The sequence below is a fragment of the Bos indicus genome, chromosome 7, assembly GCF_029378745.1.
Source record: "Bos indicus isolate NIAB-ARS_2022 breed Sahiwal x Tharparkar chromosome 7, NIAB-ARS_B.indTharparkar_mat_pri_1.0, whole genome shotgun sequence".
Taxonomy (NCBI): Eukaryota; Metazoa; Chordata; class Mammalia; order Artiodactyla; family Bovidae; genus Bos; species Bos indicus.
This window is the reverse complement of record NC_091766.1, coordinates 43295120-43363773: the sequence shown is the minus strand read 5'-3', so window position 1 is coordinate 43363773 and position 68654 is coordinate 43295120. Positions and strand designations below refer to the sequence as shown.

The window sequence follows — 68654 nt, the reverse complement described above, 5'->3', positions numbered from 1 at the left end:
CTCTACCCTAAAGAATCTCACGGGGTAAAACGCAGTACTCAGCTGGCATGGTGCCAGCAAAGTGCTTTGGATGAAAAATACAGAGATGGCAAAATACTAGGGCTTGATGAAATTGAAAATTCCTCCAGGCCTGTGGGTTTTTTCTACCTTTCTGTTTTTTATCACTTGATTATTTTGCCAGAGCAAACTGCTTGTCTTGAGTGGGAACGATGGGAGCTGACACTGTCAGATTCGGGCTCTAGGCTGCGAGTTCTGAGCCTGACACCTGTGGACTGCCTAAATCTATGTGTGAAATTGAGTGTGTCCTTGTGTGTGTTCTTGGGGACATCTAGGACTTTCATCAGATTCTCAAATGACCCACAGAAGGCAGATTGCTGTGGCTTTGGGGATGGGGGGACCACAAGTCACACCAACATACAAGCCAGCCCTAATTAGAACATGTAGATTAGCCCCAAATTCCTTTTTCTTAATCATAAAGAGCAGAGCAGAAACCAATGAAACAGAATAGAAAAAAAAAAAAAAAACAAAAACAGGGAAAATTGATGAAGCCAAAAGACTATTCATTGAAAGGATCAAAACAACTGATAAAACTCTGGCAAGATTAACCAAGAAAACTAGGTGACCTAAAAGCATTAGATATAGGAACAACTCTATGCCCAAAATTCAATAGGAAATAGACCAACACCTGAAAAGGCACTAAAATGAAAACTCAATGAAGAAGAAATAGATAATCTGCATAGTATTATATCTTTTAGAGAAATTAAATCTGTAGGGAAAAACCTTTCAACAAAGACAATTAAGGCCCAGATGTTTTCATTCATGAATTTCCATCAAACTTTTTAGGAAGGACTTCTCTGCTGGTCCAGTGGTTAATTGAGAATCTGCCTGCCAATACAGGAGACACCAGTTCAATCCCTGGTCCAGGAAGATGCCACATGCATCAGGGCAGCTTACCCACTGTGCCACAAAAACTGAGCCAGCACTTTAGAGCCTCTGCTCTGCAATATGGGAAGCCCCCAGCAATGAGAAGCCCCCACTCTGATGCAACTAGAGAAAGCCCACAAACAACAATGAAGACCCAGGGCACCCCCCAAAAATTTTTAATAATAAAAAATTTTAAGAAGAAATGACATTGGTTCTAAACAATCTTGCAGAAAACGAAGAAGAGGCAACACTGCCCAACTCAAATTCCTTTTGGTATTTTCTGTTTTTAACTGCTGACTTATGCCCAACTTTCTTAGAATCTGGGGGTATTTGATAATCTTGGCATCCCACTCTCCTGATGTGCAGGACATATGGAAGGACATAGGAAATGTTTGGTGACCATTGCAGAAAGAGTACATGAAGGTGAAATCTTGGCTCAGATGTGACCTCCTCCAAGAAGTCCTCCTGGTCATTCCCTCGAATGTAGCCCTTTTCAAGTTTAGTTTTCTTCTTAACACTTGTCACCAGCAGAAATTATTTATATATTTCTTTTCCCATATTTCTTTAGTCTCTGGAACTGCACTGGAAACTCTCTGGGGCTGAGGCTGGATATGTCTTGGCCACTGCTGTGTCCTCAGCAATTTGAGCTGTGTCATTCAGTACAACAGCCACTGGCCACATGTGTCTGTTAAGCTCCTGTAATGTGGCTGCTGGAACTGAGATGTGTTATGAGTGTAATACACACTGGATTTATATATACATACACACACACACATATATATATACATGTATATATATATATAATGTATTTATTTTTTATTGCGCTGGATCTTTGTTGCTATGCTCGGGCTTTCTCTAGTTGTGAGTGGAGGCGACTCTTCGTTGTGGTGCATGCACTTCTCACTTCAGTGGCTTCTCTTGCTGCAGAGCACGAGCTCTAGAGTATAGGTTCAGTAGTTGCGGTGCGTGGGTTTAGCTGCTCCTTGGCATATGGGAGCTTCCCAGACCAGAGACTGAACTGGTGTCTTTGCGTTGCAAGGCAGACTCTTAACCACTGGACCACCAGGGAAGCACTACACACTGGATTTTGAAGGCCTAATGTGAAGGGAAAAAAAGTATGTATGATATTTACGTATGGGGCTTCCTGGTGGCTCAGCGGTAAAGAATCTACCCGCCAATGCAGGAGATGCAGGTTCAATCCCTGAGTCAGGAAGATCCCCTGGAGGATTAAATGGCAACCTGCTCCAGTGTTCTCTCCTGGGAAATCCCATGGACAGAGGAGGCTGGCAGGCTACAGTCCATGGAGTCACAAAAGAGTCAGACACAATTTAGCGACTAAACAACAACAACAATATATGTATATATCTTATTAATAACTGTAATATGAAAGCACTCAATAACATATTAATCGCATAGTGAAATGATAAATTTTGGATATATTAGGTTAAAAGAAATATATTATTAAAATTAACCACTTCAGGGAATTCCCCAGTGGCCCAGTGGTTAGGACTGGGTGCTTTCACTGCCTGGGCCCAGGTTCAACCCCTGTTTGGGGAACTAACATTCTACAAGCCACAGGGCGCAAACAAAAAAATAAATAAAATAATATAAAAGTAACACTTCATTGGAGAAGGAAAGGACAAACCACTCCAGTATGCTTGCCTGGGAAATCCCATGGACAGAGGAGCCTCGTGGGCTACAGTTCATGGGGTTGCAAGAGTCTGATACAACTGAGTAACTAAACAACAACAAAACCACTTCATACCCACTATGATGGTTATGATTTTTTTTCAATGGAGTATCAGCAAGGATGTGAAGAAACTGGAACTTTCATATAGATGGTATAGCCAGGTTGGAAAACCAGTTGAAAGGTTAACACTAAACCCACTCCAGTGTTCTTGCCTGGAGAATCCCAAGGACGGGGGAGCCTGATGGGCTGCCGTCTGTGGAGTCGCATAGAGTCAGACACAACTGAAGTGACTTAGCAGGAATAAAAGGTCATAATACACTTTGTGAATGAAACAAAAAAAAAAAAAAGAAAGAAAGAAAGGTTAACACTGAATCACCATATGACCCTTTAATTCCAACCTGAGATTTCTGCTCAAGAGAAAGAAACATACATCCACATAAGAACCTGTACACTGATGTTTACAGCAGCACAATTCACAATAGTCAAAAAGTGGAAACAACCCACATATCCAGCAACAGATGATGGACAAACTCATCATGGCATGTCCACATACTGGAATATTATTCAGCATGAAAAGGACAGAGGCATTGACACACATGGATGAACTTGAGAACTCGATGCTCAGTGAGAGAAGCCAAACGGAAGGAATCACATAGTGTGTGATTCCATTGATGGAAAACATCCAGAACAGGCAAGTCCACAGAGACAGGAGAGTGGATTCCTGGCTGTCAGTGTCTGGGGTGGGGATGAGAGTCAGGTGGGGGGGGTGTGGCTGCTGATGTAGGCGGGGCTTCCCATTCCTCTGAGTGAGGAGTAGGAGTACCGTATGTCATGAAATATAAGAGGCCATTGGAAGTGAGGTGTGCTATTACTTTATCAGTTCATTTCAGTTCAGTTGCTCAATCGTGTCCGACTCTTTGCGACCCCATGAATCGCAGCACGTCAGGCCTCCCTGTCCATCACCAACTCCCGGAGTTCACTCAAACTCACATCCATCAAGTCAGTGATGCCATCCAGCCATCTCATCCTCTGTCGTCCCCTTCTCCTCCTAACCCCCAATCCCTCCCAGCATCACAGTCTTTTCCAATGAGTCAGCTCTTCGCATGAGGTGGCCAAAGTACTGGAGTTTCAGCTTTAGCATCATTCCTTCCAAAGAAAACCCAGGGCTGATCTCCTTTAGAATGGACTGGTTGGATCTCCTTGCAGTCCAAGGGACTCTCAAGAGTCTTCTCCAACACCACAGTTCAAAAGCATCAATTCTTCGGCGCTCAGCTTTCTTCACAGTCCAACTTTCACATCCATACATGACTACTGGAAAACCATAGCCTTGACTAGACGGACCTTTGTTGGCAAAGTAATGTCTCTGCTTTTCAATATGCTATCTAGGTTGGTCATAACTTTCCTTCCGTAACCCTGGGGAAAAACAGCTTTTACGGCATGCTCTCACCCTCACCATTCTTCAGGTTCTACTAAGGACTCTGGGTTATAGGTTGGAGGTCCCAGGGTTGGGTTTCAAGTTATCACTGAGAGGCCCATTTCTAGGTGGGGTCCCCAGGTTACATGTGGAGGCTCTAGGTTACAGGTTGGGGGCCCAGGTTATAGCAAGGGGTCCAGGGTTATAGATGGGAGTCCCAGATTATAGGTACAGAGCCCCAGGTTACAGGTGGGAGGTTTCAGGTTATAGATGGGGGCCCCAGGTTATACTGGGAGACCCAAGGTTATAGGCTCATGTTAAAAGTGAGGGGCCCCAGGATTGAGGTGGAGACCCCAGGTTATAAGTAGGGGCACCAGGTAATAGCTGGGGGAGCTAAGGTACAAGTGGGGAACACCTGGTTATAGATCGGAGCCCCAGGTCATAGCAGGGGGCCCTGGTTACAGGTGGAGGACTCCAGGGCAAACATTGGTGGCCTCAGATTATAAATGGAGAGCTGTAGCTTACAGGGAGAGGCAGGTTATACTCAGACCCCTCTAGGGCTCAGTCATCCCCTCTGCCTACCCCATCCCTCACACCTCTATCATTTCTCCCGCCCTGCTACAATTCTCACAGACACGCATGCACAGCTGGTCCCCAGACCCGTCTGCTCCTTCGCACTCCTCTGGCTGACCCCCTTGCTTCCCTCTGATGCCAAGTCCCCTCTTACCCCCTCCTTGAGAACCGAGGAGGCAGACGTCCTTCTGGCCCTTCTCTTGGCTGACTGCCCCACCTTGGGTCTCCTCCCAGTTGGTGCGTCTCTTAAATGTTAAGCTCTTGGCCCCAGGGCCACCCCTTTTCCAGGGGCCCAGCTGAGGTACCCACTTGAGAAATGAGGCCACTGGGAGTCAGAGACAGTGAAGTGAAGTTGCTCAGTCGTGTCCAACTCTTCGTGACGGCCCGCCAGGCTCCTCTGTCCATGTGATTCTCCAGGCAAGAATACTGGAGTGAGTTGCCATTTCCTTCTCCAGGGGATCTTCCCAACCCAGGGATTGAACCCAGGTCTCCCCCATTGTTCAGTTCAGTTCAGTCACTCAGGCGTGTCTGACTCTTTGCGACCCCGTGAATCGCAGCACACCAGGCCTCCCAGTCCATCACCAACTCCCGGAGTTCACTCAGACTCACATCCATCGAGTCAGTGATGCCATCCAGCCATCTCATCCTCTGTCATCCCCTTCTCCTCCTGCCCCCAATCCCTCCCAGCATTAGAGTCTTTTCCAATGAGTCAACTCTTCGCATGAGGTGGCCAAAGTACTGGAGTTTCAGCTTTAGCATCATTCCTTCCAAAGAAATCCCAGGGCTGATGTCCTTCAGAATGGACTGGTTGGATCTCCTTGCAGTCCAAGGGACTCTCAAGAGTCTTCTCCAACACCACAGTTCAAAAGCATCAATTCTTCGGCGCTCAGCCTTCTTCACAGTCCAACTCTCACATCCATACATGACCACAGGGAAAACCATAGCCTTGACTAGATGGACCTTTGTTGACAAAGTAATGTCTTAGTCAGATGCTTTTACCATCTGAGCCACCAGGGAATGCTGGGAGTCCGAGGGGTCCTTCCAAAATCAAGGTCAGTCCCCACCAGGAATCCAGCAGGCATTGGTTAGGGGATGGCTCAGCCTGGGCTAGTGTGGCCACCAGGGGGCAGGTAAGGATCATGGCTGAGGCTGGCCTGGAGTGGTATGAGCATGTATTTGTGTGTGTATGTGTGTGTGACCTTCTGTGTGTGTGTGTGCATGTTGTATATGTGAGCATTTGTCTGTGTGTGAGCGTCTCTGTGTGAGCATCTGTGTATGTATATGTGTATATGTATGAGCTTCTGTGCATGTGTGTGTGTGTGTATGAGTATCTCTGTGTGTATGTGTGTGTGTGAGTATGCATGCCAACATCCACTGCATGCCAAGAGAGTCCCCAGTGGTGACAACTGCAGATGCCCCCAGAGGTGGCTCAGTGACCCCTGTGGGGCAGGACCACCCCACACCCCCAGTTGGCAATCAGAGCTTTAGAGATACACATTGAATTATCTACAGATAAAAGGACATAATGTCCAGGGTTTTCCTTCAAAATGTTCCTGGGTGTGCTGTTTAGGCCCAAGGATTTGGAAGAAAGTGTTCTGATGTGGCCACTACTGTTTTGTGTGTGTGTTTAAAAATATTTATTTATTTGGCTGCACCGGGTCTTAGCTGTTGTATGTAAGATCTTTAGTTGCAGCATGTGAATGCTTAGTTGTGGCATGTGGGATCTAGTTCCCTGACCAAGGATCGAACCCAGGCCCCCTGCACTGGGAGAGTGGAGTGTTAGCCACTGGACCAGCAGGGAAGTCCTGTCACTACTGTTTTCATTTTTAAGTAAAATGTAACATGTTGAGTGGAAGCTCCCCAAAGAAATGTTCCTGTCCAGATCCCCAGAACCTGTGAATGGGACCTCAATTGGAAGTAGGGGGTCTCTGCAGTGGTCATCAAGATAAGGATCTTGAGGTCAGCCTGGGTTACTTCAGTGCAGTTCAGTCACTCAGTCGTGTTTCACTCTTTGCAACCCCATGGACTACAGCATGCCAGGCCTCCCTGTCCATCACCAACTCCTGGAGTTTACTGAAACTCATGTCCACTGAGTCAGTGATGCCATCTGACCATCTCATCCTGTGCCGTCCCTTTCTCCTCCTGCCTTCAATCTTTCCCAGAATCAGGGTCTTTTCAAATGAGTTAGCTCTTCACATCAGGTGGCCACAGTATTGGAGTTTCAACTTCAACATCAGTCCTTCCAATGAACACTCAGGACTGATCTCCTTTAGGATGGATTGGTTGGATCTTCTTCCAGTCCAAGGGACTTGCAAGAGCCTTGTCCAACATCACAGTTCAAAAGCATCAATTCTTCGGTGCTCAGCTTTCTGTATAGTTCAGCTCTCTCATCCATACATGACTACTGGAAAAATCATAGCCTTGACTAGACGGACCTTTGTTGGCAAAGTAATGTCTCTGCTTTTTAATATGCTGTCTAGGTTGGTCATAACTTTCCTTTCAAGGAGTAGATCAGATCAGATCAGTCGCTCAGTCGTGTCCGACTCTTTGCGACCCCATGAATCGCAGCACGCCAGGCCTCCCTGTCCATCACCAACTCCTGGAGTTCACTCAGACTCACATCCATCGAGTCAGTGATGCCATCCAGCCATCTCATCCTCTGTCATCCCCTTCTCCTCTTGCCCCCAATCCCTCCCAGCATCACAGTCTTTTCCAATGAGTCAACTCTTCACATGAGGTGGCCAAAGTACTGGAGTTTCAGCTTTAGCATCATTCCTTTCAAAGAAATCCCAGGGCTGATCTCCTTTAGAATGGACTGGTTGGATCTCCTTGCAGCCCAAGGGACTCTCAAGAGTCTTCCCCAACACCACAGTTCAAAAGCATCAATTCTTCGGCGCTCAGCCTTCTTCACAGTCCAACTCTCACATCCATACATGACCACAGGAAAAACCATAGCCTTGACTAGACGAACCTTTGTTGGCAAAGTAATGTCTCTGCTTTTCAATATGCTATCTAGGTTGGTCATAACTTTCCTTCCAAGGAGTAAGCGTCTTTTAATTTCATGGCTGCAGTCACCATGTGCAGTGATTTTGGAGCCCAGAAAAATAAAGTCTGACACTGTTTCCACTGTTTCCCCATCTATTTCCCATGAAGTGATGGGACCGGATGCCATGATCTTTGTTTTTTGAATGTTGAGCTTTAAGCCAACTTTTTCACTCTCCACTTTCACTTTCATCAAGAGGCTTTTGAGTTCCTCTTCAATTTCTGCCATAAGGGTGGTGTCATCTGCATATCTGAGGTTATTGATATTTCTCCCGGCAATCTTGATTCCAGCTTGTGTTTCTTCCAGTCCAGCGTTTCTCATGATATACTCTGTATATAAGTTAAATAAACAGGGTGACAATATACAGCCTTGACGAACTCCTTTTCCTGTTTGGAACCAGTCTGTTGTTCCATGTCCAGTTCTAACTGTTGCTTCCTAACCTGCATACAAATTTCTCAAGAGGCAGATCAGGTGGTCTGGTATTCCCATCTCTTTCAGAATTTTCCACAGTTTGTTGTGATCCACACAGTCAAAGGCTTTGGCATACTCAATAAAGCAGAAATAGATGTTTTTCTGGAATTCTCTTGCTTTTTCGATGATCCAGCAGATGTTGGCAATTTGAACTCTGGTTCCTCTGCTTTTTCTAAAACCAGCTTGAACATCAGGAAGTTCACAGTTCACATACTGCTGAAGCCTGGCTTGGAGAATTTTGAGCATTACTTTACTAGCGTGTGAGATGAGTGCAATTGTGCAGTAGTTTGAGCATTCTTTGGCATTGCCTTTCTTTGAGATTGGAATGAAAACTGACCTTTTCCAGTCTTGTGGCCACTGCTGAGTTTTCCAAATTTGCTGGCATATTAAGTGCAGCACTTTCACAGCATCATCTTTTAGGATTTGAAATAGCTCAACTGGAATTCCATCACCTCCACTAGCTTTGTTGATAGTGATGCTTCCTAAGGCACTTGACTTCACATTCCAGGATGTCTGGCTCTAGGTGAGTCATCACACCATTGTGATTATCTGGGTCATGAAGATCTTTTTTGTACAGTTCTTCTGTGTATTCTTGCCACCTCTTCTTAATATCTTCTGCTTCTGTTAGGTCCATACCATTTCTGTCCTTTATCGAGCCCATATTTGCATGAAATGTTCCCTTGGTATCTCTAATTTTCTTGAAGAGATCTTTAGTCTTTCCCATTCTATTGTTTTCCTCTATTTCTTTGCACTGATTACTGAGGAAGGCTTTCTTATCTCTCCTTGCTATTTTGTGGAACTCTGCATTCAAATGGGTATATCTTTCCTTTTCTCCTTTGCTTTTCACTTCTCTCCTTTTCACAGCTATTTGTAAGGCCTCCTCAGACAGCCATTTTGCTTTTTTGCATTTCTTTTTCTTGGGGATGGTCTTGATCCCTGTCTCCTGTACAATGTCATGAACCTCAGTCCATAGTTCATCAGGCACTCTGTCTATCAGATCTAGTCCCTTAAATCTATTTCTCACTCCCACTGTATAATCATAAGCGATTTGATTTAGGTCATACCTGAATAGTCTAGTGGTTTTCCTTACTTTCTTCAATTTTAAGTCTGAATTTGGCAATGAGGTGTTCATGATCTGAGCCATAGTCAGCTCTGGGTTACTTAGGTGGGCACTAAAGCCAATGACAGTTGTCCTTATAAAAATCATACAGGGGAGATCTGACTGCCAGAGAGAAGCCATGTGAAGATGGAGGCAGAGACTGGAGAAGTGCGGCCACAAGCCAGGGCACCTACAGCCCCCAGAAGAGGCAGGAAGGCCCCTGCCCTGGAGCCTCCAACACTGCTGTCACCTTGACCTCTGAAGTCTGGCCTGCACAGTATGACTGTGTACAGTTTTGTTGTTTAAAGGCCATTTGTTATGGCAGACCCAGAAAGCTCATATGCAAGTTTCTGAGAATTATTTATTACAGAAAAATTCACCCTTTTTAAGTGCACAGTTCTATGAATTTTGACAAAAGGATATAGTTGTGTAATCACCACCATAATCAGGAAATAAAATATTTTCATCACCCCAAAAGGTCCCCTTTGCCCCCTGTAGTCACCTCCCTCCACCCCTAGCCCTCCCCAAGCACGCATTGAGTTTGGCCTCATAACTTGGTCTTCTCTGAGGTACCATGCAATGGAGTAGGAAAGTATGATCCTGGCTTCCTTCATTCACCCACAGAATTCGTCTGAGATGCATATGTTGTGACCACTGGCTCCGTGTTAGGTCTGGATGATGTCCGTTCATATGGACATTCTGTGTTGTTGTTTTTTTCCATCCATGCACCAGTTGAGGACCATCTGGGCTGTCTTCAGTTTTCTGCGATTACAAATCCTGCTGCTGTGAATACATGTGCACAGCTTTTTTGGTGTACAGAAGACTTTATTTCTCTTGGGGTAACACCCAAGAGTGGAACAGCTGAATCACCTGGCAATTCTGGATTTCCCATTTTGAGAACCCTTGATCCGTCTCCCAAAGTGGCTGCATTCCACTGGCCAACAACATCTGAGGGGCCCGGTGGTTCTGCCTCCTTGCCAGCAGTTGGTTTTGTCTACTTTTTTTTGGTTTTGGCTTTACCATTCAGATAGGTGGCACATTAACATATGTGTGCGCAAACATGCAGCCACATAGAGGAAAGGATGAATGTTCAGTTATGTGCTAAATAAAGTGTTAGTCGTAGGAAGTAGGTTTTGTGTTTTTAACCACAAAATCCTTTCAATTCTTCTCCACACTTGAAAATATTCATAATAAAAGGTTGGAAAAAAATAATCCAAGGGTGGACTAGAGGGAACACAAGACTCATCTGGAGTCGATACTGGTTGAAGCTAGATAGGGGGATGGAGGGGTCAGTCTACCTTTTCCTCTCCCATGTGTCTGAAGTACTCCACAGCGAAGAGTTGGGAAACTCATACCTCATGCTCCTTAGAATGGCTATGAAGAAAAAGGAAAGCCAGAAATAACAGGCATTGGTGGGGATGTGGAGAAATTTTTTGGAAGCCTTGTGCACAGCTCATGGGAATGTAAAAGGGTGCAAGCACTGTGGAAAGCAGTCAGAAGTTTCCTCAAAACAATTAAACATAGAATTACCACATGACCCAGCAATCCCACTCCTGGGTATAGAACCAAAAGAGTCGAAAGCAGGGACCTGAAGAGATATCGGTAAACTGGTGTTCACAGCAGCATGACTTAAAACAGCCAAAAAGTGCAAGCAACTGAGTGTCCATCGATGGATGATGGACAGACACAATGTGGTCCATTCACACCACGTGGTATATCCATGATCATCCCCAGCCATGAAAAGGACAGAAGCCATGACTCTCGCTACCACATGGACAGACCCTGAGAACACAAAGTTCAATGGGAGAAGTGGACACAGAAGGACAGACACACAGTTTGTGATTCCACTCATAGGAAGTCTTTATGGTAGAGATGGAACTCTCTATGGTGAAGATATAAGTCTTTGTGGTGAAGATGGAAGTCTCTATGGTGAAGATGGAAGCCTTTATGGTAAAAATGGACATCTCTATGGTGAAGATGCTGAGTTTTATGAGGGGGGCATACCTTTTTGTGGTAAAAATCTACATAACATAAAATTCACCATCTCAGCCATTTTTGAGTGCACAGCTCAGTGGCATTAAGCACATTCACATTGTCTTGCAACCATCCCCACCATCATCTCCAGAACTTTCTCATCTTCCCAAATTGAGGCTCTGTCCCTGTGAAACACTGACTCCCTGTCCCCTCCCCCAGTCCCTGGCCCCACCATCTACTTCCTGTCTCTGTGGATCTGACTCCTCTAGGGACCTCCTGTGACTGGAATCAGACAGTGTGTGTCCTTCTGTGTCTGGCTTCTCTCACTGAGCATCACGTCCTCAGGATTCATCCCTGTTGTAGCAGGCGTCAGAACCTCCTTCCTTTTTAAGGCTGAGTAACATTTCACTGTGTGTATGGACCATGTTTGTTCATCCGTCATCCATCGATAGACACTTGGGTTCCTTGTAACTTTGACCATTGTGAACTCACTACCAGGAACAGTCCCACACAAAGGGTAATTGGTCAAGTCTCTGCTTGCAGGGCTTGGGACTCACACCTGGGAAAAGAACTTCTAGGTCAGGTGGTGATTCTGTTCAACATTTTGAGGAGCTGTAGGAGTCTCTCCCTGCAGCTGCCCTCTTGGTGGACTTTTGACTCTCGAGTTTTGAAACAAGGGGATGAACTACATCTTTGAAAATTTAACTCATCACAGGGAAACACATCAGCAAGTTCTAGACTGTGGGAAACTTAACAGGAAAAACAACCGGGTTTCAAGCAAAAAAACAAAACAAAACACACAAAGAACAAAAAAACCCACCAAACCACAGAAAAGAATGGGGGAGGGGAGTACAAAGTTATAAATTGAAATGTGAGCGGCATCAGCTACACTTTGTTTACATGTTTATGCATGAGCAGGTCGGACTGGGTCATCAGGGCTAGCATCTACTCAGACGCTTGGGCACCAGAAACCCTGAGTGGATGAATGGGCGATCAGGGTGACGAGGGGGAGAAAGCCTGCCCAGTGCTAGCCACACTATCCATGCCTGCTCCCGCTCACTCAGGACCCCAGTTCCCAGCTCCAGCTCTGGGGTCTCATACCTCCTTTGGGCCTTGGCAGGCTCACCTGTGCAATGGGCCACTCACTGGGACCCAGGATTCCTGGATGACTGTGGAATCACCAAGGAAGGGGCAAGGCAGGTGGCTAGCCCCGTGAAAGCGGGGTCCTAACAGGCGGGGGTCACTGGATATTCATCCCCAACTGTGCCCAGGACTCTCCTCTCCCTGACACCCACAGCCTCACATTGATCCCTCTTGGCCTGCATGGTAGGGTGGAGGCTCTGGGAGAGAACTTACCAGAATCAGAGAGCAGGGACATTGTCAGCATCCCCCAGCCCCGGACCATTGGCCCATTCCATTGCTCAGTTTGGCCTGGGGAGCCAGAGATGTGGTGGCCAGCTTGGCACACAGTCAGGCCAGCACAGACCTGAAATTCCAGGACATCACTGGGCTCTGGCCACCATTCTGCAACTGGGGTCAGTGAGGCTTGGGGGAAGCTGGACTGGAGGTGGAGAGGGCCCCGCCAGCTCTGTGTGCTCAGGTGTGGCCTTGGCTAGGGGTCATTTTGCTCCAGCCACATTGTCTTTTCATCTCCAGTCATCAGACCAACTTCTACCTCACCCCAGGGCCTTTGCTCTTGCCCCTTCCCTGCAAGTGTCCACACCACTCCCTCTTTCACTCATTCTAGTTGCGGCTTCATGTCCCCTGACCTCCCTGGCTAAGCCCCTACCCCTGATATACACTTGCTGCCCCCATCAATGCAGGCTGCAGGGTCCTGTTGCCCCATTTGAGATGATCTCACAAGGTTGTGCTATGGTTCTAAGACCATTAGAATGTGCAGAATGTGGCTGCGTTTCCCACCTGCTGCCTGTGGATGCCCCTGCCCCAGGCCACCCGAAGAGCGACAGTGATCATCACCCAAAGGTCACCTCTTGCTGGCCTGGTGGCCAAGGTCCTTCCTTCCTCTCACCACCCCATTTGAGAGAGGAGATTTCTGGGCTAAGAGAGATTACAGCATCCTTTTTCAGGGGCATCATCATCGTTCAGTTGCTTAGTCATGTCTGATTCTCTGTGTCCCCATGGACTAGAGCACACCAGGCTTCCCTGTCCTTCACTATCTCCTGGAGTTTGTTCAAACTCATGTCTGTTGAATCGGTGGCCATCCAACCATCTCATTCTTTGTTGTCCCCTTCTCCTCCTGCCTTCAGTTTTTCCTAGCATCAGAGTCTTTTCCAATGAGTCAGTTCTTTGCATCAGGTAGCCAAAGTATTAGAGCTTCAGCTTTAGTATCTGTCCTTCCAATGAGTATTCAGTGTTGATTTCCTTTAGGATTGACTGGTTTGATCTCCTTGCTGTCCAAGAGACTCAAGAGTCTTGTCCACCACAGTTCAAAAGCCAGGAACATAGGACCACGTAGAGCAGGGCTCAGCCAGCCCTTTGTGTCAAGGGCCTGAGAACAAACATTTTCAGCTTTGTGACTTGCTGGACTCTCTTGATTGTCCACCTCTGTCCATCATGTCATGGAAGCAGTCACAACAGATGCTTAGTGGGAGGTATACATCTTTGCCAGGGAAACTTTACTGGTGGACACCAACATGTGAATTTCATGTCATTTTCATGTGTCACGAAAGAAGTCTCCTTCATTTTTTTCACCTACTTTGAAACGTAGACATCACTCATAGGGTGATGCAGTCCTCATACACACGGACGGCAGTTGGCCCGGGCTCATGGGCCGGGATCTATGGATGTCCCTCCAGGCGATGTCACTCTGACACTCAAGCTCTGAGCTACACAAGGCTGATGTTTCCGCTGCTGAACCTGGAGGCTGTGTGGATGACAGACCCTAATGTGACCCAGATCCTACCTCCTGCTGGCCACTTCCCTTGAGAGGGTGGGGCCAACAGACTGTGGACAAGGTGACATCATGCCATGCATGGTCAGACCTATATCCCCTCCCTGTGGGTTTGACAATGTGAGTATCCGAGTTGGAGGAGCCCACGTGTGGCTGAGGGCAGCCTCCAGTCAACACCTAGCAAGAAAAGGGTCCTCAGTCCTAAAGCAGCAAGAGTATAAATCCTGCAACAATGTGAGGGGGCTGGAAAGTGACCCCCTCCCCAGTCAAGCCTCCCAATGAGCTCTGATCCCTGGTCAACACCAGTGATGCAGCCTATGCAAAGGACCCAGCTCCACTGGCCCTTGGAGGGCCACATAATCAATGTGTGTGTTGTTTTAAGCCTCTATTGTTTGGGGAAATTTGTTACATGGCAGCTGCTAACTAATACAGGCCACATGTGGTGATAACCCCAGCTTCTGCCATTTGTCCATCCACTCACTACTTTACATCCAGCATGCATTTACTGAGCACTACTGGAGAAGGCAATGGCACCCTACTCCAGTACTCTTGCCTGGAAAATCCCATGGATGGAGGAGCCTGGTGGGCTGCGGTCCACGGGGTCACTAGGAGTCGGACATGACTGAGCAACTTCACTTTCACTTTTCACTTTCATGCATTGGAGAAGGAAATGGCAACCCACTCCATTATTCTTGCCTGGAGAATCCCAGGGACGGGGGAGCCTGGTGGGCTGTCGTCTATGGGGTTGCACAGAGTCGGACACGACTGAAGCGACTTAGCAGCAGCAGCAGCAGTATACCACTCACTCATTTATTAATGCTGCCCTGCTAAAGCCCACAGTGGGATGACAGGCCAACCTTGCCAAGCAGGAGACTCTACTGCCCAGGGCTACTCCCCCTGCTTCCAATCCAGTCCACAGTGTACTCACCCCATTGGCTGACTCCATATACCCCATTGGCTGACATCATGGGGTTCTAACCCCATTGACTGACTCCGTACAATCATGTGATCCCAGTTTGGCCAATGAGGGCTTTCCCTTACCTGGCCACAGAGACTGATTCAACAAGGACATGTGACTAAAGTTGGGCCAATCAAAACCTTCCCTGGGACTTTTGCTGCTTCTCTTGCAGAAGAGGTGCTGACCTTTTGCTGGGGCTGTTAAGCTCATGTGGGGATTTAGTCAAGGGCTGCTGCTACCATCTTTGTCCCAAGGTGGGGAGACTTGAGGAAAAAAACCAAGAGCAAAGATGGCAGAATTGAGAGATGGAGAGGTGGACAAATCTTTGTGACACTATTTGAGGGTCCTGGATCCAGCTGAGTCTGAAACCAGCTGGATCAGAGGGAGTCCTGCTCCCAGGGATACTGGGGCATCTGTGGTTGTCAAGACTGTGGGGCTCCTGGCATCGGGTGGGTAGGGAGCAGGGATGCTGTCCATACCCCATAGTGCCCAGGACAGCTGTAAAACACAAAGAACCATCTAGTCCCAAATGTCAGCTGTGCTAAGGGGGAGAACTCTGAGTTAAATCTATCCCTGGACCTTTCAGTTCCACAAGCCCAAAATTCCCATTTAAAAGAGGAAAAAAAAAAAAAAAAAAACCTGCCAGTTTCAGTTGCAGTTTCTATCACTTGCAACCAAAATATTCTAACCAAACTTGGAGGGAAGACTCATGCAGGGGGTTTTGGCAATGGAAGCTGCAGGCGTCCAGCCAAGGTGGGCTTCATCCCATGGGGTGGCGTGGGAGGATGGATCAGGTCTTATACTTTGATCATTTTTAATATGTTTAGAAATCTAAAGTTGCAGGGAATGGTACAGGGAGTTCTCGTCTTCTGGCACCCATTTTGTCCTGACGTTAACATCTTCCATGAGTGTAGAGCATGTCATTATATTGTGAGCGACTAAATTTCTCACTTCAAAAAAAATATTTCTTTAGTTTTTCCCTAAGGTCCTTTTTCTGCCCCAAGACTCCCCATCAGGATCCCACATGACATTTAGTTATTACATCTCTGGGTTGTGACAGTTTTTCAGGCTTACCTTGTTTTTACTTATTTATTTATTTATTATGGCTGCATTACAGGGTATTTGGGACCTTTGTTCCCCTGAGCAGATGTCGAACCTGTGCGCCCGCGTTAGAAGTGTGGAGCCTTAACCACTGGACCACCAGGGAAGTCCAGATTTTCCTTGTTTTTGATAACTGGACAGCTTTGAAGGGAGACTGGTGGGATATCTTGTAGAATGTCCCTTGATTTTTTCCAGTATTGTTCTCAGACCTTCACAGGCAGCGCTAGTGGTAAAGAACCCATCTGCCAATGCAAGTAGATGTAAGAGATGTGGGTTTGATCCCTGGGTCAGGAATATCCCCTGAAGGAGGGCATGGCAACCCACTCCAGTATTCCTGCCGGAAGAATCTCATGGACAGAGGAACCTGGTGGGCTACAATCCATAGAGTTGCACAGAGTCAAACACGACAGAAAGCAACTTAGCATACATGATGTTGTTCTCAAGGTTAGACCAGGGTGATGGGCTTGGGGAGGAAGACCACAGGGTGAGGAGCTATCCCAGCCCATTACAACAAGGGTCCCTGCTGTCCACACTGAAGATCACGGTCAGTGGTCATGGAATTTCTCCAGTGTGTCTGAAACCTGTTTCTTTTGGAGGCCTTCCTGGGATCTGAATGCAACTTTAGGATTTCATGACAACTTGATTGTGACATCTGTCACCCCTTTGATTACAGGGTTGATTGCCTTTTGCTTTCTCTTTCGTTAGTCTGGTGAAATTCACATGACATAAAATTAACTGTTTTAGTATTATTGCTTATTTATTTTGGCTACTCTGTGCCCAGACTTTGTCTAGTTGTGGCAAGCAGGGGCTACTCTCTAGTTGGGGTATGCGGGCTTCTCTTGTTCATGAGCATAGGTAGGGCACTTGCGCATCAATAGTTGTAGCACATGGGCATATTTGTCCCTTAGCTTATGAGATTTTCCCTGACCAGGGATATTGAACCTGTGTCCCTTGATTGGCAGGTGGACTTTTAACCACCAGGGAAGTCCACAATGGACCATTTTAAACTGTACAGTCCCGTGGCGTTTAGTACATTTACCTTGTACAACCACCACCTCTAATTTCAAAACATGGTCATCACCCCTTTAAAACATCGAATCCCCAATAAGCAGTCATCTTCACCCCCTCCCTAGCCCCTGACAACCAGGAACCCACTCTCTGTGTCTGTGGATCTTCCTGTTCTGGATGTTTCCCATCAGTGGAATCACACCCTGTGTGTCTGTCTGTCTGCTTCTGTCACTGAGCATCATGTTCTTGGGGTCCATCCATGTGGTACGGAGTGTCAGGGCTTCATCCCTTTTCATGATGAATGATGTTCCTGTGTGTGGAGGGACTGGTGTGTGTGTCCACCCATTAACTGAAGTTGACGTTGTTCTTGTTCAGTCGTGTCCAACTCTTTGCGACCCCATGGACTGCAGCACACCAGGCTTCTCTGTCCTTTTCACCATCTCCTGGAGTTTGCTCAAATTCATGTCCATTGAGTTGGTGATGCCATCCAACCATCTCATTCTCTGTCATCCCCTTCTCCTCCTGCCTTCAATCTTTCCTAGCACCAGGGTCTTTTCCAACGAGTCAGCTCTTCGCATCAGGTGGCCAAAGTATTGGAGCTTCAGCTTCAGCATCAGTCCTTCCAATGAATATTCAGGGTTGACTTTCTTTAGGATCGACTGATTTGATCTCTTTGCAGTCCAAGGGACTCTCAGGAGTCTTCTCCAGCAACATAGTTCAAAAGCATCAATTCTTTGGTGCTCAGCCTTCTTTATGGTTCAGCTCTCACATCTGTACGTGACTACATTAACTGAAATACATGGGGTTGTTTCCACTTCTGTTATGAATTGTGTTGTGATGAATGTTTTTTTAAAACATTTTTACCATAACGTCCCCAAGCTCACAGTGATCCTCACCAAATTCTCACAAAAACCCTCCAAAGGAGGTACTGTGATTTTTCCATTTTACAGGTGGAGAAACTGAGGCACGTGGAGGTTAAGTAACCTGCCTGGGGTCCCAGAGCCACTAGCAGAGCTGGGATTTGAACCCAGGAGGTAGTAACCTCATGCTCTGCTACTGGAGCTCCATCCTCTTGGCTGGTCATTTGTACAGCCCTGGGGATATCAAATGACCAGCTCAGTATCCCACTTGGAGAACAGCTCTGATACCCCCAAATTCTCACCCTTTGTAACCCAGCTTCCTGGCTTCACCCAGTAGGTTCTGATGGGGACTCCTGAGCTGAGGCTGGGGAGTCTGGCTTCTCCCTAAGCCTGGGGGCAGATCCCACAGAGTGATCCAAATGCCCCCGATGCCCCTCAGGAACCTGGCCACTTGCACGCCACTGGAGCCTGGACATGAGTCAGCTGGTCCCCGCCTGGCTTGGAATTTCCCTGTGGGTCTGGGCAGATCCAAGGTGAAGGTTCAGGAAGTCCCAGCACAGGTGACATCAGTGCTCAGAGCTGGCTGTGGTTTATAGCCGGGAGGTCAGGCTGGGGCAAGGCAGGGCCTGGTCCACCTGCCTGGATCCTCCTCTGGCACTTGTGTTGCAGGGACCTGTCCTGCGCCACAGGGGCAGGGGGCCCATTTCCTTATGACCCAGGAGCATAACGGATGTGTCCGGTGCTCTGTTCTATCCCTCGTGCCTGGCCCCGGGATGATAAACATTTAGTGGATGAATGCATGGCATGGCACCAAAGCTGAGGTCCACCTCCTCCCCTCACCACAGCCCTCCCACCCTCCTCTGGGTAAGCACCCCCCACCCCTGGCCTACATCTACTCCTGCTCCCCTCACCAACCACCCCCACCTTGGCCAGCTCACTACTGGCCCTGGATAGAAAGAAATGCAGAGGGACTTCCCTGGGGTTCCAGCAGTTAAGAATCCACCTTCCAATGGAGGGGAAGCGGGTTAGATCCCTAGTTGGGGAACTGGGATTCTACATGTCTCAGTTAAGCCTGTGCACTGCAAATAAGATTCAATGCAGCCAAAAAGAAATAAATAAGAAAGAAATACAAACTTTGGCTCTTTTGGCTTTGGGGCAACAGCTCCACCTCCTCCAGCCTCTGTCTTTCCACCAGATGAAATTCGCAGATGTGGCCTCTTGTCCAGCATATGTGGCAGATCAGGTGACCTCCAGCCCCACCCTGACCATACCATACCATTGCTTCAGAACCTTCAGTGGCTCCCTAGTGCTCCAAAGGCCTCGCCCTAGCTTTCTGTTGGGTGGGGGGTGGGAGGAAGGGTAACAACACCTCCTCCCTCTTCGCAGCCTCACTGCCCGTGCCCCCCATAGGTGTTCCTTGGGACCTTGGCACATGCCAGCTCTCCCCCTACACTTCTTCCCCTGTGGGCTTGGTGGGTGAACTGCTGATCTTTCTTCCCCTCCCACCTGCTCCCCAACCTCAGGGCCCAGCCAGGACCCAGCCTGGGGTTGGGGGGTAGTAGTCAGGTGTCACATTTAACCCCTGCAACCCTGGTGTCCCCGGCCCAGCGGAGAGGCGGGAAGCCCTGTCTGGGGCGGATCTCAAACCTGTTGGACAGGTTTGCGGTTCCCAGAAGTGGCCCCGGCTCAGAGGCAGCCTAACCGAGCCTGGCAGGATCCAGCTCCCGGTCAGACCCGGCGGGAGGGAGCTGTAGGGCCCTGGAAATCGCCAGCCAACGCCGGTGACTGAGGACGCCTCGGGGCAAGTGTCAGGTGGGCACAAAGGGGGCGTGGTGGCTGGACAGGGCGGAGTCGGCTCCGTGTGTGCGGGAGGACTGGTGGAGCCGGGGACAGAGGTTGGGACGAACCGAGGGACAAGGGGACAGCGATCGAGAGAGAGACTCGGGGTGGGGGCGGAGGAAAGACGGAAAGTGACCGGAGGCCGGGGGACACGGACATGGCTCGTGGGACCTTGCTGCCTCGGTTTTCTGTTCTGCACCCTGGAGGCGCCGACTGGGTCTCCAGGAGGAGAGAAAAAAGGAGAGCCGGAGAAGAGATGGGAAAAGGAGAGGAGGCGGGGAGAGGAGGGGAGAGGGAGCCGGGAACCGACCACTGGGCTGGGGGGAAGCGGGTGCAGAAAGGAGAAGTGGTGAGGGACCCGGGCCCGGAGGAGCGGGGAGGGAGGAGGCGCTCCGCGGCCCGGGAACGCTGGGGCTTTCCAGAATGTGGAGAAACAGGAAGTGGCAAGTCCCCGCCCCTGCCCCCGGGCCGGGTCCACCTGCCCCGCCTCACCTGCTCATCACCCGGCTCCTCCTCCCTGGGCGGGCCTAGCTCCGGGGTCCTTCCCGGGAGGGAAACCGAGGCTGGTGGGGGACACCTGACTTAGGCCGAGAATCGCCTGGCTCAAAGGGAAGCCCCCAGTTATCTGACCTCCATCCGTGTGAAGTTTTCTGCTCTTTTGAAATAATGATCCGCATGGGGAACTCGCCTGTGTGTTTGGTGCTAACATCTCGCCCATTTAGCAGGTGGGAACGCCAAGGCTCCGCGAGAGGGAGCCGCTCGCCAGGGCTTCTCCTGGGTCCCATTTCTGTCCGTGGTACTTCCCACGTCGAGTGCCTGAATTTCACCAATAAAAACATAGGACTTCCATCCCAGTTAGATGTGAATTTCAGATACACGGAGGGTAGTTCTTTGGTATAAATATAGCCGTAACGTTGCCTGGGCTCTACTGGCAAGAAAAATTATTCTTCCTGTACTTGAAATTCACACTTAACTTTGTGTCCTGCATTTTATATGGCGACCCTACTTCCTTGAGCCTGGTCAAAGTGTCTGGGGGACAGTCAGGTGCCCCTCCATGGGGCAGGGGCAGAGGGAGGGGTTGAAGAAGAGGCTCTTTAACTTTAAACAGAACTCCACCAGCAGACCCGTGGTCTTCTGTGAGCCTGTCCCCACCAGATGAAAAGCCTTGGTCACTTCTGACGATTGAATGGGGTCACTTAGGTGACCCCATGATCCAGACATTCACCTGGAAACATTCATAACATCTTAATACTAGGCACTGTTCATTTAGCTGTCTGAAAAATAATAGCCACTATTATCTGTGGGAAATGGAGGCACAGAGAGGTTAAGTCACTTTCTGGGGGTCACACAGCACCTAGGGCCAGGTTTTGAGCTCCAAAGCAGCATCCATTCTGGTCTCCCAGGCTGCCTTTCGCAATTCCCTGGAAATCCCCAAATCTGACTAATTCCCTAGACATCCCCAGACTTGGCAGTTTCCTCCATGCTGAGATGGCTGGACCCACCCCGGCCTGGGCAAACTGCCCCCATTTCAGGCAGAATTACCCATAGAGATCTCGTGCTTTTCTGAGGTGGACGTGGTGGAGGTCAAGTCCACGCCTTTCAGCGGCTCTCTCTGTGACCTGGGCCATCTGTGGAACAGTTCTGCGCCTCAGTTTCCCCACCGGCAAAATGCAGGTACTATCAGTCAGACCCCAAAGGGCCACAGTGGGGGCAGGGCCAGCTTCATGGGTGTGTAACTTGGGACTTCACTCAGGCCTGGAGCTTGGGGGGCTGTGCTCAGTTTAACGGTCCCAGTCTTGAAGTTCTTGCTACTTTTTGAACAAGGGGCCCTGCGTTTTCACATGTCACTGGGCCCTGCAAATTGTTTGATGGTGTTGTGTGAGCAGAAACTGGAACATGCCACCAGATGGTCCGCAAATCAGTTTATTCACCCTTTTGAAGCTTAAGTCTGTTGCTCAATTGGATTTCTTCTCATTAGCTATAAAGAATAGTTCCAGGGTCAGGGTTACAACTCAATTGCCAAAGAACGCACGCCAAAGTGAAGCTCCATCTGGATATGACTTCTCTCTGGGTCCCAGTTTCCCCATCTGCTCCCTTGTGCCTGTGGGTTTGGGTACAGGAGGTCCTGAATTTTTAGGGCAAACAGATTTTTTTCTTTTTTTGGCCACACCCCATTGGGTTGGGATCTTAGTTTCCCAACCACGGATTGAACCCACACCCCCTCCAGTGGATGCAAGGAATCTTAACCACTGGACTGCCAGGGATGTCCCAAGGCAAACAGATTTTTTAAACATACTCATCTTCCTTACCAGATCTGGCCTTTGAACAGCTTTTAATTTGCTCTTCCTAAGTTTAACTGTCTGGGAAACTCCTACTTGAACTTCAAAGCCTCAGCCTCAACACCCTCTCAACACCACCCTCCATGATGCCCTAGGCAGACTTTGTTCCTCACTGGCCCTATGCCTGATCTTGCAGATGGGAGTGTCTGGTCCCAGCTCTGTTTCCCCTAGACTGGAGGCTTCCTGAGGGCAAGGATGAGAACTGAGTCCTCTCTGGGGGCCCCGGACTTGTCCAGCTCAAGGCCAGGCACATAGCAGCATCCATAAGAGTTCACTGAATAGACAAGCAAGTGAAGAGGTGGCCTCTAAATTCAAGGGGTTGGACCAGGTACAGGAGGTCTCTGGCTGGCTGGTGAGGTGGGTCCAGCAAAAGGCGGCAGTGTCTTCATTCCCTGCTGGGGAGGGGGTGGTGCCTCCTGCACTGGCTCTGTCTGACCTGCCAGGCCCAGCCCCTGGTGGGTCCAGTAGTTGCCAGTCACAGGAACACAGCAGGCCTGTGCCACAGCTGAGTCCCATCCTGTGCCTGACAATGAGGCAGATCCCAGCGTTGTTTGCATGAGGCCCCTGGAAGCCCTGATGGGGAAGGAGACAGCAGGGAAGCCACTCAGGTCTCAAGGCCCCTGCCTGAGAGGATCCTGCTTTTCTCAGGGTGGCCTCTGGGGCTAATCAGACCCTGTGTGCCTGGCTCCCTGTCCGGGGGCGGGTGGTCCCAGGACTCCTATTCTAGACTGGAGATAGATTAATGAGGAGACTACTATTGGTAGGGAAGCAACAAAGAGAGGGAGCATGATAGGGGGACCCAGGTCCCTTTCAGATGGTTGCGAGGCCAAGGTCTGGGCTGTCCGAGAACCCCAGTGGCTGAAAGGTCAGGGTCAGAGTGCACCAAGGGAGGGCAGAGTTATGCAAAGATCTGCAGGTAGGCATTGTACTTCATGCTGCAGAGGAGGAAACTGAGGCTCACTCGAGAATTCGAGCCCCTTCCAAAGGCAGAAGGGCTTCAAGGGGCTGGGGGAGGGGGGTCACCGCGAGAAGGCCCCGCGCCCAAACCCCGCCCACCAGAGGTTCCGCCCCCACGGCATGACCGGAAGTGCGCGAGCCCCCCCAAGATGGCGCTCGAAACCCGGAAGTGAGCGCTGCCGCGGCGAAGCTCGGAAAAACGGAGGCGCCGCGGGCTCCGCGCCCGGCCGGACCCGGGTCCGAGGTGAGGCGCGCCCGGCTCCACCCCTGGCCCGCTCCCGCTACCCCTGCCCGGCCAAGCCGCTCTCCCCGGCCCGCGCAGGCCATGGCACCTCGCGGCCGCCCGCGCCCCGAGCCGGGGGTTACGGAATTCTGGGGTTCCGGGACCGCGGGCGGGGGGAGCGCGGCGGCGTATCCCCGCCCTCATGGGCGACCCCCTGATCCCGCCCTCCGCCGCGACCCTCCCGATCCCGTCCTTCGCAGTCAACTCTAACCCGGTCCTCGGCGACCCCGGACCTTGCGCCGCTCCGTCACCCCTGCCTGACACCCGCCTTGGCATGAACCCTGAAACAGGGCGACTCCCAACCCTTTCCTCTTTCCTCGCTGATTCCCTGATCCCCCTCTATCTGGCGCTCCCTGGTGATACCCGGACTTCACTTTGGTGACCCTTGACCCCGTGCTTCTCTGCTACTCTCCTGCACTTGGTGATTTCCTGGCTGCTCCCGGGTCATTCCTTGACTCTTCTCTTCTTGTGACTCTCCAGCTCCGTAACTATAGCCCCTCCCTCTCTGGGTGACCCCTGATCTCAGGCTCCTCGCAGATTCCCACCCTTTCTCCGCAGTGACCCTTCTCCCCAGATTCCTGCAGTCCTGGCTTCTCCGCCCTGCGTTTTTACTGGTGGGATCCCATGGCCTTGGGATGGGACCCTTGCTGGTATAAATTGAGCAGGCAGAGCATGTTGGGTGGGAGTGTCTCCTGGAGCTGGGCGGGGAGCGCTGGTGGGCAGAGGTGGCCCCCACCCCAAGGCTGCCGAGACCTGGAGCCTGTGGAGCAGTAGCCTGTGTGGATTGATGGGGAAGGTGAGGTGTCCTCCCGGCACCAGAGCACTGGCAGGGAGAAGCTGGTGCCTGGGAGCAGAGGCGTGGATAGCCCGGCAGGAGTGTCTAGCATCATGTTGTTACATTCTGGAAAGGGAGAGAGAGCTGAGTGTGGGAAGTGTGTTGGTCCTGCCTACCCTGGGCCTCCTTTCTGCCTGTCCACTGCCTGACTGGCCAGGTATGGTCCCCTCTGTTTGCACCTGGCCTGGAAGCTGTCTGGGAGGAAGCCTGCTGGCAGTTGGAGGGGTGGTGAATGTTGCACCTGTGATGAGGGGGACTGGTGTTGGACAGACTTCAGGTGGGAACCTGCCTACCTCCTGCCAGGCTAGGTGACCCAACTCAGAGGCCAGTGTGGTGGATCTGTCCCTGCAGGAAAGATTTGAGGCAAGTGGGGCTGGGCCCCCAGAGTCCAGAGGGAAGAAGGGCCACCTGTCAGAGGCTGAGGTTCCAGGGAAATCTGGAAATCCAGCCTGAGCTGGATCTGACCCTGATTTTGTGTCCCCGCCTGGGGCTCTGTGTACCTGACTGGGGGCGGGGGGGCTCAACAGTTACAGAAGCTGCAAGCAGAGGAGTGGCTGTGTACCCCATCCTTGGGCTGAGACTTGGGCCTGCTGGGTGGCCTGGGGAGGCCACTCCCTGCCCATCTGCACTTTTTCTTCCAAAGGCCCTGTATTTTCCTAGGGGAGTCCCCAGAGGTGGGTGATGGCTCCTCAGGGCTGTCTGCTTGGGCCCTGGGTGAATGGGCAGGAGATGGGTGATCCCTGGACACCCCTGAGCCGGGGAGACCCAGGTGGGCATCGGACAGACCCTGGGGAGTCTGACAAGCGTGAGATGCTATCCCCAGGGACAGCCAATGTGAGGACCTAGGGGAAGGCATTCGGGGATTTCAGAGGGCGGGAGGGCCCTTTGTTTAACTCTGCCTCTGAGCAGACGTCTGCTCACACCTGTCTGGAGCTGGACCTGCCGTGTGTGTGTGTGTGTGTGTGTGTGTGTGTGTGTGTGTGTGTGTGTACGCGCACGCACATTTGGGGGAGATGTCTATGCTTTGATAAGCGGGTGAGGGGCTTTGTTTCCAGGGGAACCTGTGTGGCAGAGCACAGAGGAGGCAGTTGGCTTTGAAGTTGGGGTGGGGCAGCATTGGCCTCAGGTGTGCAGTCCAGGGCCAGGTCTCTCCAGCTGCCTGACCACCCCGACCCTTGGTGGGGTGGGGAACAGAGGCTGGACCGCCACTGCGGACATGACCAGCTGGCTGGCCCAGCTCATTTCTAGTAAAGTCTCAGAGCACCCCCCACCCCACCCCCACCAACCAACAGGAGCTGGGCCGGAAACGCTGACCCAGCAGAGGGCTCTGGCCTCATGAGCGAGCCGGCTGGGAATAAAGAGGCAACTGTGTCCAGTCTCCAGAGGCTGCCTCCCTCCTCACAGGGCCTCCGCCCCGTGAAGCTTTCACAGTTGCTGGCGGGGGCGGGGTCTGCCTGTTCCTCATGTGGGGTCAGGTCATGGAGAGGTGGGGGCACCTAGAGGCTGACACGAAGAGTGGGGACATGGGCCCCCTGGGCAGCCGCACAGGTCCAGGGTGTGTGTGTGAGTCTGCCCACGTATGTGCCAGTGTGTGTCTGTGGACACACATGTGCAGCAGTGCACGTACTTGCTGGAGTGTGCGTGTGTCACGTGTGAGTGCTGCGTGCACACGTGTGCGTGGTGTTGCCTGTGTGCATACATGTGAGAGTTGATGCATGTGTGCCTTGCGTACGTGCAATCAGTCAGTGGGCCAGCTTGGAGCATCTCCAGCCACTTTTCCGCAGCCAAGGGCTGCGTGGTCAGGCTCAGGGAGGGCTGGCTGCAGCCAGCCGCCTGGGGTGGCCAGGAGCAAGGTCACTCAGGCCCAAGCTTGGCCAGCCCTGCTCGCCCACCATCTCCCTGTCTGCTCAGCCCAGATACGGCCTGGTGTCTGTGGGCCCGTATTCCCCCTGGAACTGCCCTCTCCCCTGCTGCTGGCAGGTCAGTCCCCCTTGGGACAGCTGAGCAGGGCTGGGACAGAGCCAACTTTCTGCATCTTTCTGCCATGGTGACAGCCGCCAGCCTCCCTCGCTGGGGGGTGTGGCTGCCCTGTCCTCAAGTGGGTGTCTCAGGTGAGGGCGATTTCTGATGCTCTGGGCTGGCCCAGGTACCCACTGCCAAAGCCTGTCATTTATATATGGTGATGTGGATCCTGAGAACACAATGCTCAGTGAGGGAAGCAGACACAGAACGACACGCACGGTGCGATTCCACTGATGGGAAATGTCCAGAACAGGCAGATCCACAGACACAGAGAGTAGGTTCCTGGTTGTCAGGGGCTGGGGAGGGCGTGGGGGAGACTACTGATGGGAGTGAGCTTTTCTTTTGGGGGTGATGGAATGTTCTGGAATTAGATGGAGGTGGTGGTTGCACAAGTCTGTGGATGTATTGAAGGCCACTGTGCTGTTCACTTTAGATGGATGAAGTGTATGGCACGTGAATTGTGTCTCCATAAAACAGAAAAGTAGTTAAAAAAGAGAGACAAAAAAAAAAAAAGACAGCAGGGCCTGGCCTGGGGTGAGTGGGTGTTGGCTGGCCCCACGAAGAGGGCAGAGGAGGTGCTGTCTCCCTGTTTTATGGAGGGTGAACAAGACTCCCCTGGGAGCTCCCCAAGCCCCAGCTCTGCCCTGACAGCTGCCGGCAGGAAGTGGGCTTGTGGGGAGGCAGGCTCCTGGTGCAGGGGTGCCTGAGCCGGGTGTGGGCAGTAGGAGGTCCAGGAGCCCCTCCCTGAAGCCTGGCCCTGTGGGAGGAGGCGCCCTGGTAGCTGTAGATGGTAGTGCCCTGACGCTCCTGTAGGCTCCCGGTTGGCTGCGATACCTGGCACGTTTCCCCAACCCCTCCCCCTCCACCCCCCCATTACTGTGACTCCTCTCCGGTCAGCCCTACACTCCCCCTGTGCTGCCCACGGGGCAGAAAGGGAGTCCACGGCCAGCTATGCTGGGACACTTCAGGGAAGGCGTTGACTTGACCCCTGCAGGGGGTGGGGCGGGGGAGCAGTGGTCACCCAGCACCTCCCTGGGTCCTCAGGCACCCCTTCCGTGCCAGGCGCTGCCTAGCCTCCCCTGGGCCCCAGAGAGGGGCAGGTGCCTCCAGCCTGGCCTCCGTCCCCAAGTGAAACCGAAAGTGGCCTCCCTGGCCTTCCTGCCGGGCCACATCCCGGAAGGCTGGCGCCTGGCATTTCCCGGGAGTCCCGGGTGGGTGGGAGTCACAGCAGGCTGAGGTCAGAGGCTGACCCAGGAAGTGGGGACGAAGTGGGGAGGAGTAGTATTGCGGGGCAGGGGGCCTGTGTGGCTCCGAGTCACAAACTCGGATGGGGTGAGAGTCCCGCCCAGAGATGCCCAGAGCCAGCAGGAGCCAGGGCCGCCCCCCCGCCCCCCGCCCCGCCCCCGGAGGTGAGGTGCAGTGAGGGAAGGCTGATCTAGGAACTGTGACAGTAGGGGCAGGGGTGGATGGACAAGCCTGAGCACTCCGCCCCTGAGCTCTCTCCTATTCTGAACATTCGGGTGTGTCCTCAAAGATCAATGCCACCAGGGCCACTCTTCCCCAGCTTGAGGGTGTGGCTTCGCCCTGGAAGCTGCAAAGTGGGGTAAGAGACCCCTCCCTACCACCTACCAATAGCCCTGTGGGGGCCCTTCTGCTGTCGCTTGGGGTATGTCAGCTGACTGGAGATTTGAGGAGGGGTTTCATCAGATTTGGGAGCTCAGCCTGTTGTCTGGGGGGCAGGACTCAGAGTGAGTGAGCCCCCAGGTGGGCGTCGGGGGCTGTCCGGGACACCCTTGGGGGTGGGTGATCTTTACCGTGGGAACCTGGAGGAAGGCGCCCCGTGCTGGGACAGAATTGGAGTGCAGCTGCCCCCACCAGATCCAGACCTGCCACTTGACTTGCAGAACCTGCCCATCTAGACTCCCCAGCACATTCCTGCACTTGAGAGGGGGAGGCCCCACCAGCCTACAGCTCCTCCGTGGCGCTGAAGAGGCTGCCCCGTGAGGGGCCACTGGGGGCTTCATCACCTCCAGGCACTTCTGGGGTCTTACTGTGCCTAGCCCTACCGGCCACCTGTCTACTCACGGGCTGTGTCCTAGCTGTGTTCTGGGGTCAGCTCAGTAAGGGCCCCGGAGATGCCCCCGTCCTGATCCTGGGACCTGCAGATGTGTCCCTTCACATAAAAAGGGATTTCGCAGGTGGGATTAAACTAGGGGCCCTGAGATGGGGTGACCCTGGGTCCCTGGGGCTCCAGCATCATCACGGGGTCCTCATGAGCCGAGGACTCTCTCCAATGAGGCCAAAAGGGACGGAGGGTCAGAGTTCAGTGTCTGTGTGCTGCGACTGCGGCTGCCCTAAGCATGGGGCAGCCCCTTGGAGAGCTCTGCCCTGCTGGCAGTGTCAGCGCTGAGCCAACCTTGGGAGACCCAAAGCCAAGGCTGGTAAGCTTGCTTGGACGTCTGACCTGCAGGCCTGGGGGAGGATTTGAGTTTGTGGATGCTCATCTGCACAGGAAAAGCAGACATAGGCCTGTTGGTGGGTCTTGGGACCCCTGCTGCTGCGACTTAGGAGTGTCTGCCCTCTTCCCAGCACAGACCCTTTCTCCTGCGGCACAGGGGTGCCCTTTGGCTTGGGCGAAGGTCTCTTGTGATGTTCTTGGCACCAGGCTGGACCATAGGAGCCCAAGGAGGGCGCTGGCCAGTCTCACCACTCGCCCAGGACTAGTGTGATCTAGCCGTGGGGAGCACCCTCCTCTCTCCATCTCTGGGCTCTCCAAGGAGCTGGGCAGAGGGACGTGGTGTGCCAGCTGGCCTGAGACTCTTGTCATCAAGCAGCAAGCGTCAGGAGGAACAGACTCTTCTCCCTGCCGACCCTGGACATCAGTGTCCAAGGACTAGGATGTCAGGCCTGCGGGATTCAACTTAATGTCCACTCAGGGGAGGAAGATCCGGGGGTCCAAGGAGACCACAAGCTCAGTGTATCTAAAGCCTTTTCAAGACCACGAATAAACACGAGCCCTGAACAGGCACTTCCCAGAAGAGGAAGCCTGCGTGCATGTGCCCTGTCATCATGGGCAGCCACTCCAAACCTGTCCACACAGATGCAGGTTGGAAGGTCCATCAGCTGCAAGGGGAGGCCAGCTGGAGTGCCATCCTGCGGGCTCTCTCCTGATAAGGCTGGACTGCACCTGAGAGTGGGGACCAGGGATCAGGGCCCCGAGACCTAGGCTCAGCATTTCCAGCTGTGACTAAAGAAGCTCCTTGTCCTCATCCCCCTTCCCTTCTGGGCTATTGACTGGGTATGAAGGGCTCCATGCCCCTAAGCTGTGTCCTCAGAGCTGGTGGGGGTGCTGGCTGACCTCCCGAGGGCTGTGAGACTCTGACAGGTCCTTATAGATTTGAGGTGGCCCTCTAGGTGTGGGAGCTGCTTTGAGAAGCACCTGGCTTGCGGTCAGCCCTCAGAGTACCCTGGGCCAGCAGCTCTGTGCCCGCTAGCGCACAGGTCTGCGGGCGCAGACACAACCAGCGCAGGTGACCCTGAATCGGTGCCCACAGGACTCAGCCTTAGGGTCTCCTCTTCTCCATAAACGTTCATTTCCTCAAACATCACTCCGTCACCTGGGTCTGGGGTTGGTTCTCCTCCAGCTAGGGTTTGTCTTTGCCTTCCATCTGAACGTCCATGGGCGGCTGTAACAGCTGACCACAGGCTCAACTTAAACCACAGGGATTTACTCTCCCAGTTCTGGAGACCAGCTGTCTGAGATCAAGGTGCAGCAGGGCGGTGCTCCCTCCACCCACTCCAGGAAAGGGTCCTTCCTTCCTCTCCCAGTTTCTGGAATGGCCTGTGGTCCTTGGTGTCCTGGCCTTGTGGGCACAGCACCCGTCTCTGCCTCCATTACCACACGGCCACTCCCAGGGTCTCTGTGTCCAGATTTCCCTCTTGTAAAGACACAGGCCCCACCACCCCATCTTAACTGGTTTTGTCTGTGAAGAGCCTGCTTCTAATTAAGGGCCTGTTCCTGGTGGACCTGAGCTTGGGGGTCACCCCTCTCTCCAGCATGCCTCCTCTGTTCCGTCATTTCCGCCCACACACGCTGGGCCCTCCTCCATAGCCCTCTGCCTCCATTGCCCACCAGCTGGCCCTGTGTCCCCATGTGTCCCACCTGAGTACCTGGCCTGGTCAGTCAGTGAGGAGGGGCCCCTGAGGCTTCCCTTGGGACCCACCCCCTCCCTTTTTGGCCCACCCACGGAGATGGCCATCCAGGGGCCTTTGCCCTTCCAGGGGTCCTGACAGAGTAAGCTATGCCAGCCAGCCCAGATGGGACCTCAGGACGTGGCCAGTGCCCCCAGAACAGAGCTCCTTCCCCTTGCCTGACCTTCCCTACCCCTCTGCCCCTCCGACTGCAGCACATCCTGACCCGGCTGGACCCCTCTATCAGGAGCAGAGGAGACTCTCCGACTACCCCTGCTGGGGACTGACCCTAGGCTTTCTCTGACCAGTAGGGCAAGAAGGGGCGTCCCCACCCCAGCCCTCCCCCAGACATCCCGGCCCCGGCCCCCTGATTCCACCCAGGCCACTGCCCCCACCAGCCCCCCAACTCATTCCCCCATCCCAGATCCCAGGGCCAATGCTCAGAGTCTAGCCGAGGGGTGGCCAGAGGGACTGCTGTCCTGTGGCCTGGGGGAGACTGGCAGGTCCCTGATGCCTGGAGAGGGGGTTCCTGGGGGGCCTGGTAACACGTGACCACCTGGGCCCAGGCAGCACCAGGCAGGGGTCCGGGTGGCTGGTTCCGAGGGTGCCTGGGAGGCTGAGCCCTTGGTGCGCATCAAATGGCCCACTCTTGGGGCACTGGCCCTGCACTGAGGTCTGGCCAGGGCACCGAGGTGAAGTGGGCTCAGCTGAGAGGCAGGAGTGGCCATGGTCACCCACCAGCTGGATGTATCCCAGGGATCAGGCTGCCCCAGACCTGGCCTCTTCCCACATTCCATCCCCTGCCCCACCATCGTCCTGTCCAGGCCACCAATTCCTTGATCTTTCTGTTGTACAATGACTCATTTGAAATGTGATCTCAAAAGGAAATCCTGCAACTCAAAGCTGGATGAAGTGCTGGCCCCTCCCCGAGAGCACCTTGCAAGCAGCCCTGCTGCACGTGCCATGGGGCTCACGTCTCAGCAAACATATGCTGTGGTCCGGCCTCCTTCATACCCGGGTAGTGCAGCCTCTGAAGCTTGGGAGCTGGTAATGCTGTCCTGACCCCAGGGAGGTGGGCAGGTTGGGGCCGCTCAGCAGAGGTCAGAAAGTTAGGGGATGGGAGGACTGTGTTTGAGTGTGCAACAGGGTGAAGTGGGCTGAAGTTGGTGGTGGGCCCCAGAGATGACCTTGAGTCTGGGCATCCAAGGACGGCGATGCTGTAAGGGTGGCCTCTGGGGCTGTGGGGATGGTGGTGGGCACAGTGTCAGCCCCACCCCAGCCCCTGACAACCAGGAACCCACTCTCTGTGTCTGTGGAGCATCCTGTTCTGGACATTTCCCGTCAGTAGAATCACACCCTTTGTGTCCTTCTGTGTCTGCTTCTCTCACTGAGCATTGTGTTCTCAGGGTCCATCCACATGGTAGCGAGTGTCAGGGCTTCACCCCTTTTTGTGGTTGAGGGGTGGTCCCAGGTGTGGAGGGACACGTGTGTTGATCCATCACCCGCTCGGGGACACTCGGGCTGTATATGCCCTTTGGCTTTTGTGGATGTGAGTGTTCAGGTTGCTGTGTGGGTGTGTCTCCATTCCCCCGGCTGGACACGTGGGAGCAGGACTGCTACCTCCGAGGTTACTGTGTAGCCAGGGGAGGTGCTGCCAAGCCCCAGGTGGCACCATGTCCCCTCCCCCCATTTGGGTTCACGATCCCCAGCGGCCCTCTTGACTCGCAGCCCCATTGATCCCCTCCCCACAGCCCCCCCCAGGTCTAGGTCTGAATGCTCTGCTTGGTCAGAGAAGACCTCTGGGGTCCCCAGGGCATGCCCCCCCACATGTCTTGGTAGGACAGGACAGACAGGTCCCGTCACAGTAACCCCCCTTCCAGTCATGACTTCCCCATGGAGCATAGAGAGGCCTCCCCACGGGGACAGCCTCTTCCTCTGGAAGGATGTGATGCCCTGGGTTGTGATGTGGGGCCTGAGCCTGCAGGGCCAAACGCTCAGAATGGGTGTAACACAGGCCTGGCCTGCTGCCAGTGGGGGTCCCTGGGGCTCCATGCACCCCAAGGACAGCCCAGGGGTCCCCCTCCTGTGCCATTCGGCCATGGTCTCTGGATGGTGCTTCCCAAGGGAGCAGCCCCAGCCTCTGCAGGTGTGGAGCTGAGAAGCGCCTGGGAGTGAGTATAGTATTGACCCCATGTAGACCTGTTGAGGAGTCTCTTAAATCAAGGAGCTTGAATTGAGGTTTTCTGTGATAGCGCAGTCACTTGAGTGGCTTGGGGTCTTAGAGGCTTCAGGTTCCATGGAGCTCCTGACAAGCCTTATGCCCAAACAGCCCATTCTCCTGATGATCAGACTGAGGCTCACGGAGCTCTGGGCCCCGAATCTTTGGAGGTTATCCAACCCTTAGACGTGGAGCTGGGTTTGACCATCCGCTTGACCGAGGCCACGGGTCCCAGAGCAGCCATGTGTTCCTCCTGGTGCCGCCAGGTCCTGCTGAGAGCCGGGGGGACTGGCGTCCTGCCAGCGTCTCTAGCCGAGGCGGGGCGGCCCAGCCCCCAGGCTTCCTGAAGGGCTGGATGCAGCCCCTGTCCCTCTGGACCTCGGGTGAGGCACTCACGGTCAGCGAGTGGGTGCAGGCGGCTCTCCCCGCCCCCCCGCAGGATTGCACAAGACTACGTGTGGCAGAGATTACTGGAAGTCCTGAGGATTTCTTCACTCAGGGCTTGGCCGGGAGTGGCAGCCGCCTCCCCTTCCTGCCTCTCTGGGTGATTAACGTCCCGAGGCCTTGTCCTGAGGGGCGCTCAGTCAGCCTGGGGTCCCCACCCTCCACTGGCGATGTGGCCTGCAGTATGTTGGTCTTACCCAGGCCATGGGCAGGTGGGCATGGCGGGGTGGGGAGATCACATGGGGCTGGGTCGTCCCCTGTGCTTTCCCCAGCTGGGTGTCTGCCCCCTTGTCAGTGGGACCCTATGTGACCCTACCTAGCCCCACCCAGGTCTGGGGGCTCCTCCTGGCTCAGCCCAGCTGCCCAGAGAGCCTCGGCACACTTGACCTGGCTGCAGTAGGATGGGGCTCCCGTGGCCCTGCGGCCCCTCCAGCTCAGAGCTGCCAGTTGGCCAAACCTCTTCTCTTCCAGACACTAGTCACAGATCTGGGGGTGTGTCCCTGTGGCTCAAGCTAGGCTCCCAGGGCTCAAGGTTCCCTTTGTGGGTGGTGGGAGCAGCCCCGGAGCCCACAGGATTCAGGGGCCTGAGAACAAGGGTGGGAGTGCAGCAGGGCCCCCACTCCCAAGGGGCTGCCCTCATCCTGGAGGTCTTGGCCATTTGCCTAGGAGGGAGTGATGGGGCAGTTGATGGATCCCCCAGCATAGCCCCCGTGTGGGTGGGCTAGTCAGGTGGGCTGGGGTCATCTGAGGGTTCCCCTAGGGATCCTGCCGCCCCCAGCCCACTGTCCCCAGAGGCACCCTTCCCCATCCTTTGGGGTTGGAGGGCAACCTTGGGACATGCCTGTCTTTCCCCAGGTCATGATGCCACCACCGCGGAGCAAGAAGCCCAGATAGCTGCCCCTGCAGCCTGGCTCCTGGAGCCCCCTGATGCTGGCAGTGGGGCCCGCCATGGATGGGGAGCTCCCTCCGCACGAGGCCCCGCCAGCTGGCAGCGTCCTATACAGCCCGCCGCCGCTGCAGACCCCACTGTGTGGGCCCAGCGTCCAGGTGAGCCCCAGCCCCGGGTGTGTGGGGAGGACCCTCTGGGGGTCATGCGCCACCCCCGAGTCTCTCACACATTTGCTGTATGGTTTCTGATGCCAGGACCACAGCCGGCCCTTGGGAGGCTTGGCCTGGGTTACTGGCCCCACCCACGAGACATCAGTGGCTGGGATTGCTGGCCAGTCACGCTCATCCACTCTGCCACGGCGCTTCTTTCTCCTTATTTTTCAAGACTTTATTTCTGAAGCACTTTTAGGTTCATGGGAAAACTGCACAGAAAGTTCCCATACAACCCTCCCCGCTCCCCTTCCCTCCGTTAGTGTCTCAGGGTCCTCAGGGTGCTGAGCCCAGGAGCCGGTGCCCGTCAGCATCACTGTCTGAGGACCATAGTGACATGTGGTTCACTTTTATTGCTAGGTGTTCTGTGGGTTTTGACAGATGTCAGGTGACCTGTATCCCCTGGTCGGCATTACAGAGCAGTGTCGCCACCTAACCCCACTGCCCCATCCATCCTTCTCTCGAGTCTCACCTTTTTCAGAATGTCCTAGGGAGGACACTAGGACACTGTGTAGACTCTTCAGACCAGCTTCTTCCCTTTAATGATGTGCGTGCAGGGCTCTTCTGAGTCTTTCCATGGCTTCACAGCCCATTTCTTCCCATCGTCCACATGTCCCACGGTTGGTTTATGCTTCCACCTGCCGAGGGACACCTCACTCGCATCTGAGCTCTGACGGCTGCAGTAAAGAACCACAAGTGATAGAATGACTGTGGGTGCTGGGCCTCCTCATGTCACAGAGGGTGTGGAGGCCTTGCACAGAGGGGGCCAGCATACTCCAGAGAGTCCGGCCTGCCTGGAGCAGAACAGGGCTCCTTCCCTGCAGAAAAGAAAAGAAGTTGAATGTCTTGGTGGGGAGACTTGAGCTGCTCGGCAGGGGGAGCAAGTGGGATGTGGGCTGTGTGGGCGCAGCAGCAGCAGCAGGTACACTCAGGCATGTCTTCCCCCGACATCTGCTGGGATGGAAAGGAAAGGCCAGCAGGGGGAGAAAGCAAGGATCCAGCTTGGGGTTCAGAGAGGCTGGGCACTAGGCCACTGGAGCAAGGCAGAGTTCCAGGTCAAGGGCCCAGAGCTGTCAGGAGGCACCCCAGACTTCCAAGTGTAGTATCAGACGGGGCTGTAGGTCATGCACAAACCCAGGATCCACCCCATGCTCAGCTGTGCCCACGAGGCGCCCTGACATGGCAGAGCACAGCACCAGGTCAAGTCGAGCAGGCCTCACTGTTTGGTAGGGAGGGAGTGAAAGCAGATCCAGCTGAAGACCCCCCACAGCCTCAGGCCAGGCCTTCCCCCAGGCACACCTGTACCCATGTAGCTATGCCCACAGGGGCCCTGCCCTCCTCGGCCCTGCCTGTCTCCAAGCCTCTGCCCACCCATGCCCTCTCTGACTTGTGGCATGAGGTGTGTTCCTTCCTCACATGCCATGTCTCTCCGTTTCGTGGGCTTGGAGCCTGTGCCTGTCATTCTTAATAACCCTTCAGGATTCCTCCTCCTCAGCGTCTCATCATCTGCTTAATTATTTCCCCGTTGTTGCGCCTTTGGGGTGACTCTAGTTTTCTGCCGCTATAAATAGTGCCACTGTTTTCTCCCCGCTCCTGGATGAGTCCCTGGGGGTGTGCTTCTGGAGTAGAATTCCTGGGTCAGAGCAAGCCCCAGCTCAGGCAAGTTTGCAGACGAGGGAGCTCTTCTGCAGGGAGTAGGCTCCTGCCATGTCCCATGGTGGTGACCCAGGAAGCCAGCCACAGGCCAGGAGGCAAGCTCTGCAGGGACAGCACATGCGGACCATAGGGGCTGAGATACTGGAATCTGGGGGAGGATGTTTGGGCCGAGATGGGGACCTGAGTACAGGGAGGTGCTTCGTGGGGGCTGAGCTTCTCTCTGGGCAGTTGGAGCCCACAAAGCAGGCTCTTGGGCTGTGCACAGAGCCTGTCTGTCTCTGGCCACTGAACGTGGGGGTGGCCCCTCAGGCCACACTGGGACTGGCCCACAGTATTGACACTAAGAGCTATCTTTTCTTTATCTGAAATTCCAATTTCATTGGCCAGGTTTCACTGGCTGTTCTGTATCTTATCTGGCAGTTCTATATTATCTGCTGCACTGCCTGAGCAGGAGTGTCATCTCCTTCATCAGTTTACATGAGGCCTGGGAAGCTCCTGGCTAATCTCCCAGGACGTTTTCCTCCCCAGGGGAGGGCCAGCCTCTTTTCTCCAGGCAGGCTCTGATTGGCTAGCCTGCATAGGGACCCATCTTGGGACCAGTCAAGTCCCCCAGGCCTGCCTTCTGAAGGCGGTGTCAGTCCCACTGGCTGTAAATATAAAATCCCAGGGAAGGCTCTGACTGATAGGTTGGGGTCATGTGCCCCCTCTCTGAGCCAGTCATATTCTATGAACCTTCCTGTTCACCCTGGCCCTCTGGAGAAACGGAGGCACAGTGAACCTGCTGGGAGGCCCCTGGTGGGAGAGGGGCTCAGTGCCCTCTGGACCCTGCCCCAGGGCAGTGGCGGGGACCAGGGACCCTGCCCCACCACCCCCTCCCCTGATGCCCACTGCTTTGTCATAGGACACCATGCTGCACTACCCCTGGTGGAACAGCTTCTCGCCCACGACATACCCAGCCTTCTCCAGCGAAAGCCAGTAAGTGTCCAGCTCCTAGGGTCCTGCTAAAGGGTCCCCACCCACAGGGCTTCACTTTGCTTCTCCATCCCACAGTTGGGACTAAATGGAACCAGAGCTGTCAGTTGGGGAGTGGGGCCTCAGTGTCCAATCAGGAGGGTTGAGACCCAAGCCCTAGACTGACCTGCTATGATCTGCCTTAACGAGAACCCTCCAGGGAGACAAGCAGCAGTAGTGGGGACAAGGGGCCCAGGAAGGGTCCCACTGTGGGGACATCATGTGGGCAGTGAGAAACTATGGGGCTGAAAGGAGCCTGGAGGGGAACTTCTCTTTGAAGGGCATTGGCAAGCTGGGTTTTGAAGGATAAATAGGAGTTTGCCGGGCGGGGAGCAGGCCTGGAATCTGGCCAAGGAATGGCCCGTGCAAAGGGCATGAAAAGAGCATGCAGCCAGAGCCTCAAGGTTTTTCTGGGGTTCCGTGTCTGGGGATGTGGGCACGTGGGCCCTTCCTAAGCAGGGTTTCTGAGGTACCAGAATTGTTCTTGCAGGCTGGTGACCCCCACCTCTGTCCTGCATGCGGGGTGGGTGGGCAGAGTTCTACCACGCCCACCAGCTCAGCTTCCTTTTCCTCCTGCAGCCAGTTCATGAATTCCTCCTTCATCATGGGCCAGCCCTGCACGGACCCCAGCTATGGCCCCGCGGCCACCGCCCCCAGCTTCCCGCCAAAGAGCAGTGATTTTCCTCAGGTAGGAGACCTTGGCTGGGCTGTGCGCCTCTTGGAGGTGTGAGTGCCAGCGGACGGGGCTTGTGTGGGGGGATAGCCGGTGTCACTTTTCCGTAGCAGGGATGCTGGGTCAGAGGTCATGTCACTGAGGCCAGGGGCCCATCTGCTGTCACTCTCACCTGCATGCAGGTCATAGGCCGTATCACAAGCGCTTTGCCCATGCGCTTTCTCCATTCAGGCGCCTTGGTGGGTCCACAGTCCCCATGCCTCGTCCAGGGGGTTCACAGGTGGTGCCGCGCTTCCCTCCACTCAGCAGCCCTTGATCGAGAGCTGCAGAGGGGTCTGCGGGAAGAAGCCCAGTGCTGTCCTGGGGGGGCCTTAATGCCAGGGTGACCCCCACCTGGGGGCAGGAAGTAGGGGCAACAGGGGCTGTGTGGTGCTGAGTCTCCCTTGGAAGCTTGGAATCCTCGGCCCCCAAGCGGCTTCTGTGTCTGGGCAGACTCAGCGCACAGTCTGGGGACGATCCAGTGGACCGGCTGGGGTGGGGGTGTCAGGTGCTCAGGTTTCCTTCCATAAAGTGGGAGCTTGTGGGCCCCACCAGGTGACAGGCTGAGGAAGGCCATGGACACACAGGCCAGTGCAGGCCTACTGGGCTCTCATGGACGAGGCCAAGGCCCTTCCGACTGGTCTACACCCACTGGGGACAGCAGGACTGGCCAGAGAGCTAGACGGGGCGGTGGGAGTGTGTGCTGCGATGACTGCATCCCCCCAAATTCACATCCTCCTGGGACCTCAGGATGAGAACCTACTCGGCTGTCGGGACTTTGTGGGTCAATTAGTAAAGACAGAGCTGAGGTCATCCTGGTTAGAGTGGCCCTAACCTTGCCAGAAGTCCCTGTAGAGACACAGCATGGGGAGGCATGTGATGAGGGAGGCAGAACCTGGGCACTGGGGAGGCAGGGAGATCCCAGAGCCTGGAGGCGTTTCCCCCATGCCATGCCCTGGACGCCTGCCCTGAACGCAAGATGTGTCTATCATTTGAGCTGCTCCATCAGTGACCTTTATGGCTGCCCAGGAGGTGACATGATGGTCTTGTGGCCTGGGGAGCAGAGCCTGAGACCCCGGGGGACACCTGAGACCCTCAGGGCAAGGGTAGTGGGGTGGGGACAGGAGTCCCGTGGATCTAGCCTCCCGGACTCTATAGAAGGATTTGCGGTTTCCACTGCCGGCCACTGGTCCGTGAGGACACCATTGACCACCAGAAGAGGAAGGTTGGTGGGTTCACACTCCCAGGGCATCTGCCATGACCCCTCATCTCTGGGCATTTGCTAGCCATGCGCTGGCAGCTGATGGGCCTCTTGTCCACTGGGTCCAGGGCCTGACTCTGTGTCCAGGCTTGTTCCCTTGCTGGGACATCCTGTTCTAGATGAATGAGGCCTAGGCCATGCCGAGTCTAGGGCCAGTGGAAGCCTTTGTGGGCTGACCCAGCTCCTGCGGTGGCTCAGGGGCCTCGCTCCCCATCCCACTCAGCGCTTCCACCGTCTCCTGGGCTCTGTCAAGAATTCACACGGCTTCCGAGCCAAGAATCCCCTGGGGCACTACTGCATCCGCTTCTTGCCCCAGGTGGGAAAGAGCACCCTCATTGGAGGTGATTGGAGGTCACATTGGAGGTCACACATCCACCCAACAGAAGCTCAGAGTGTGGCCGCGGCCCACTCATCCTCCAGTCTCCCATGCGGGGGCCGACTTGGACCAGGTCTTCCTTTAAAGCAGTGAAACGTCTTCAAATGAGCTCTCACCCCATTGCCGACCATGGGGTCACACAGGTGCGAGACTGTAGTGCAGCCAGCGTCTGACTCTGTCGTCAGCATCCTCCATCTCCCCTGGGACCCCATGCCTGTAGCCAAAAGCAGGACAGAGTCCAGAGTGGGCCTGGCGTTCAAGGTTGTTCCCAGCCCAGCTCCTGCCTGGTGGGTCCACTCTGCTCCTGGTTCAGACTGAGTGACATCGCATGGTGGTTGGCACAGGGACAGCCCCAAAGACATCCTCATCTTGGGACCTGTGGACGTGTCACCTCATGGGGCAGAGGGGACTTGGCAGGTGGAATTAAGCTAAGGCCCCTGAAATGGGGTTGACCCCTGGGGTCACAGTGTCATCACAGGGTCCTTATAAGAGGGAAGTAGAGGGTCAGAGACATAGAGACAGGAGATGCTGCTCTGCTAGCTGTGAGGATGGAGAGGGAGAGGCTGTGAGCCAGGGATGTGGTACCTCTAGAAGCTGGAAAAGCGGGGAGCCAGTGTTCACTGGAGCCTCCAGAGGTTACCAGTCCCATGAACCCATCTCGTACTTCCGACCTCTAGAACCATGAAGTAATAAATGTGCTGTTGTAAGCCATGGAGTTCGGGGTAGTCTTATTACAGCCGCTTCATCACGTGAAGCCCTCATGAGGCCCATGACACATACCAGCAGCTGTTGCTCCTGTTAGTACATCAGGAGTTTTGGAATGGGGAGTGCAGACCTGGGCTGGCGGCAGGCAGTGGATGTACACCTGCAGGCCCTAACACATCCCCCTGGTAACTAAACCTGAGCCCTGAGTTTCCTGCTGGCCAAAGTGAAAAGGGAAAGACTGTTGGGGGGCTGTGTGACCCTCACAGCCCAGAAGCAGAAAGCTTCCCCCTGCCTTCCCTTGGGGCCTGGAGCAGTTCCCTGGAGGCTCCACACAGCCAGCTTGAGCCCAGGACCTGGTGGGGTCAAGCCTGCCTCTGTGTGGGGTCCCCATCCACCAGTTACCTGGGAGGGATCTACAGCCGAGGGAATTTGTTCAGCCGAGGGAATTTGTTCTGGGGGTCTAGGGCAAGAGGTCAGTCTGGCTCCCACTTGGAGGTAGCTCTCTTTGTCTGGACAGTCCTGGCCATCAGACCAGGCTCCCGCTGAACTGCCACAGCTGGGGGCCCTAGTTCCAGCCAGGGAGGGGTCTGCTGAAAATTTCATCCCTGATGCTCTTTTCTGTATGTTTGAAGGTTTTTGTAAAACACAATGAACTTTAAAATGTTTTAGCCTTACAGGGACTTGGCTGGCAGTCCACTAGATTAGAACTCCTTGCTTCCAATGCAGGGGGATGTGGGTTCCATCCTTGGTCTAGGAGGTAAGGTCCTGCATGCCACATGGTGTGGCCAAAAAATAGAGAAAAAAAAAAATCTTAGATTCTCAGCAAAGTGGCCAAAATGATACAGAAAATCCCTGAGCGCCCTGCCTCATCTTGTGGCTCATATGGTAAAGAATGTGCCAGCAGAAAGAATGAGACCCAGGTTCAATCTCTGGGTCGGGAAGATTACCTGGAGGAGGAAATGACAACCCACTCCAGTATTCTTGCCTGGAAAATCCCATGGACAGAGGAGTATGACGGCCTATAGTCCTTGGGGTCGCGAAGAGTTGGACACGACTGAGCGACTAACACTTCCACTTTTCTCACTGCTTCACCCAGTTTCCCTGCATGTTACATGTACCAGCTTACACGGCCAAGGCCGACATCACAGGTGCAACCCACATGACTACACTTGTGTGCTGAGGCTTTGAGGAGAACCAACCAGGTGTCTATAGGGTGCCCCATGCTGGGAGGGGTCAGAGTCCCTGGCGGGAGGCCCCCAAACATAACACATCAACTCCAAGGCCCTGTGTCAGTGTATCTCGTTGCTGATGGGTTGACTTAGACCCCTGCTGGGGCAGCGTCCACTGAGTCCCTCCACTGTGCACCACGGTTGGCACTAAGCCACTCAGACCCCTACACCCCTGACGGCTCGAGGGGCCCCATGTGGGGTCTCCAGGCCTGGGGTGTACTATGTGTTTGGGGGATATGGCTTTTCTTCATTATTTTTTAAATTAAAATATTATTTGAATTTCTTACAATTTAGCAGTTTTAGTACATTCATAGTTGTACAACCATCACCTTTAGATCCAGAACATTCCATCCTCCAAAAGAAGCCCCACCCCCATGACCAGTCACCCCCACCCCCTTTCCAGTCCCTGACAACCAGGAACCTACTCTCTGTCTGTGGATTGTCCTGTTCTGGACGTTTCCCATCAGTGGAATCACACCCTACGTGTCCTCCTGCCTGCTTCTCTCACTGAGCATCGTGTTCTCAGGTCCCCTCCGTGTTGCAGCCAGGGTCAGGGCTTTAGCCTTTTTCCTGGCTGAATCATATTCCACTGTGTAGAGGGACCACATTGTGTTTATCCATCCTGTGGATGAACTTGTGGGTCATTTCTGCTTTTCCACTACTGTGAATCGTGCTCGTGTGAACATGCATGTACAGACTTTGCTGTGAGTGTGTGTTCCAGATGGGACTGAATCTCCTCGGGGGGATGTTTGGGGCCTTGTTAGGGTCCGGGCTGAGGGGGAGTGCTCAGCCTTCCAGACAATTGTTCAGGCTTTGTACCTCCAGCTGCCCCTACCCCTCCAGGCCCTCCTCTAGTCCTCCTTTTTCTGGAGTCCTGGCTGCAGGGGTAACCAACCCGCCCTCCTCTGTTGCTCCCCAGTGCCCAGCCCCCTGCAGCCCCCCGGGAGCAGGTGCTACCCTGTCCCTTCCTCAATCTTCCCTGGATCCTTGCATCTCTGCCAGGCCCTGGGGAAGGGGACTCTTTGCAGTCCACTGAGCCCTTCTCTGTCTGTCGTCAGGGTGAGCATGTGCCGAGGGTCCCTCCAGGCATCCCAGGTGGGCCTGGATGAGGGTGCTGTCCGTTTGCCAGCTGGGCTTCTGGGAAACAGGATGAGGTCATAGCTTGGGGAAAGTGCTTCGCAAACTCTCAGCAGCATCCTATGCGGGTTGGGGGGAGGAGCAGCATCATCTGCGTTGCGGGTGTATCTCCCACAGTTGGAGGCCCCGCCTACCCAGCCAGCAGTTCCCACAGCTCCTGGTACTGGCCGCCAGCACAGAGTTGCTTCCCACGGGAAGCCCCTGGTTCACTTCCATGGCCAAGGCCCCTGCTCTGGGGTCCTCTGAGGGGAGGGCCTGTCCTGCCTCTCTCAGCACCTGGGCCCCAGGTGTCCCGGGATTGTGGTCCCATCACACCCCTCTCACCTCCATCTTCACCCAGTCTTCTCTTGGTACACATCCAGATCTCCTTTTGTAAGGGCACCAGCCATTACTTTAGCATGACCACATTTTAGTTGACTATTTCTGCAGCAACCCATCCCCAAAGAGGGTCCCATCATGGGCCTCACCCACCCCTACGTGCCCAGCCCGGTGGTGGCCTGGGGACCCGAGAGCGTCCTGGCAGCTGGGCAGCCCCATGCCAGTCAGGGACGACCAGCCATCTGGTGATGAGATACAGGGGACCGAGTGTGAGCCCACTCCTGGCAATCTGACCAGTTTCCTGCCCCTGAAATCTAATAACAAAAGTTTGTGCTTGTCCTTTGTGGGTCTTATCATCATGTCAGTTTCCTAGTAGTTCTTTTTAAAACTGAGACAGAATTTACACATCTTAAAATTTATTCCTCCAAAGTATATTTGCACAGCTGTACAACCACCACCTTTATGTAATTCCAGAACAATTCCATTACCCTAAAAAGAAACCCCATCCTCATTAGCAATGACTCCCCAGCCTCTGATAATCAGGCACTCTCTATGTCTGTGGATTGGCTTGTTCTAGACATTTCCCATCAGTGGAATCACACCCTGTGTGTCCTTTGTCTGCTTCTCTCACTGAGCATTGTGTTCTTGGGGTCTGTCCACATGGTAGCAAGTGTCAGGGCTTCCCTGTTTTCCATGGCTGAGTGATGCTCCCGGATATGGAGAGACACGTGGCTGTGTTCACCTTTGGGTGCTTTGCATGTGTGGGTTTCCATGTGGACTTGTGTCTCTGTTGCCCCTCATGGGTGCCTGGCGGTGGAATCACAGGGTCGTGGGGTGACTTTTCTGAGGACGCTGCCCCGTTTCACAGCCCACCTGCTGTGTGGGGTTCCAGTTTCTCCTCATCCTCCCACACTGGTCCCTGCCGGCTTCATGGATCCAGCCATTTGGGCTGGTGTGGAGTGTGTCCTGCTGGTTTCAGTTTGCATTTCCCTGTTGCCAGACTGTGTACGTCCTTACCTCTCCTGGTTGCCATTTCTACATGTTCCTTGCCTTCAGCAGTGGCCTCCAGGCCATGTGCCCCCCCACCTCCTCCCCAGCTGTGGGCTGCAGACTGAGTGGGGCTGCAGCATTGGGCCAAGTTCTCCCTGACCTCTGGGACCCTCCCCAACTAGAGTCCCGGGGCACTGGGCAGGTGCAGGGAGGCCTACAGGCCCACCTGCTTCTCCTGGATATGGGCCAGCATTAAACTGTCCTGGGATGGGGGTGATCAAAAGAAATAGTCCAGGATGGGGCGCCCAGCCTGATGGCTTTGTGCTCCCCAGCCACTGGCCCTGTTTGTATCTCTCCTTCTGTGCTGGGCTATGGGTCGCAGGGGGAGATGGAGCTGGGGAAGGACAGAAACCCCTCGCCAAGGCAGGAATGGGAGCTAGGTGGGATCTCAGAGCCCTGCCAGGGTGGCCCTCTAAGTGGGAGGTGGCGGGGAGGCTACAGCATAGGCAAAGGCCCTGGGCTGAGCCTCCTGGAGAGGCAGACACTGAGGGTCAGCTCTAGGGCAGCCAGGACAGGCAGTGAAGGTCAGGGTATAGGCTGAGGAACCGAGGGCAGACCCAGGAGGGGCCAGCCTTGGTTTCCTCCCTACAGCACGGGGTCTATGCCCCTTGAGTTCCTGCTATGGGCACCCCCAGGACAGCCATGGTCCCTGCCAGGCACAGTTGGGCCTGGGCTCTGGGGGGCAGCAATTTGGGGAAACTGAGGCTGGGGCGGGGAGGGTGCCAGGGCAGCAAGGTACAGGCCAGCAGCAGCAGGGTTCAGGCTGGTGGCGGCAGGCCGGCATTGTTGACAGCCGTCTGTGGCTAGAATCCGCCCCGTTCAGTAATTCTCTGCACTCTGCCAGTAATCGCCCTGACTTACCAGGCAGGCATCATTTCCTGAAAGTCAGCCGGCCTTAGGGGAAGTAGGCGCCGGCGGTGACTAAACCAACATGCAAATGCAGCCGGGCGGGCGCAGGCTGAGGGCTGAGGGCCGGCCGGGCTGAGCCCCCGCGGTCATGAGGCAGCCGCTCCCGCCACCTCCCAGAGACCCTGCCATCACCATGTCCCAGCTGCGCTTCTGGCTGCAGTTCGCCACTATCGGCAAGGTAATCCCGCTCCTGCCAGGCGCCCAGGGCTGGTGGGGTGGTGGGGCGGCGCGGGGGGAGGGGGGGTGGGCGGGCCGGCCCGTGGGAACAACCAGGGTGGGGGTGGGGAGGCGGGCTCCGTCCGGCTTTTTTGGCAGCCAGGGTGATTCCGCTGGAGTTTTCCGGGCAGAGCCACGTGGGATGTGGGGACAGCCAGGGAGGGTAGGCAGCGGGGAAACAGGGGGCCAGAGCCACCCCACCTGGAGTCTCGGGGGCATTCTGGGCACAGCGGCACTGGCTCCATGGGACCAGGTGGGGCACGGCTTGAGACGGGCTCTGATGGGACAGGTAGGAATGGTCCTTTCCTGTCCTTCTGTCCTCCCATCCCTCCGTCCCCCCTTCCCTTCATCCTCCTCTTCTCCATCCCCCTGACCCCATCCTCCCATCCCTCTGTTTCCCGGTCTGCCCTCTGGGCCCTGGATCTGTGTCGAAGGGCGTTTCTGGTGTCGCTTCCCCAGCTGGGAGGGGTTGCTGAGCAGACCCAGAGCCAGGTCCAGCCTCGGGGCTGTCCTATTCCGTCCTGCTGGGTACTCGTGGTGGACGTGAGGGGGCATTGCTGCGTGGGCAGCTCCTCCAGGTCCCCCCAGCTCCTCACTGGTCCGGGGTCTCTGGGATGCTGAGAGAACTGTCAGGGTAACCAGCCAGCTCCCCACTCAGGGGCTGCAGTGGAAGAAGCAGGGTGGGGACACAGGTCAGGAGGTGACAGGGGGTGGGGTGGACACAGGCTGCTGAGTTGGCTCTGGTGAGGGCCGGGGAGCTGCTGCCCTGGCCTGACTGGGCCCTGGGACCCAGAGAGGGTGGATCTGGGTTCAGGTCATCTTGCAGGTCTGCTGTGGCTGCCGAGGGTCAGGTCCTGACATGGGCAGGCGCCTTCTCACTCGAATCCAAACACCCACCCTGCGCAGGGCAGGAGGGGCCCTGGGAGCCCCACCCCCAACCCTGGTGACCCCAGTGAGGCCCCACCTCCCTTTGCCCCTGAGGATTCAGGGGCCCCCAGACGATGCTGGCTGCCCTTCTGGGCATCTGGTAGGGACAGTGTCCACAGACAGGGGAGAGGGCACCCACTTCTTTAATAAATTGTACTTTTCAGAACAGGGTTAGGTTTATAGCGAAGCTGTGGATCAGTTCAGGGTCCCCATGGGTCACACCTCAGCTCAGCACCGCCTGCATCCCAGCTGATGGGCTGGTGCTGATATGTCATCCTCAGCCAAGGTCTGCACGTCCCCTTGTCCTCTCTGCCCCAGGACCCCATGTCACCATGCCCCCTTGGTCTTGCCATTGTCTCCCCTTGGGAATGGGGGCCTGGGCAGTTGTGGGTGGAGAGCTCGGGTCGGTTGTCCTGCAGGATGTCCCCAGTCTGGGCTTGTCTGGTGTTTTCTTATGGTCACCCTGGGACCATGGATTCCTAGGGGAGGGACCCAGGAGGAGACGTGCCCTTCTCATCTGTCACACCAGGGGTTCCTGCTGCCAACCTTGACCTGACCTCCTGGCTCCTCCATGGGGGAGGGGGTGTCCTTCCTCTGCACGCTGTCCTGGGAAGGGTCTCCATGCAGCCCTCTCAGAGGGTATAGTTCCCTTCAGCCCAGGGACTCTACCATGGTCAGGGCTGGCCCCCCAGCCCTGCCCCGCTTGTTGCCCACTGCTCAGCAACTGTTCTGCCTTCAGGGAGCAGGGCAACCCCTCAGGGCTCCAGGTCTGCTGGCTAATGGCTCGGGCCATCGTCACTCTGCCCAAGCTCAGTGCCATGCACTGAGGAGGACCACGCAGATGTGGTGCCAGGGGATTTCAACAATGACAGCTGTCCTTGCTTGTACCCAAACCCACCCCAGCCAGCCTCAGTGTCTGGGGACCTCCTCATTGTCCACCAGGCTCAGGATGGGCCACCTCTGACCCCAGCTGACCAGGGATGGGCTGGGGAGCAGGCAGGCCAGACCCCCCAGCCCTCACTGCCTCAGTGTCCCCTGAGATGGGTGCTCTGGCCTGTTGAGTCACCCAGCTCTTGTGTGAGGGTGCCAGGAGCCTCAAGTGGATCACGGAGCACCTCTTCCCACTCCTGGGGTTGGCATTCCCCTCCTGCTTCCCTTCCTGTTCTGTCCCAACCTCGAAGATTTTATTCACTGCCTCGCCTAGATTTCACCAGGTCATGGGGTCCTGCCATTGCAGGCGGTGGGGGAGGCTGGGGTCTGTCCCCGCAACACCGTGAGACCAGGCTGTGGATGGCAGGGGGCAGAGGCCAGTAGGAGCCTAGTGGGCAGAAAGCTGTCCTTACAAACCCCCCAAGCCAGGGCAACCGGGTTGTGGGAAGCCGTCTTCCCAGGGCCCCCAGCCTCAGACTGGCTGACCTGGCCCTGACCCTGCCATGCCCCTTCCTGCCATTCCCCCTGTCCTCTGGGCATGGTGGGTCCCACCTGCCTGTTTGGGTTCCCCTGCCTGCTAGCATGGGAGCATGGGGGTCTGGGGAAGCTGGTCAGTGTCACCTGGAGGTTCCTTCACCCCAGGGCCGGGGCAGGTGGTTTGCATGTAGATCAGTGGGAGGGGAGCCCCAGAAACACTCTGCAGGGGGGTGGGGCAGGGCTTGGCACTGCCTGAGCCAGGATGCCTAGTCTTAGTGACTTGGGGGGGACGTCCCCCTCTACCCCCCCCACCCAGCCAGGAGCTAGCTCACCTGTGGCCTCCAGGCCCCAGCTGGGCACATCGGGTGGGCCCCACTCCCCAGCATCCCTTCCTCCCCAGAGTCCACTGATCTTGAGTCCCTAGGTTGGAGACCCAGCTGGTCTGTCCCTCCCATCTTCCTTGCCTCCCCCACCCCCTGCCACAGGTTAGTGGGACACATGCAGCCTTCCTGGCAGCCCGCCTGAGCCCACCTGGCTGTGGCCCTCCAACTGCCCTAGTGGGCGGGTGACCTGTGGAAGGTGCGCTGGACTGGGTGCTCCCAAAGGGCTTGTTCCCTCCTCCTCTGCCTTGGCCCCACCTCCTCTTTGGCCCCTCCCTGCTCAGGAAATGCTCTCACTGACATGCCCTCTGGGACCACAGTCTGTCCATAACCCCTGCCCCATGTCAGGCAGGCTTGGGGGCTCATTCCCTGGAGTGATTAGCTGAGCGTACCCCACATTCGGGCACGGAGGGGCTAAGGGAGGTGGTTGGGGCCTTCACCTTCCCCAGCTTCAGGCACTGGGGGGGCCCCCTGCATCTTGGTATCACCCTTCACAAGGATGGGTGTGCCCTAAGTAGACTCCAGCATGTACTTGTGGGGTCTGCTTTCTCTTACCTCCCCTTCCTTTTCCCCTTTCTTTTTTAAAAAGAAAAACCAGCTTTATTACTATAATTCACATACCATACAGTTGACCCATTTGAAATGTGTAATTCAGTGTTTACAGTGCATTTACAGAGTCATGCAAGTGTCATCTCTGTTTAGTTCCAGAACATTCCATTACCCCCCGAAGATACCCCATCCCCAAGAGCAGTCACTCCCCTCTCCTCCCCAGCCCCTGACCACCAGGAACCCACTCACTTTGTGGGTCAGCCTGTTCTGGATGTTTCCCATCAGTGGAATCACATGCTACGTGTCCTTCTCTGTCTGCTTCTCTCACTGAGCATCATGTTCTCAGGGCCCATTGCGTGGTAGCGAATGTCAGGGCTTTATCTCTTTCTATGGCCAAGCATCATCAATGGCATGGCTGGGCCTGTGGCTCTGCCGGTGTGGCCTCACAGCCGCCCATACCTAGCCTGTCTTCCAGGACTCCTCATACCTCGATGACCTCTCCAACGCTTCCATCTTCTCCTCATCCGTGGACTCCCTCTCGGACATAGCCGACACGCCTGACTTTCCGCCCGCTGACAGCCTCAGCCAGGTGCCTACCATCTGGGACGTGAGCACCGGCCCCTCCGCCCACGACAAGGTCAGTGCGCCCAGCCTCCAAGCTGGCAGCCATGCCAAGGCCACTCAGACCCAGACAACACTGCTACTCAAGGTTGCTCCTGTCTCCTATGTGGGCCTAAAGATGCAGGGGCTACCAGGGGGAAGGGGGACTCTGGGGAGCACAGCACACACTAGTGGATATTGGTGGATATCTGCCCAGCTGCCTGACAGGTTCAGTGCCTGTGAAACCCCTGGACCCTCAGGAAGGGTTAGGGAGATGTGACATGCCCAGAGCAGGTGCAGTAGGCAACGCAGGCCCAACCCACCTCTGGCTGCAGGGGCCCAGTGGGGCAGTAACCCTGCCCTCCCCTCACCAGGGCCCTCCCACCAGCTCCTAGCCTCTGCCAGGCCCAAGCGGGCAGCTGAAACCCCACACGTACTCCTGCTGCGGCCAGCAGGGCTGCAGGAACCTGACTCAGCCTTCCAGGAACCTGAGCCCGAGGCTGTTTGTTTGTTTTTGTTAATTAAAAAAAAAAAAACGGGAGAGGGAATTGAGGGTAGGTTTCTGATCTCCTTGTACCTCATTTCCATTTTATTTTCATTTCAAGAAAACTTTGTGTGTTTTTTTTTTTTTTTAACTTCCCTGGTCCAGGGGCTAAGATTGTGCTTCTGCCATAGGGAAACACAGGTTTGATCCCTAGATGGGGAACTAAGATGCCGCATGCTGCACAGCACAGGCCCCCCCCCTCCAAAAAGAAAAGAAAAGGAAACTACACTTTGATTAAAAAAACAAAAGTTTGTTTTTACTTTCCTTCCAGTTTTATTGAGATGTAATTGACACATGGCACTAAGTTTAAGGTGATGCCCACACAGCACAACGATTGACTTGCATATGTCATGAAAAAGGACCACAATAAGTCAGTGAACATCCACTGTCTCGTATCGATATAACGATAAAGAGATAGAGGGACTTCCCTGGTGGTCCAGTGGTTAGAACTTGGCACTGTCACTGCTGGGGGCCTGGGTTCAATACCTGGTTGGGGAACTAAGAGCCCACAAGCCACACAGCATAGCCAAAAGAGGAAAAAAAAAAAAGTAGAAAACCTCTTTTTTTTCCTTGTGCCTAGAACTCCTTGCATTTACTGTTAATTTTCATATACAACGTACAGCAATGTTGTCTACTTATCATGCTGCCTCTTGCGTTCCTAGTTCTTATGTGTCTAGTGCTTTGTATGCCCCTAGTACTTATTTATGCAGCAGATCTAAGCAGGCAGACAGCAGGAGGGAGGCTTGTAGCCAGCTGAGGGGCTTGAGGACAATCAGGCGAGCCCTCCTGGAGGCTGGGGGCCTATCCAGGCACTTCAGCCCCACCTCTGGCCTGCAGGCTCATGCCCCCTCTCCCTGCCTCTCTCTCCTCTCCAGCTGTTCCCGCCCAGTGGGACATTTACAGGCCTCGAGGACCCTGTGTCCTCCCTCTCCAGCACCCCACTTCTCATCAGCTACCAGGTGAGCCAGGTACCTTCCCTAGCCCTGCCCAACCCTCCCGGACACCAGGGAGGGCCACTCAGGCACTTGCTGTGTGCAGTCTGGGCCAGCTTGGGAGCACGGTCTATTTTACAGACGGGAAACTGAGGTCCCAGGAAGGCACCATGCTGTGGGGGGCAGGTGGGGAGGGTAACACCTTCCCATCACCTGAGTCACTGGGCTGGCTAGTGGTTCAGGCTCCTGCCCCTGACGGGGAGGCTGGCGGGCTGCAGGGGACAGGACAGTCCCCAGTGTGACAGCACGTCTCCCCAGGCTCAGAGTCAGCCTGAGGAGGACGACGAGGCTGAGGAGGATGAGGCGGAGGAGCTGGGTCACGCGGAGACGTACGCTGACTACGTGCCATCCAAGTGTGAGTATCCTGCTATGGAGACTCCTAGCTGCACAGCGCCCAGGGCCTGGGTCCTCTGGCCTGGGGCGCCCATTTCGGGGGTCTCTGAAGGTCCCAGGGAACCTTAAACTGCCAGAGCAGGTGTGGGTGGGCTCCTGAGGGACTCTTCTGTAATCAGGGTTGTTTGTGGTCCTCACCTGGCACAAAACCAGCCGCAGGCCAATGTTGCAATGGAGAGGCAGGCCGCCTTCCTCTGCACCTGGGAGGGTTTTAGGAATCTGCCACTAGCTGGCACTATGCTGATGGGCCCTCCCTTCCACTTCGTGGGGCGTGCCCCACCCATCCTGGCCCCAGGTGGACCTCCCTAGTGCCCTGGTCACATCCGGGCCACACCCCTGACCTGCCCCCTCTGCACATCCCTACAGCCAAGATTGGGAGGCAGCACCCGGACCGTGTGGTGGAGACCAGCACGCTGTCTAGCGTCCCGCCGCCAGACATCACCTACACCCTCGCCCTGCCCTCCTCAGACAGCGGGGCCCTGTCTGCCCTGCAGCTGGAGGCCATCACCTATGCCTGTCAGGTGATCCCGGGGTCTCCCACCTGGTCTGCGGCCTGCGTGGGGATAGTCTCAGTGCCCACTCTGACCCTGTCGCACGCTGACCCCCTCTTCCCCCACCCCCGCAGCAACATGAGGTCCTGCTCCCCAGCGGGCAGCGCGCAGGCTTCCTCATTGGCGATGGCGCGGGTGTGGGTAAGGGCCGCACGGTGGCCGGCGTCATCCTGGAGAACTATCTGCGGGGCAGGAAGAAGGCCTTGTGGTGAGCTGCCTCCCCTGGGTGTGGGGCGGGCCCGCAGCCGGGGAGGGGGCTCCTGAAGCCTACTGGCCCGCAACCCCAGGTTCAGCGTCTCCAATGATCTCAAGTACGACGCAGAGCGCGACCTCCGGGACATCGCCGCCCCCGGCATCGCGGTGCACGCACTGAGCAAGGTGGGGTGGCCGCAGCCCCAAACCTGGTGTGGGTCGGGGTCACGGAGCCCAGCTCTGGCCAAGCCACCTCATGCACAGATGTCCGCCCTCTCCCCCAGATCAAGTACGGCGACAACACTACCTCAGAGGGCGTCCTCTTCGCCACCTACTCTGCCCTGATTGGTGAGAGCCAGGCGGGTGGGCAGCACCGCACGCGCATCCGGCAGATCCTGGAGTGGTGCGGGGAGGCCTTCGATGGCGTGGTATCCTCGATGGGATGGGGGCGGAGCCAAGCGCAGAGGCGGGGCTAGAGGGGCAGGGTCTAGGACAGGGGGCTGGGAGACCCTGACAAGTCCCATCCTGGCAGGCTCTGGAGAGGTGGAAGTGCGGGAGGAATTCCCGGCAGGGAGGGTCTGGTGTTGCACGCTCGCCCTCAGTGATCGTTGCTACCCGTCCCTGGCTGGCTGCCTAGGCCTCCTGGCTTCAATGGGCCGGACCCATGTCCACAGGGTCAGGGTGGTGGTGGCTGAGACACTCCAGGGGGTGAGACTCAAGGCCTGGAGAGCACTTCCTGCCCTGTCCTCATCCACCTCCCTAGTAGTGGAGCTGAGTGGGCCGGCTAGGCCAGGCGATCCAAAGGGGAGCCAGGCCAGAGGGCCCCCCTGCCCCAGCTTGGCCAGCTGGTGTGGGTCCCAGGCCTCTCTCCCTCCTTTGCTCTTAAGTCTGAGATCACTTCCTTTTTGTTCACACCAAACTGTAGGAAAATGAAGTGTAGGAGAGTATAAGCTAGAGTCTGATGTTTGTGTCCTGTCCACCTCTTCATGTTTCCACATACTCCTTTTGCCAGTAACAATCTTCCAGAGGACCCACCTTGGCCTCCCTACAGCTTGGGCATTCAAGGGCCACAACTTCTCCTGGGGATTTCTGCAAGGGCCCACAGAGGATCCTCAAGCTCTATCCTCCCAGGATCCACCCTTGTTCCCAGAAGTGGGGTGGCTATATTCTCTGGGGGCTCCCCCTCCCTCTTGATGAGAGGAGACCTGGGGTCCTCTGCTCACAGGGCGAAGTCTGTACAGAGGCCCTCAAGCAAGACACAGCAGCAGGTCTACTGATGCATCAGCTTAGCAACAGCATGAAAAATAACAAGGTTGATCTCACACCCGGGGGCAGCCTGTCAGCATCAGGCTAACCTTCTCACCCATGTTCCCACAAGTTCTCCTTCGACCTTCTGTACATTTGTGTGGACACGTGTGCACACACATGGCACTCACACCTTGTCTTTCAGATAGGTTTGTGACAGACTTACTTGTTCATAACTTGCTCCTCTGAAAACATGAAGAACTGTCTATGTTTTCCAACTTCTGTGAACATCACTGGGGTCTAGAGGCTGTTTTCCAGTGGCCCTGGTGGCCTCACACCCCAAGGACCCCGCCCTGTGGCCAGAGACCCCAGGCACCTTCTGGAGTTCCCCCAGCCAGGAAGGGAGGCAGTGTGGTGGGTCTGTGGGGTGGCCTGCCTTCCAGAACAGTCCTTAACCCATGCCCAACCCAGATTGTGTTCGACGAGTGCCACAAAGCCAAGAACGCAAGCTCCACCAAGATGGGCAAGGCCGTGCTAGACCTGCAGAACAAACTGCCCCTGGCCAGGGTGGTCTATGCCAGCGCCACAGGTGAGGGCCCACTCATCGATGGGTGATACCTGCCCCAGCGCAGCTGTAGGGGCATCCAATCTGCAGCCCAGCTCCTGCCAGCCACCTTGCAGCCTGTCTGCAGAGATACCAGCCCCTGTTACTCTGCCCACTGGCTGTGGGCACTTTTCCAAGAGCCTCAGGTCCTTGTTGCTGGCCCTCATGCCATTTCTGGGACCCCATCCAAGGCTGCCAACCTAGCCAGGTCAGAGGAGCTGACAGTGGCCCCCTTCCCCAGGTGCCTCTGAGCCCCGGAACATGATCTACATGAGCCGCCTGGGCATCTGGGGTGAGGGCACGCCCTTCCGGACCTTTGAGGAATTTCTGCACGCCATTGAGAAGAGGTGCGCTCTTCATGTCCACGTGATGGAGGTGGGGCCACAGAGGGCCCTGCTTGTCATATGTAAAGGTGCACCCCTCCCACTCACTCTCCTGTAGCAACCAGGGGGGGTTTAGAATGAAAATTCCATGCTTTGTCTGCCTGGTACTTCCAATCATCTCAGGATAAGGGCCCTCCCCTGCCCCCTGCCAAGGTAGACCACTTTCTCTTTCCAAGGTGCACCCACAGGGCCTTTGCATATGCTCCCTGCCCCACACACCGCACCCTGTGCACCTAGTCCTTCCTCACTCTCCACAGTGACAGCCCCCACCTCGCTGGCTCCATCTCTTGGGACCCAGCATGTGGTCCCTAGCTGGCACCCAGGCAGCCTGTGCTTGCCCACAGGGGTGTGGGCGCCATGGAGATTGTGGCCATGGACATGAAGGTCAGTGGCATGTACATCGCTCGCCAACTCAGCTTCTCTGGTGTCACCTTCCGCATCGAGGAGATCCCGCTGACCCCGGCCTTCGAGCGCATCTATAACCGGGCAGCCCTGCTGGTAAGCCTCTGACCTAATGGACAGCCTTGGTGTCCCCTTGGAGTTCTGCCTCATGACCTTCAGTGTCTGCCCTTGAGGGTGCCACTCAGATTAGTAAGACTGTAGACAGGAGGAAGCGGCTGACCTACCCACCTCATCCTTGGCGGGAGCCCAGCATCTCAATCCCATTCTAGCTGGGGATTCTGTCGGACTCCCCTCCCCACTTTGCCCCCAGGTGTGATCCAGAGCTTCAGGCTCTCTCTGTGGGGCCGTTCTAGGTGTTACAGGGTGTGGAACAGCCTCTGGCTCCACCAGGTCAACACCAAGAACCCCCTCCCTGGTGACAACTACAGATGCCCCAGACATGGCCCGCTGTCCCCTGGGGGCCAGTGGCAGGAGGCGGGCAGGGCAGATATCCCCACCACTCTGGAGGTGTTGTCCATTTACCCTCTGATTACATGAGTGCCATTTTCACTGTGGCTTTCTGAATGTTACACATTTTGGATTTTTGGCATTTCTGACCATCCAGCTATCGCCAGGGCCTCTGTATAGCCCCACTTACAGCCCCCATCCTCTGGCCCTACATTTCTGTGGGGCAGGGGCTGGCAGTAGCAAGCTGAGCTGGGCATGTCGTTGCAGTGGGCCGAGGCCCTGGGCGTGTTCCAGCAGGCAGCCGACTGGATCGGCCTGGAGTCGCGCAAGTCCCTGTGGGGCCAGTTCTGGTCAGCCCATCAGCGCTTCTTCAAGTACCTGTGTGTGGCTGCCAAGGTGCACCGGCTGGTGGAGCTGGCCCAGGAGGAGCTGGCCCAGGACAAGGTGAACTGGGCTGGGCTGAGTCCCTAGAAAGAAGCAGGCACAGGCTTATGTGGAGATCGGGGTTGTCTGGGAGCTGAGGCCAGCCATTGGTGCCAGGTTAACATCCCAGGGGATATGGGCTTGTTGGGGTCTGGCAGCCTGAGTAACACAGGGGAGGGGAACGGAGTAACAGGTCAGCCCCAGGTTCCCAGCTGCAGGGGCAGGTGTGGGGGCAGGGGTGCCAAGCCTGCTCACACACACCCACCCCCGCAGTGTGTGGTCATCGGGCTGCAGTCTACAGGTGAGGCGCGGACCCGGGAGGTGCTGGGCGAGAAGGAGGGACAGCTCGATGGCTTCGTGTCCGCTGCCGAGTGAGTGACACATTAGGGCCCTTTCCCTGTGTGACCAACCCTGGGGCCTGGCCCTGCCTGTGACCCCAGCCGAAGGAGCCGACTCCGACCCTCAGAGACCTTAGGTCCAGCCCAGGTTATTAAGCCAGAAGGGGTAACCATGGGGACCTAGGACTCGGTGGGCACCAGCCCAGGGTCCTGAGACTTTTATCGAATGAGGTTTTCCCAGCCTTGCCCCCTGCATGCGTACTGGGCTGATTCAAGGACTGCACAGATTTTAGGGACTGTCCCTGGTGGTTCTTAAAGCCCCTGGCCTCCCTTCTCACCCTGGATGAGGATCCCAGCACAAGGCCCCTTGTCCGCTCTGCCTCATCCCGTCTCTTCCCACATGGTCCAGCATGTCCTTCCTTCCCCTGGGCCCCCCACCCTGGGATGCCCCCCTTCTACTTCAGAGCCATCAGCACTTGCAGGCAGAGCCCCACCCAGCCCCCCACCTATATTTCATCCATTGCCCACCATGTGTGGGTAGGACCCCAGTGGGACCCCTGCCCCGTCCCTGCAGCTCCTTCCCTCTCTTACCCATCTTCTCTGAGCCCCTGTGCCCAGACCCACCCTTTGGGGCCCCTTGGTGCTAGGTGTCCACTCTGCAGAGTAGCCCTTAACACATGGGACCCAACCCCTCCATGTCTCCCAGTGAAAACAAACTCTGTGTCTCACTTTCAGAGGCGTCTTTTTGTCGCTAATTCAGAAGCACTTTCCTTCGACCAAGAGAAGGCGAGAGAGAGGAGCAGGCAGTAAGAGAAAGCGTAAGTGCCCACTGCCTGGACCTTGTGCCTATGGCCCCTCACTGCTCCTGCCGGTCCTCCAGCCTCCCTCCTTTCTGACCCTCGACCTGGGTTGGTGTGCTGCCACACAGCCACATGGCCTGAGCCCGTCCCCACCCTAGCTCTCCAGCGCAGCTGCTCAGTCAGCAAAAAACCCCAGTGCTGCAGGATGACGGTGTGGCTAGTGCATCCCCAAGGCCTCCAGCCTCATCCCCAGAAGGCAGGGCCTCGTATTCCCCAGGTAAAAGTGAGCCTGAGGCTGAAACTGCACTGGTTCAGGGGACCAGGATGGGGCTCATACAAAGCACCCCAGGATAGGGGAGTGGCCCGAGCACCTACCTGCAGGCACACACTGCACCCTGTTCTTGCAGGCAAAGGCTGAGCATCCTCTCATCAGGGGGAAGTGAGGCTCAGAGAGACCAAGCAACTCACCTGAGAGCACACAGCCAGCCTTGGGGCCCAGTCCTGCCCCTCTGGCTGGGAACACCCTGCAGGGTGTCTGGGACAGTATCCAGGTTACTTGGGCCCCTGGACTGCCACCCCCCAGGGTTTGGGCATGTCCTCTGGCCTACCCACCCAGTGCCACCTTGTGAGGTGGGGCACGTGGCCTCCCCGGGCACCACCCAAGGACACACTGCTATGTCAGGAAGTCTGGCAGGGTCGGTAACACGTCCCCACCACCAGCAGCGCCCAGACATGCCACAGCTGCACAGGGGGAAAGGGCTTGGGCTATAAGCCCTAACCATCCAGGCATGCAGCCTGTCCATGGACCACTGGGAGTCTCCCTGGGACCAGGCTGCAGTGACCCTTGACTGCTCCCCTGCAGGGCGGCCACGGGGCCGTGGGGCCAAGGCACCCAGGCTGGTGTATGAGGCAGCAGGTGTGATCCGCATTAGTGACGACAGCAGCACAGAGTCGGACGGTGGCCTGGACAGTGACTTCCACTCCTCCCCCGAGTCCCTGTTGGACGACGATGTGGTCATCGTGGATGCCATCGGGCTCCCAGCCGATGACCGCGGTGAGGCCCAATGCCGCCTTCCCCATCCTTGCTTCTCATGCTCTGAGCAGGAAGTCAGGGGCACATGAGCAGGAGCAGCCAGGGGTTCGGGGAAAGATTCTAGACCCCCACTACCCAGGGACTCCCTCACCCTTGAGGGCCCAGGGAGGGGAGCAGGGCTGTGGACAGGCAGCCTGGCCCAGTTCCCCCTGACCCTCTGGCCCCACAGGCCCCTTGTGCCTCCCACAGCGGGACCTGCATGGCCCCGGAGTCCTGGAGCGGGTTGAGCGGCTGAAGCAGGACCTGCTGGCCAAGGTGCAGGCGCTGGGCCGGGAGCTGCCAGTCAACACCCTGGATGAGCTCATTGACCAGCTAGGGGGCCCAGAGTGCGTGGCTGAGGTGAGCTCTGGTGCCCCCTGGTGGCCAGCTTGGTGGGGGTGGCTGCTGGGTCCAGTGTCCTGCTCTCCCCTTCAGGCAGTGCTGCCCAGGCCCAACCCCCAACCCCCCTCCCTTTCCCTTCCTCTCCCCCTGTGTGCCTGCGCGCTTTCCCGGGACGGGCCCTGGTGCCACCTCAGATCTGTCTTGGTCCTGTGTGGTCGGGTTGCAATAAAAAGACTCAGGAAGATGTAGTGACCGTGCCTGCTGACGACCCCATGGGTACCCGAGCCTAGGGAGAGGCCAGGTTCTGGCAGCCCCCACCACCCACCCACACCCAGGAGCCCCAGGAGCCAGGTGGGGGGACAGATGGGGAAACTGAGGCCCGTGGGGACCAGCCCCTGGGTGGCCACACCAGCTGACAACCTGTCCTCTCTCCCCACCACGGCCATAGATGACCGGCAGGAAGGGCCGTGTAGTGTCCAGACCTGACGGGACGGTGGCGTTTGAGTCACGAGCGGAGCAGGGTCTCTCCATTGATCACGTGAACCTCAGGGAGAAGGAACGCTTCATGAGTGGGGAGAAGGTGGGGGCCCTGGGGCACCCCGGGTGTGGCTGCATGTGGGCTGAGAGGCGCAGGGCTCTTGATAGACTGGCTGGAGGACCACCAGCTGTGTATAGGGGTGTGTGCTGTGCTTGTGTGCCTGAGTGGGCCCCCAGCCCTCACCAGTCCCACTTTCAGTTTGAATCGTCCAGGCCCTCTGTCAGTGCCTAGCCCGCTGATGCTGAGCCACCCCATGGGAGCTGATGTCTGCAGGGCCAGCAGACTCTAGGGGTGCCTCAGGATGGTCCTGACTCTAAGCCCACAGAGGCCCCTCAGGGACACACATACCTGACCTTCTTGTGTGGGTCACCCTGAATGCTTCCAGTTAACCCAGGGCACATGGGGTGTGGGGCAAGGTGGAGCAGGCTGCCCGCCCTGCCACCCCTCTGATCCATCCCCGACCCTGCGTCCCAGCTTGTGGCCATCATCTCAGAGGCCTCCAGCTCCGGTGTCTCCCTCCAAGCTGACCGCCGGGTGCAGAACCAGCGGCGCCGGGTGCACATGACGCTGGAGCTGCCCTGGAGCGCTGACCGAGCCATCCAGCAGTTTGGTGAGCCCTGCTCCCGACCCAGGCCACGCCCCCAGGGGGCCCACCTGGTCCCTAAACACCTCTTCTGCCTCCAGGCCGGACCCACCGCTCCAACCAGGTCTCTGCGCCGGAGTATATCTTCCTCATTTCAGAGCTGGCAGGGGAGCGCAGGTTTGCTTCCATCGTGGCCAAGCGGCTGGAGAGCCTGGTGAGCCTTAGGCCGGGGGCGGGCTGGTAGCTCCCCAAGTGGGGTGGGCCAGGGAGGAGCAACATATGAGTAACATGTGACGGCCTCCCATCCTGGGCAGGGGGCTCTGACCCATGGGGACCGCCGTGCCACTGAGTCCCGGGACCTGAGCAAGTACAACTTTGAGAACAAGGTACCCAAGGAGGTGGGGCCCAGGAGAGGAGTGTTCCCGGGGTGCTGAGACCTGGGGTGCCCTGGTCTCTGACATGGCCCTTGGGCCTCCCCGCAGTATGGTGCCCGGGCGCTCAGCTGTGTCCTCACCACCATCCTAAGCCAGACGGAGAGCAAAGTGCCACTGCCCCAGGGCTACCCTGGAGGGGATGCCGCCTTCTTCCGTGGTGAGCTGGTAGACCCCCCCACACATACACACCAGGGGCACAGGAGACACTGGTGGTGAGGGGGAGCCCTGGTAGGCTGTGGCCAGCAGTCGTGCGAGGCTCCCCCTCCCCACAGACATGAAGCAGGGGCTGCTGTCAGTGGGCATTGGCGGGCGCGAGTCCCGGTCCGGCTGCCTGGACGTGGAGAAGGGTGAGTCCCTCACTGGCTGGCACCTCCAGGATGGGGAGGAGGGGGCAGATATGAGGGGAGAGGGGGAGACAGGGAGGCTGCCTGGACATAGCCTGAGGCACCCTGCCATCCGCAGACTGCTCCATCAGCAAGTTCCTGAACCGCATCCTGGGGTTGGAGGTGCACAAGCAGAACGCACTCTTCCAGTATTTCTCCGACACCTTTGACCACCTTATTGCCGCCGACAAGAGGGAGGGCAAATACGACATGGGCATCCTGGGTGAGCCCTGTGGGGACGCCCTCCCCTGGGCCAGGCCCCAGACTACCACTCGCCCCACTCACCCGCTCGCCCCACTCACCCGCTCGCCCTCTACAGACCTGGCCCCTGGCATTGATGAGATCTATGAGGAAAGCCAGCAGGTGTTCCTGGCGCCTGGACACCCGCAGGATGGACAGGTGGTCTTCTACAAGGTGAGCAGCCCTGCCCCTCCCCGCCCCACTCACTGTCCCTTCCCGCCCTGTTCACTGCCCCTCCCATCACCTGACACCTGCGTGCCCGCAGATCAGTGTGGACCGTGGCCTGAAGTGGGAAGAGGCCTACGCCCGGTCACTTGAGCTGACGGGCACCCACGACGGCTTCTACCTCTCCTACAAGGTGGGCCCTACAGCAAACCCCCAACGCTCTCCCAGGGGCAGGAGCCAGGCTGGTGGGTTGGCAGGGGAGGGCGGTGGCCATCCTCATGCCGTCTCGCTTGACATGCCTTCTCGTATATGTGGTGCACTGCCCCATCCAGGTCCGCGGCAACAAGCCCAGCTGCCTGCTGGCCCAGCAGAACCGCGGCAAGCTCTTCACCGTGTACAAGCCCAATATAGGGCGGCAGAGCCAGCTGGAGTCCTTGGATAGCTTGAGCCGGAGGTTCCGCCGGGTAGGTCCCCGGGGTACCTTCTGTACCCTTAATGCTCCAGTGTCCAGCAGCCCCCAGGCCGCTCTGGCCGCTAGGTGGGGGATGAGCAGCCCTGGGTCCTTTGCACCGCAGTTTCCCCCGACTGGCTAGGGAGCGCAGACAGGCTCTTGCAGGGGCTCAACCCGCTGTGTCCACAGGTGACGGCAGAGGAGGCCAGGGAGCCCTGGGAAAGCAGCTACACCTTCTCGCTGACGCACTGCAGCCACACCACATGGTGAGGGCCCGGGGTGGCCTGGGGGGGACTGTTGGGGGCACGCGCTCGCTTGCGCGGCAGTTGGTTTGAGCCGTGGTCCCCCACAGGAACCGGCACTGCCGGCTGGTGCAGGAGGGCAAGGACTGCGCGCAGGGCCTGCGGCTGCGCCACCACTACATGCTGTGCGGGGCCTTGCTGCGCGTGTGGGGCCGCATCGCCGCCGTCATGGCCGACGTCACCAGCAGCAGCTACCTGCAGATCGTGCGCCTCAAGACCAAGGACAAGAAGAAGCAAGTCGGTGAGTCAAGGCACCAGCGGGCTGGGGGAGGTGGGCGGCCTCAGCCCCGCCCAGCAGGCCCTGATGCTCCAGCCCCGCTCCACCCCGCCCCCACAGGCATCAAGATCCCGGAGGTCTGCGTACGTCGGGTCCTGCAGGAGCTGCAGCTGATGGATGCCGACGTGAAGCGCAAGCAAGCGCGCACTCGGGGTCTCCTCGCGCCGCCTTCCACCCCACGCCCCCTTGCTTTGCCCTTCGGCCCCGGTGAGGTCCTGGACCTCACATATAGCCCGCCGGCCCAGGCCTTCCCCGCGCCCTCACCCTTCACCTTCCCGGCCCTGGGCCCCGGCCCCGGCGGCCAGCTGCTGGGCGCCCCCGACACCCCCGACGCCCCGGCTGACCCCGTGGCACTCCTACACCAGGGCTGCGAAATTAACTTCAAGGAGGTGCTGGAGGACATGCTTCGCTCCCTCAACGCCGCGCCACCCGCCGAGCCGCCCGGCCCTCTGGGCCCTCTGGGTGCAGGGGCTGCGGGCGCACCGGCAGGTGGAGCACCAGAGCGGCAGAGCGTCATCCAGTTCAGCCCCCCCTTTCCCAACTCCTAGGTCCAGGCATCCTTTCCGAACGAAACTTATTTATCCGTAATAGGCTCCCGTCTACACGGGGAAGAGGGTGGCTAGCCGAGCAGGGCCAGGACCCCAGCCGACTACTGAGAGGAGCAGGGCTAGGGGTCCCTCGTCCAGCCTCCCGAGGCCTCTATTGCAGTGCCTTCCCGCCCGGTGCCTGGGCAGATCCCCAAAATGCTGTCTGCCCTGGGGGGCCCTCCAGGGCCTTGCCTGGTGGGCAGTGGCCTAGTGCAGCCCCCACTCAGGATACTTGGGGGCCAGGCAGGGCCTAGAGTGGCGGCCCTTCTTCTCTGTGCCTCTATCCTCTACTGCCCCACTCCAGGCCTGGGTTGGGGCTCCCACCCCACCCACCTTAGAAGGCCCGGTCAGGCCTGTACCCCTGACATCCACAAAACTGGGTGGCCCCAAGAGCTGGAAACTCAGGAAACCCCAGGTGCTCAGGGCCCCACCGCTTCTGGGGGGCTCCAAGGGGCAGATCCCCTCTTAATATATGCAACCCCTCCCTGCTCTCTGTGCCCTAAATTATTGTCCAGCCACCTCTCGGGGGCCTGGAATCCCTGCAGAGCTGGTGGCTGGCCCCCTGATTTCTATGTGTATTTATAATTAATTCAAGTGTATATATGTAAAGAGATCTTTTTTTAAATATATGTGCCTTTTCACTACTTCCCAGGCTGTCTGCTGCTGCTATCTGCAGGGCAGCGGGGCGGGAGGTGGGGCAATGGTGGTGGGTGTGCCCTGCATGTTCCTTCCCAGTGGGGTGTGGGTGAGATCAGAGTGACTTCTGGCCCTCATCTCTGCCAGCTCATCTCACCCACGATGGCACCTGGCCTTGTGGATGCCTGGGGCTAGGCTAGGGGAAACCCCACCCCACTGGGCCCTTTGTCCAGTATGATCCTGGCATCCCCGCAGCAGGCCAGTTGCCTCTGAACTGACTATACCAAGCCCCTGGAGCCTTGGACCAGATACCCTGCTCCCTGCCCACTTGAGATGTGACCCGCCCACCCATCCCACCCCACCCCCATCCCACCCCTCCCCAGGCCCCTCTTGGTGATGCTGAGTCCTGTTCCTTAGAGCCCCTTGATCTGAACTGACTGCCATCTCTGCCTTGGTTTCTTCCCAGGTCTGCTCCAGATGGTGTTGGGTATGGCAGGCAGGGCAGCCCAGGGACAGGAGAGCCCAAGAGTTGGGCTCAGTCTGGAAGGCAGGACCGGATGCCCAGCTGTTCCTGGAAACTGGGGAGCATGCCCAGCCCATAGCCTGGAAGTTGGAGAGGGACTAGGGAGCAGTCAGGAGACCCTGCTATAAGCCGCCAAGGGTGGTGGAGGTGGCTCTTGACCCTCCATCCAGACCCAGCCAGTCCCCTCCCTCATAGGTCCCCCACTCCTGGGGGAAGGCTGCTGATCTTTCTGGCTGGTGGAGGCAGGAGAGGAGCCAGCTCAGCCATTCTACAGCTGTCTGCCCGCCCCCCACTCTCACAGGATGGCCCCTTTGAGCAGCAGGCAGGCTGTACCCACCCACAGCCCTTCCCGGGGAGTGGGGCTGCATCCACCAGGTAAAGCCCATGGGCAGGCCTGATGCCCGGACTCTGTGTCTTCATCACAAGGCCAGCATGGTGAGCAGGCCCTGCCAGGCATGGCTCGGTGCTCAAACCAGCTTGGCCTGATGCCCAGCCTGGGTGCAGCGGGCCTCCCAACAGCAGGGTCACCAGCCCAAGTCCCCTGATGTCCCCACACCTGGGTACACTGGAGGAGACCAAGGCTGAGAGCAGTAGCCAATGAAGAGGCATTATCTCCCCCAGCGGCTGGGCCGGGCTAGGCTGGGCTGAGGAGATTAGCAACCCCAGGCAGGACAGGTGGAGCCCTCTGAATCCTGAAGGAACTCCACCTCCCACTTGCCCCCACCCCCCTCAGCCTAGGGAGTTGATGACACCTGCCCCTGAGCCCTGGGTTAGCAAAAGCCAGGAGCAAGCCAATCTGTGTTGTACATTTTATTCCCACAAGGCAGCCAGAGGTGGGGTTGCCAAGCCGCAGCCAGGCCAAGGGACCTTCCTCCGGAAGGAGTGCACGCCAGGTTCTCAGGTCTGCCCCACCAGGGGCTGGTTTTCAGACAGACCGTCATAGGCACCGGGGGAAGGCTTCTCGGAACACAGGCAACAGGCTTGGGTAGGGGCAGCACCTTGTGGAGCTAGAGGTAGCACGGCAGGTCCTTCTCTATCACCTGCGGGGGAGAAGGGGGTGAGGGATGCCTTTTCCCGAGTCCCCCCAGCGGGCTCCCCAGACAGGCACCTACCAGGGGCTCTTCCATGGGACCATACCGCTTCACCACACAGCCGTTCTTGTCAATGAGGAACTGCAAGGAGGCCACCGTGGGGCTGAAGTGAGCCAGTGGCCCCTACCTGCCGTCCCCATGGCTCTGGACTCTCAAAGCAGTACATCTGTGGCTGGTGGCTGTGTCTGTCCACCCCGCCAGGGCCCCTAACCCCCTTACCTTGGTGAAGTTCCATTTGATGGCGCTACAAAAGAAGCATGAGGTTGTGAGGAATCCCCTGGCAGTTGCAGATCCCCTCTCCACTGCCCTGGGGAAGCCATCCTGTCCTCCCCTGTCCCCCAACCCCCAACTCACTTTCCCAGCATGCCTCTCCCCTTGGGCTGGACTTTCATCCATTTCCACAGAGGGTGGGCGTCGTCCCCATTTACACAGATCTTGCTGAACAAATCGAATTTGACGTTATAGCCAGCGGCGAACTCTTTGATCTCTGCATTACTCCCTGGCTCCTGTGTAGACCCGGGTTGGGAGGAGGGGGTGAGTGGGGAGAGGCCTATACCCACTTCAGTCCCCGCTTCCACAGACAGCTCTTCTCCCCAGCCCGCACAAAGGGACACACAGGGACACCCAGGGCCAGCCACGACGCACCTGCCTCCCAAACTGGTTGCAAGGGAAGGCCAGGATCCGTAAACCACACTCGGCGTATCGGGCGTGCAGGTCGACCAGCTGAGTGTAGTTTACGTCAGTCTTGCCTCATTGCGAGGCCACATTGGTGACGATGCACACGTGGCCCCTGGAGACGGGATGAGGCGGTCAGGTCAGGGCCACGACCTTACCCTCGCCGCCCCCACCAAATGGGCAAGGACTCACCGGTACTTGTCCAGGTTAACCATGCGCCCGTCGATGTCCTTGGCTGAAAATTCGTGCATGGAGCGAGCACAGCGCCAGTCGTCGCGGGACGCGCACTACAAGGCAAGGACTGGCTGAGCGGCCGACTGACCTCGGGGCGTGGCGCCCGCAGCCGTTCGGCCCACTCACCCAGCCTAGGGTACCTAAGGGAGAAAAACCCGGGCCCTGGGACTAAGCAAAATATGAGGCTCCTCCTCAAAGGCTCCCCTGTACAACACGGCGCATTGGGCCGGAGTCATTGAGACCTAGGGAAGCTCGGAACCCTGCCAGGTGCCCCACCGGATGGGGGAGGCCGCTGGGTGTGGGGGCCTCCGTGCGCACCGGGTCTTGGGATTCGGTGGCGCAGCCGCTCTCCCCGGCCGGGGGTCCCGCCAGCCCAGGGCTCTCAGGAGCTGGCCTCCTCCGCCGGGGGCGCGCCCTCCTGCGACGGCATATCCGAGCCCTCCTCCTTCGGGGGGCTCGGCGCCGTCGCCCGGCCGGCAAGCGGCGCCGCTGCCCTCGACGGCCCGGGGAGCAGGCGGCTGCGCGGCCCATGCCCGCAGGTCTCTGACTGAACTTGTGCCCACCGAGCGCCGGGCCCCGGGGACAAAGGGCCGGTAGCCAAGGGCGCCAGGCCGCTCCTCTGTGACGCCACCGCAAGGGGCCCCGGGGCGCGCAGGGCTGGGGAGGGGCAGTGACGACCCGCGGCGCGTGATCCCGGATTTCCACCCCTTCGGCCGCCCCCGCTCTCCAGGCCGCAGTCGGGGAGCCAGAAACCGACGGCGCCACCCTCAGCTGCCCCGATACAGGAGCCTGTGCGCGTCAGGGGCTTCAAACCGTGGGTTCCGACCGCCCAGCCCTGTCCCCGGCCCCCCGGACGCCGCCTCGGTCCCTGACCCAGACTCGGACCGTGACCCCACCCCCCACCCCCCCCCGCGCTCTAGCCCCGGTCCGAATGGCCGCGGGGTGGGGGGGCGACCGGCGCCCCCCGCCCAAGGTCGCCAGAAGGCAGGTCGCGCGCCCGCCCAACGGCCCACTGGCCGGCCGGCCGGCGGCGCCGCACTCACCATGGTGCTGGCCAGGCCCGGCGCAGCCAGAGCCCCGCAGAGTAGCGCTGGCTTGAGCAGGCGGTACAGACGGCTAAAGCTCATCTCGGCGGTGGGGGGCTCGGGAAAGCAGCGCTCCTCCCCTCGCCGAACCGACCAATGGACGCGCGCCGGCGGGCCTCACCTCCCCGCCCTACGCCACGCCCAGCAACACTCTCACTGGTTGGATGCTCAGGCGTCGCAGACGCGTGCCCACACAAGCCAATGGGAGGCCGGAGTGAGGCTGGCGGGGCGGGGCCTGGGCCGGGCTGCGGTTTTTTTCGCTGTATGTGACTGCGCATGCTTATGCGCAGGCGGGCGGGCGGGTCTACGCGGGCGGTGCGTAGATGGGTTGCGGACAGTTATCCGCACTGAAGGATGCCCGACAACTTGAGATACTACTGGAAGCCCGTGGCAGCGGATCGGGGTGGTGGGGGGAAAGGTTGGCTCGAACTTTCAGAAAACATGCCTCAGCTTACTGAAAACGTATTTGTTTCTTTGAAATGTAAATAAAACCACGCTGGGCGTCGGACTACCCCCACTCGGGCTGCGGTGTCGCTACGAGGGCCTGGAGGTCACCGGCGGCGATAGGCCCGGATGGCGGTGGCGCTGCCGCAGGGATGCGCCATGAGCGCACGGCTGAAGGTTGCCGCCCTTGGACAGTGCAGGCTTAGTCGTTTATATAAGTGACACGTGAGCCCTGGGGGGGAAGGGAAGCTCGGGCAGTTACATTGTGGTCCCGCCCCCTTCTCTGAGTGGACTGGCAGGTGTGTGCTTAGAAAGGAAAACACCAGAGAGATTTTTTGTCACTTCCAACGTGACACAGCACGAGTGCACGCGGTAGGGGACAGAGCGCCCGCTGATCTGGCTCCTGGAGCATTTCCCCTCGAGGCTCAGGCGTTGGGCCACCGGCCAGAGAGCAGGCCCATCCCATTCTCGGGACCTGAGTCACGAAATTCCACAGCCCGCCTGGCTGCCCCCCACCCTCAGCCGCGGAAGGACGTTGACCTGCGGCCTGAGGGTGGTTTCAGCTTGTGCTGTTGGTCAGTTTCTCTCTTCTTGGATCCTCCCCCGTGGACGTTTCTGCAGAGGTCTTGGGGGCAGGACTTTTGGGGCTGGGATCATTTGGGGGAACGCCCCCACACACACATACACACACTTCCTGCAACCTAGGCCTGCCCCAGGGGTCTTAGTAGGCCGCATTTGGTGGCAAAGGGGACAGGATCCCTGGGGCCAGGTTGCCACACTCCTGTCTTGCACAACAGCCTTCATGTACTTATGCCTCTCAGCCTGATCAACCAGAGCCGGTGAGTTCTGAAGTCACAACGAGCTGGAGCCCTCATTGTCTCAGCTTGGCTATCTCACTTCTCAGGAAATGCCCCCTCACTTCCGCCGGGGGTGGGGGGCGGGCAGCACTGGGTGTCATCGCCCACACCAGCCAGTCTGAGTGGCCCTTAGAACGACACAGCTGTTCCTAGTTTCCCTTATGGTGGGATCTGTAACTTTGTCATGAAGATGGCCACCCTCTGACTGGTTACTTGAGGGTTTCCAGGAAAATAGCTTAGGATGACTCCCCCTCCCTGTGGAGCCCACTGCAGGGGAGACATGGGCAAGGTCTCACCCCATTCCTGACTTCATACTAGTTACAGTGAGAGCACAGGGGGCAGGACGAGCTGCTGGCTGTGGTTCCACTGGCTCTGGGAGGGCTTTGTGCCTGGGGATTCACTGCTTTTCCAAACATTCCTCCCCTTACAGAGGAGGCAGTGGAATCCTGGGGAAGCCCCAGCCAGACTCCAGGAAGGCTCCCCTGGTGGTGGCCTTTGAGTTTAAAATTCACATGACATAAAATTCACCATTTTCACCAAAGCATACAGTGATTTTTAGAATATTCACAATGTTGTGGGACCATCACCACTACGCAATTCCAGAACATTCTTATCACCCCAAAATAAACTCCATCCCCGTTTGTAGTCACCCACCCCAACCCCTGGCCCCCACCATCTATTTCCTCACCCCGTTCAAACTCCTGTGAGTGGAATTAGACAGCACTTCTTTGCTTTCTATGTCACTTATGTCATTCGAAAAGAAACCCTGTCCCCATTACCAGTCTCCTCCATCTCCTTACCTCAGCCCCTGACAACCATGAATCTACTCTGTGTGGATTTGCCTGTCCTGGACTGTTCACATCAATGGAGTCATATACTGGTGGCCTCTTGTGTGAGGCTTCTCTCTATGAGCATCATGTTTTCAAGGTTCATCCACATTATAGTGTGTGTCAGTGCTGCTTTTCATGGCTGAGTAATATCCTATGATATGAATGGACTATATTGTGTTTACCCATGTATCCATTAATGAGTATTGTGCTGTTGTACCATTTGGCTTTGTGATGCTGTACAAGACTTTTTGCATGGGCTTGTGTTTTCATTTCTCCTGGGCATGCACCATGGAGTGGAATTGCTGGCTCACATGGTCACTTTAGGTGTTAAAAGGAGCTGCCAGGTTTCCCCACAGCTGCTGCTGGATTTCACATCCCTGGCCAGGAGTGTGGGGGTGGTGGCCTGATTTCTGGCCCCTGGGCTCTGCCAATTGGCAGAGCTGCATGGTGGCGGGTTCCCAGGAGAAAGTTGCAACTCCATGTCCCATTGCTGAGGTCATGCAGTCACAGGCAGAATTCTGATTCATGGGCGATGGGGTGGGGCCCACCTGCTTCTGTGAGCCCATTCTCCCCTCTTCCCTGCCCCAAGGAATAGCTGCTGCTGCTGCTAAGTCACTTCAGTCGTGTCCGACTCTGTGTGACCCCATAGACAGCAGCCCACCAGGCTCCCCCGTCCCTGGGATTCTCCAGGCAAGAATACTAGAGTGGGTTGCCATTTCCTTCTCCAATGCATGAAAGTGAAAAGTGAAAGTGAAGTCGTTCAGTCGTGTCTGACCCTCAGCGACCCCATGGACTGCAGCCTACCAGGCTCCTCCGTCCATAGGATTTTCCAGGCAAGAGTACTGGAGTGGGGTCCCATTGCCTTCTCCCCAAGGAACAGCAAGGTCACCTAACAT

The 68654-nt window shown here is 56.6% G+C and overlaps 2 protein-coding genes across 9 annotated transcripts; one reads left to right on the top strand and one right to left on the bottom strand.

Annotated features, from left to right (window-relative positions):
• The first annotated feature begins 19706 nt into the window (after nt 1–19706).
• Nucleotides 19707–62027, top strand: SBNO2 (strawberry notch homolog 2). Of its 7 annotated transcripts, none has more exons than XM_019964855.2 (32): nt 19707–19838; nt 34010–34201; nt 36810–36883; nt 37499–37607; nt 48559–48732; nt 50115–50198; nt 50490–50586; nt 50991–51145; nt 51250–51383; nt 51463–51553; nt 51652–51795; nt 53084–53201; nt 53458–53563; nt 53944–54097; nt 54716–54892; nt 55145–55242; nt 55945–56027; nt 56872–57063; nt 57272–57441; nt 57872–58003; nt 58436–58571; nt 58646–58758; nt 58859–58930; nt 59027–59135; nt 59251–59325; nt 59441–59584; nt 59681–59775; nt 59867–59959; nt 60099–60230; nt 60407–60483; nt 60570–60760; nt 60857–62027. In XM_019964855.2, the coding sequence occupies exons 2-32, from the start codon at nt 34082–34084 to the stop codon at nt 61342–61344; spliced, it is 4137 nt and encodes a 1378-aa protein (XP_019820414.2). In that variant the 5' UTR covers nt 19707–19838; nt 34010–34081; the 3' UTR covers nt 61345–62027. The 7 variants fall into 7 exon arrangements, with proteins under 7 accessions (XP_019820414.2, XP_070649583.1, XP_070649582.1 ...); XM_070793482.1 differs by lacking the exon at nt 19707–19838 and adding an exon at nt 23264–23405 and having other exon boundaries at nt 48571–48732; XM_070793481.1 differs by lacking the exon at nt 19707–19838 and adding an exon at nt 23264–23405.
• Nucleotides 62028–63337: 1310 nt separating this feature from the next.
• Nucleotides 63338–65740, bottom strand: GPX4 (glutathione peroxidase 4). Of its 2 annotated transcripts, none has more exons than XM_019964854.2 (7): nt 65586–65740; nt 64501–64595; nt 64279–64423; nt 63988–64139; nt 63853–63877; nt 63655–63714; nt 63338–63582 (listed from the first exon to the last, which is right to left on the bottom strand). In XM_019964854.2, the coding sequence occupies exons 1-7, from the start codon at nt 65667–65669 to the stop codon at nt 63550–63552; spliced, it is 594 nt and encodes a 197-aa protein (XP_019820413.1). In that variant the 5' UTR covers nt 65670–65740; the 3' UTR covers nt 63338–63549. The 2 variants fall into 2 exon arrangements, with proteins under 2 accessions (XP_019820413.1, XP_070649580.1); XM_070793479.1 differs by lacking the exon at nt 65586–65740 and adding an exon at nt 64861–65088.
• Nucleotides 65741–68654: the final 2914 nt, after the last annotated feature.

Bases quoted from the DNA above. Each gene is read 5' to 3' on its own strand.
- SBNO2 (XM_019964855.2), top strand. From the start codon at position 34,082: ATGCTGGCAGTGGGGCCCGCCATGGATGGGGAGCTCCCTCCGCACGAG. The intron at 59,326-59,440 runs GTGAGTCCCTCA...TGCCATCCGCAG, and splicing joins CTGCCTGGACGTGGAGAAGG to ACTGCTCCATCAGCAAGTTC. The intron at 59,585-59,680 runs GTGAGCCCTGTG...CGCCCTCTACAG, and splicing joins ATACGACATGGGCATCCTGG to ACCTGGCCCCTGGCATTGAT.